Source organism: Nicotiana tabacum, chromosome 24 (genome assembly GCF_000715075.1).
Source record: "Nicotiana tabacum cultivar K326 chromosome 24, ASM71507v2, whole genome shotgun sequence".
NCBI lineage: Eukaryota > Viridiplantae > Streptophyta > Magnoliopsida > Solanales > Solanaceae > Nicotiana > Nicotiana tabacum.
Genome location: NC_134103.1, coordinates 95,170,970 through 95,231,917, shown reverse-complemented (window position 1 = coordinate 95,231,917; position 60,948 = coordinate 95,170,970). Strand labels below are relative to the sequence as shown.

Here is a 60,948-nt window from a genome sequence, read left to right as displayed (position 1 = left end):
TTGACTACCATCGTGGTGTACTCAGCCCTTAGGGGCCTCTCTTCAGGGTCTCATTTTCTTTGTGTTTCAGGATGAGGTGTCATACGTGGCATGCGGTCAGGCTAGGATGACTCTCTTTTCAAGGTATTATGAAGCACCACTTTTATCTCTGGTAGCTATCATGTTCTTTGTTATTTTATTTTGTTGAAATTACTCTAACCGCTGGTTCTATTCTTGGTATAGATGCTCCATAGATAGTTGTGAAAGGTTATAATAATGGAGTTATACACGACATACATGAAAGTATATTTATTTTACTTAGTCTCATTGTTATTATCATGAAATACGTCATGTGTACTTTTGAATTGGAAAATATTTTATCATTTAAATTGAAAATGTATATGATTTTCAAGAAGCTTTCGCAGTTAAATTGGTTTTCATGCATATGATTTGAGAGCATCACATGGTTTGGTTCTCTCGGGTAGGGTAGTGTGCCGGGAGCCGGTCACGTAGTTTTGGGTCGTGACACATGCGATCAATGTTAGGCAAAGGAAAAGAGTCCTTAGGGCATGCCTTGTTCAAGTCTTTGTAGTCTACACACATCCTTAATTTATTTCCTTTTTTAGGTACTACCACTACGTTGCTAACCAATCCGGGTACTTAACTTCCCGAATGGAACCTATTTTAAGGAGTTTGGATACCTCGTCTTTGATAAATGCATGCTTGACTTCGGACTGAGGCCTCATCTTCTGTTTAACCGGGTGAAACTTTGGATGCAAGCTTATATTGTGGGTAGTTATTTCCAGCGGGATCCCTGTCATGTCAAGATGGGACCAAGCGAAACAATCTATGTTAGCTATAAGAAATTCATTGAGCTTTTTCCTGAGCCTGGTAGTAAGCCCCATGCCTAGGTATACCTTCCGATTGGACAGGTGCTCGATTAATCTGACTTGCTCCAGCTCCTTGACCGTTGACTTGGTGGCATCAGAATCGTCAGGGGATATGGAAGATCTAGGGACTCCGTAATCGTCATCCTTTCTTGTCAACTTCTTTGATGGATCGATCGGGGATGGTGTCGGTGATTGCTATTTGGTTCCTTCCTTGGTAACCAAACTCAGGTTCTTTGATGTCGAGAGTGCGGATATCAAGACCACCTCATCGACCGCGAACATTTTTTTTACGGCCGGTTGCTCCCCGTAAACTATTTTGATTCCTCCCGATGTGGGGAATTTCAAAGCCCGATGTAGCGTCGAGAGTATTGCCCTCATGTTGCGAATCCATGGCCTCCCGAATAGAGAATTATATCTCATATCTCCTTCGATCACGTAGAACTTCATTTCCTAAACGGTTCCGACGGTGTTTACCGGCAGGGTTATCTCCCCTTTAATGATCTCGCATACCATGTTAAATCTGTTTAAAACTCGGTCTGCAGGCACTATTTGATTTTGCAGACCCAACTGTTCCACGACCCTTGATCTGATGATATTGGCCGAGCTACCTGGATCAATTAACACACGCTTAAATCAAAATTTATTTAAGAGTTCATATATTACCAATGAATCATTGTATGTATGCACGATGCCTTCACCGTCCTCGTCGTTGAAAGATACGGTCCCCTCTGGTACATAATCTCGAGTCCGTTTTTTCCTTGTAATGGACACTTTAGTGAGCTTTAACATCGGCCATTGGGGGACACCAACTCCACTAATGATCATGTTAATGATGTGCTGGGGTTCCTCTTGCTCGATCTGCTTGTTGGAGTCCCTATTCCCGAAGTGATTTTTGGTTCAATCACTCAGAAACTCTCAGAGGTGTCCGTTATTGAATAACCGGGCTACTTCTTCTCTCAGTTGTCGGCAGTCTTCGATTTTGTGGCCGTGAGTGCCATGATAGTTACACATTAGGTTGGGTCCCTTTGGGAAGGATCATATTGCAATGGTCGATGCCACTTAGTATCTTTGATTCATCCGATGGATGATACGATGTCGGCAACATCGATATTGAAGTTGTACTCTAATAAACTTGGTGCTTCCTTAGACCCGTTGGGTCTGTCAAAACCGTTTTTGCTCATAAGTCCCCGGTTATTATGACCTCGATCGCTCCTTCTTTCACTCCTTGCAGGGTTGCGTCCGAACCCATTACTCCTTCGATCTCCATTGTATGGTTGATACTGATCTCTGTTCGATCTTGGTTCATGATCAACGACTCTTTTGGATCTATCACTAGTCTTGACGGGATAAATGGATCCAGAAGGGGCCCCGAGCTGATCGTCTTCGACCCTGATTTTTGATTGGTATATGTTATGGACGTCAGCCTAAGTTACCGCAGGGTATTCTATCAAATTTTGCTTCAACTACTGCGAAGCCAATGAGCTTTGGGGGTTGAGTCCTTGGGTGAATGCTGAACGGCCCAATCGTCTGCGGCCGGGGGCAGATCCATCCATTCCATTTGAAACCTCGACACGAATTCCCCGATCATCTCGCTATTCCTTTGCCTCACCTTCAAAGGGTCTAGCTCCCTAGTCTCGACCTTGATGGCCCCAGCGTGCACTTTTACAAAGGTGTCTGCAAGCATAGCAAACGAGTCAGTAGAATTAGGGGGTAAGTTATGATACCATATCATAGCTCCTTTTGACAAGGTCTCTCTGAACTTTTTCAGCAAAACGGATTCGATTTCATCATCTTCCAAGTCGTTTCCCTTGATGGCGCACGTATAGGAGGTCACATATTCATTTGGATCAGTCGTTCCGTTATACTTCGGAATTTCTGGCATACGAAACTTTTTCGAGATTGGCTTTGGAGCTGCGCTCGGAGGGAAAGGCTTTTGGATAAACTTCTTGGAATCCAGGCCTTTCAGTATCAGTGGTTCTCCTGGGATTTGATCGACCCAGGAGTTATAGGTCTCCACTTTTTTGTCGTTGGCTTCGATTTTCTTTTCTCCCGATTCCACCCGTTTTGTCAGTTACTCGAGCATCTTTATTATCTCGGGGTTGGTCCCGAGTTCAGCTTCACTCGGCCTTTCTGTGAGTGGTTCATTTATGCGAATGTTTTCCCGGGACGGTTCGGGCTCAACTCTGCTGGGGGCGTGGATCTAGTTCTGCAACTGGGCTATCGCTGCCTGTTGAGCCTGTAATATTTCGAAGATCACCCGCAAGTTGATCCCATCGCCTTCGCCTTCGTGTGTACTCTGGGCTATCGATCGTGCTCCCCCGCGAATGTTATTTTCGAGGTCAGTTGGCAAGTTTGTTTCGATAGCCACATGTGAGTTAGCATTGATCGGCTCTGCGGCTGGAACTCTGTTAGGGTCAACAGGGGGCACCTCATTGCTGGGCACCATATTGTTGTTCTCGCCATGGTGGCCGGATTCAACATCAATGTTCAAATGGCCAGATTGGAAATTTGACATTTTTAATTTGACCTGAAATTAGGAGCTCAAAGAACTAGTATAAAATAAAGTATGTTATGGACATTTGTATCAAACTGCCACTATTATCCTTAGTCCCCACGGTGGGCGCCAAATTGTTTACCCTAAAAAGTGGATAACAGTTAAATTTGTAGGTGATTTTAAGGATACGCGGATTGATTCAATACAAATGATGAATCGCGTTAGGTTAAACAGATAAAGGACGTAATAAATTGTCAAACCAATTAAGAGGAGTGATCCCGGACTTCGTAACAGCTTAATGAAATGCCTTCCTTCGATCCCGGGCTCACATTATTGATGAATTGATGAACAAAAATAAGAACTTTGAATAATAGAGAAAATAAGAGTATATTGTCTTGATATGCGTGTTACAATGATGCCTAATGAATAGTTAAACTCCCATTTATATAATAGGGGAGTTTTATCCTAAGTACAATTTCAAAAGAGGTAAAAATCTTCTATTTTACTAATCATGGATTTTCTGCCGATACGTGCCGAGATTCACGCCGTAACATCCGGCTGGACACGGATATCACGACCCTTTGTTTATCGTGCTCGATTATCTGGTAATGCTCTCCGAAGTTTTGGGGTTCGAATCGGACCTAAGGGACGTGGCCCCGATTCTTCCTAGGGCAGGTGTTTTGCCCGGACCCCGACTCGAGGGGCTCCTTGCCCCGATTTCGGATCCTTACAGTTATATTTCTGCTCCACACACACACACACACACACACACACACACACACACACACACACACACACACACACACACACACACACACACACACACACACACACATATATATATATATATATATATATATATATATATATATATATATATATATATATATATATATATAATGGTTGGTTGATATTTATTCATTTAATTAAATTAGAAAATATGTATTTTTCTTTAACAACTCAAACATTTACATAAGATGATCATGTATGCACTTCACATAATATCAAAGTATACAAAGGTCCCGGTTCGAGTCTCATAATTCACTCATTATCAAAAAGAAATTTCACATGCTTGGCCAATAATTTTTACATTAACAACATAATTTAACATGTTATAGAAGATTACTTTTTAAATAATCTGATTATGTATATACTTTATATATCATCCGATAACATATTTTCTCTGAATAGTTTAAGCTTTTAAATATACGTCGCGTCAACATTCAACAGTTGTTACACTTGATTTTATAATGGTAACATACCCAACAAGAAACAGATCTAAGTCTAATTGCAGTTGAAGATAATGCACTTATTATATATTTGGTAGTACATCATTTCTAATCACTTGTTCACATGGCGACAGACCTTTCTTATCTCCCCTTTATCACCACTAATTGGACTATTTTCCGACAAGATAATCAGAGCTTTAGCAAACTGACTTTGAAAATATCCATTATCGTTAGCAAATTTCTCCACAAAAGGATATGTAGTTGGATCAGAAACCAACTGTTGATCCACAATTAACAGCCCTTTATTGCTCAAAATGTTCTTGTAGTACACATTGTCCAACACCATTGGAGTTACACGGTCGTTTCTGGCGTACTCTACGGCCTCTGGGTCAGGATTCGGTGTCGGACATCGACCTTTAAGGTACTTAGCATAGTCAGGGTCAAGGGTAGGATCAACTGTTGGATAAAGTCTGTGTACTAGGTTTACACAGTGAACTCGTCCTACTGTGTGTGCCCCTATTTACATCCATAACAAAATAAACAATAAATTCCATCCGCTATTTGTATAAAAATCCCAAAAAAATGTGGTTTTGAGATTTTCGAATTGATTTTAGATATAGTCATAAATTAAGAATCTCATTGAGCAAAGTTATAAACTAACTTTGTTAACAAAGAAATACATCATGATCAACTATATTAGTACTATGTTTGTTTCACATAAACTGAACATTGTTAGAAATTTAGAAACGTGGTTGAAAATTATGATAAAACAAGAAATATCCTAAGCAATAAAGATCTTTCAATTGATACTGGCACTAGTTGGACCGACTCAGGGGCGGAAGGAGAGTATAAGTTACGGGTTCGGACCCTAACTAGTAGCTTGTGCTTAGATCCTTTATTTGTATTAGAAAATTCATTAAATATGTGTAAGTATTTAATTGTGAACCCAATAAATATAACGAGTTATGATTCGGCAACAAGTTTAGAATCCATAAATTTTAAATTCTGGCTCCGACTCCCCGAGAAAATAAATACTACAGTACTAAATTTTTAGTTGGATGAGCATATGTGAAATCAGTGGGAACTTTTTGAGAAAAGTCTAATTTATGGGGAATAGTTTACCAAGTAGAGCAACTGTTCCTTCAGTGTCAACACCAACAGACTGGAAACGAGAAAGAACAAACGACATGGAATCATTGTGGTTAGGAATGAAATTCTCAACTTCTGTTAAGTAACTGTCTTTGCTATCCCTTCTGCCAGTTTTCATTTCAATATGTGGCCCTCCTAACTGTGTCAAGTAAACAGAGTCAGTTTTATAAGAAAAAAATAATGAAATTGAGCCAGAGGTTAATTAAAGATATTAACGTACCATGACAACACCATCTCTAGCAGAAAGAACAACAATATCAGCACAAGAAACTGTGTTTGGACATTCATTCTCAAGAGCCTCTTTAATTGTCTCTATATACTTAAAATTTCTCATCCCAAAATTCCTCTGTGATGTCTTCTCTGATTTCTGTCCCTTTGTTGTGTCCAATAGTATCGATGCATCGCATGACTGCCAAAAAAAAATTCTTTTATATACAGGTTCAACTGTACATATTATTTTTAAGTGTATATTTTGAATTCGCCTTTGGATAGTATATTAACTGGCATATTTTAGCTCAAGAATCTCATTAATTAATCTTTTTTTCAGTGGATGGGTATATGTATTTACCTTAACCATGCAATCATGGAAGAGATTTCTGATCCAAGAAACTGCAGTATTTCCATGCTTGTGGTACAACTTGATGACTTGTTCTTTGACGATTTCTTCAGCTCTTGGGCAACTCTCTGAGTAGTAATTTAACTGGAGATCACTTTTTGCTGTGGCCATTAAAATCAGCACTTAGTACGTTTAAATATAATGATAATATAGAGGTATATATTCTGCTGGTGAAAAGAAAAATAAAAAAAAATAGAGGTATTCTTCTTTATCACTAGAAAAAGGAAAAGAGATACTTTTTTGTGTACACAAAAAGGTCCTTTTAGTTCTAACAAAAATATTGAAGTTGATAAATGAAAATGAAGCTTTAGAAAATTCTCATATTCTTTTAGCTAGGTACATCAAAAAGAATTTAAAATCTTTAACTTTACTCACACTCAACTGTGGAGATATTCAAAATAAATGTTGAACTCCCCAATATATAGAGAATCATATTTAAGACCTCGAGCCACTGACTCAGCTACAACAAATGATAAATAACTTGTTATAACAAATCATATGACACTGATGTTGTAAAATATATTATTACGTTGTCAGTGCATATAGCTATTTTAAGTTGTCATTGATATAAGGGAGAAGTACCATAATGAATGTGGAGGAGTAACGCTAATATTAGAATGATGAATCTTGAGGAGGGGGAGAAATGTTGATTATTGGAGGCCATATCTTAGGTATATTGAGGTATTGGTTTCCTGTTAATGTCAATTCCCAGAAAACCAAAAATCCCTTATATAGTAAAGTTTCTATAACTGTATTGGAAGTGGAAGAAGGATCAAAATGCAAGGGTAGTTCCACTATGCCACTATATTTGACCTTTTGGCTACATATATTCACCCACGCGTGGAGTACTCCCACCGAAAGCAACTGTTTCTCGGCAGTCTTTATACTAATTTAAGTTATATACGTTTTCATACTATTCATGCATTATATGATTATAGCAAGTTATTTAGTGAAGGCTCAGAAAGTTTCAGCATGTTGAAACTTCTTGAGCGGGTTTAGCCGTGAATGAAAGAGTCCGACATTCGTTTCTTCATGAATATTCCTAGCTGAGTCTACTACTAAAAGAGGGACTAGCATCGTCGTGGTAGGGCCACAGAGTCGACAGAAGACGCTCTCTAAAGAGAGCTTTCGACTTTTCTTCCTTCCTTTGGAAATAGGAAAGTTAGAACTTAGAAGGGGTATCTTGGAAGGGACAAAGAAAACTCGACTTGAACAGTGCATTCCCGAAAAAACTTTTTTTTTTTAGGATCCGACAACTTACGCATGAAAGTACCTATTGTTGTATGTCATGTTAACTTGATTATGAAACAAAATTGTACACAACTATCAACGTACAGGAGTTACACTACTCCTATGTTTTTTTAACCAAATTAACAAGTAGCAGAAAAAAGATTAGACTATCGCAGTATGATTATGCAACGAATTTTTTGAACTTACCGGCGATTTCCATTACAGTTGGAATGAATTTGATGTACTACATATTGTTGATCACTACTTTATAAAATAATATGTCTAGTAATGTTGTTGGCTTGTGACGCTTGTCCTTGGTGTGACAACGTACACTACTAGAAATTTAGTAAAAACCGACCAACGTTGGTCGGTAATGACCAAAAACCGACCAAAATGCGACCATTTATGTGTGGACGGTATTTTTGTGGTCGGAAAGGAATACCGACCAAAGTTGGTCGGAAATTACCGACCAACTTTGGTCGGTCAATTAAATTCAAAAAAAAATATTGCAAAAAAAACCGACCAAAGTTGGTCGGTATTTTAATTATGTAAAAAATAGATTCACCATCTGGGAATCGAACCGGGGTCTGTACTGTGGCAGGATACTATTCTACCACTAGATCATTGGTACATTTTGTTTTAAGACTGTCTTTTATTTGATTTATACTCTTTAATTGTATTTTCGTACGAAAATAACCGACCAAAGTTGGTCGGTTTTATTAAAAAGTAAAATTACCGACCAAAGTTGGTCGGTTTTTTTAAATGACCCGCCGAATTAACCGACCAATTTTGGTCGGTTTTTTTAATATTAATTTTTATTTATATTAATTGAAAAACCGACCAAAGTTGGTCGGTTTCTTGAAACATAAAATTCGCAGGACTCAAAAATAGTTTCCCGCATTTTTGCGCCAAAGAAAACCGACCAAAGTTGGTCGGTTTCGTAAAAAAAAAAATTAAAAAAAAATATTTTGAAAAACAGACCAACTTTGGTCGGTTTTTTGGTCGGTTTTTTTACCGACCAAAGTTGGTCGGTCGACCTTGGTCGGTTTTTGCCGAATTTCTAGTAGTGGTATTAGAGAATATTTGGATCTCCATGTCTGCTTAACTTCGTTTCTATATCTGGAAATCAATAAAAATGTTTTTTTTTTCTTTTCTTAAGAAAGTATATATATCAAACTTGCATGTATTAGCTTGAAAAGAAAGGAAATTTGAAATCAGAAGATAATATTAATTGGCTGCATGGTTTCGACTTAATTTTCTTGAAAAAGATCTTGCTATTGTTAGTAAGACTAAATTTGGGGTAATGTTTTTCCTTTGGAAGATTTTAACTACTTATTCGACAACTTTTCTACTTACCAAATAACAGAAGTTAAGAGAACAAGTGACACATTGCTTATTAGCCTAGTTCATAGCCAGTTTTCACCTACCTGACATTTCTTTTTTCCCCACTGTTACCTGTCTAATTAATGTAGAAATACACGAGCAGTTTGTGTGTTTTTATTTGTATCTTGAGCTCATTTTGATTTAGTACTTCTATTATAAGTTAATTACACGATTCAACCGTATACTCTCCAATTGGCTACTTATATATCCAGTTGCGAACCATCATTTTCATGAGGAGATTTAAAATATAATTTAAAATTAAATAAATGGAAAAAGAAGCCAAAGAGATTCAATATTAATTTGGCTATGAACTCAGATCATTGTAGTATTAACTTGAGATTTCTAAATTCTGAATCCGCTTCCGCGTGCCCAGGGCCGATTTATAGCCTAAATTATGGGGCATGTGAACCCATGGTCCCTTCGTCAAACTATGTATTTTCAAGAATTTGGTTTAATATCACGTACTGGCACTCATGATCCATGAAGGATGAATAATACACTTGGTTCAATACTTTTTTACTTACCCAAAGAATTAAAGATCAATTCTCACTTAATACTTTTTTCTCTTCCTTTCTTTAGTGGTGCACCCAGGATCTAGAAATTCTAGATCCGCCTCTGCGTGTGCCACCCTCAACCATCTAATTTAAGTAATCTCAACCCATTGATTTTAAATCCGCTATATGTTTATTTCGAAATCATGGCAACACAAGAACTTTTGGAGCTACCCCTAGTTCTAGAATGAGGAGATTTTTCCCTTTTTCTCCTGAAAACCTTCACTTGTTTCTTTTTCAATTATATAATTCGGAGTTGGGTGGGGAATCTGAGAAGCCATGTGTAGGAGAAAAAGGGGATATAGTGTAGGAGAAGAACATTGATTAGGGACTAATGGGTTTGACTTTGTCAAACCTTTGTTGATTAAACCAATACTAGTACGAAAAGCATTAGTTCTCGTCCACTGCTTTTGTGTTTGATCCACAGAGATTAGTGGAAACTTCATATATAGTGGGAGTGCAACTAACAACAAATTTGTGAAGTATAAATCATGTTTGTTGACTTATAACACGCACTTACCGCACGAGTAATATTTTCAAGTTAATTAGCAACATTAATTATGGCGACTAATGGAGCAAATCAACTAAACCATCGACTAAGCATGTGGTGTGGTACTAAAAAGCTTTTTCTATAACACTTAGTTTTAGATAACGCGCTGATTTCAAGATGAGTGTAGGTGTGTCCACTTGTTTTCCTATTCATAAGGGTTCTTACATCTTAATTTAGGTATTTGGAAGTTGTTGGTATATGGGCCTGCAGTAACTGTCTAACTGGGAATATACCAATTAAGAGAAGACACGAAACTGAGCACTAAACTAAGCTGAAAGCACAGTATAGCATAACTTGCAAGAACTTTCAGAATTAGATCCATCTATTTTGTAGTAATAATGACTTAATAGGTTCAGTACCATCCTTAGCTCAGGTGGTGTTAATTTGTTCACTTCTTCACCAACTCAACACATTTAGATCCGATCATCTATTATATTACTAGTGACTTCTTAGGTCCAAATCAAGCCTAGCTCGCTTGTCCTTTCATTTCTCTTGCAAACTATTGACCTTTTAGTCTTTAGAACACAATCTAAAGATTTTTTTTGAGCAAAAAAAAATATTTTGAGAAAACGTAAGACCGTGATCTAAAACATTATAAGTTATTGCAAACGCTAAACCACAATCAAATTTTTTCCATATAAGATTGAACAATATATGAGCAAACACTAGACCCAGAGTCTAGCGTTGACCGGAAGACTAATTTTCCAAAGGCTATATTTCCACAACTTAAAAAATACGGACAAAATCTAAATGGTGCTAAAAAGTGACATTTGCCTAAATCACCCTATATTCTTCAATATATAGGCCCAAGTCAACACACGGACGACAAAAAAATCAGGTTAGCTATCCAATATAAAAAAATCACTAGCTTGAAGAATGCGTATTTACAAAGCTTGAACGGAGATTCTAATTAAGAATGAAATGATGTGATACTCTTTTGCTTTGGTTGATCTAGTGCGACATTCCTAACCGAAAAAATTAAATCAGCCAGTTCGAACAATGAAAAGGTAAGCGTTAAAACCAGCACCAAGTGCAGAATAACAGAAATTACATGGAATATTGTTTATTTTCCCTAGGACCAGACCAACTCAGATTTATAGAGTTACAAGTTGTCGGCAGAATCTATACTACAAAACAAGGGGTTCCCCTTTCCAATTTGCAACAAACAATGTAATTAATAAATTAAATTTGCTAACACTATTATATATGTGATGCACAATGCTACGTATTATATTTAGCTAAATTGACTACATCATAATTAAACATTGTGCCTGTCCTGGAACTTCTGTACACAAAATCAAGACTCTTGCAAAACTACAGTGGCAACAGTTTTAGCCCAACATCTTAGATGTTTCTTCATATCAGCAGCTGCAGAAATTCTTGGTACCCTCAGATTTAACAATGGTGAATCAGGTTTTTTGATAAGCCATGCCTCAGATAAATATGGCCTTACAATCTCCCTTTTATCTTCTTCTTCTTCTTCCTCTTCTGTTGCGTAAGGCTGCGCACAATAGATCCTTGTAGTCCGGCCATTTCCCGGACCCCACGCATAGCGGGAGCTTGGTGTACCGGGCTGCCCTTCTTCTTCTTCTGAATCTTCATTGTTGGTTTCTTCGTCTTCGGACACCACTACTTCAAGTCTTTGTAAACCAGGAATTACACTTATCATTCTCTTGCTAATATGTTCTTTCCGGAATATGAAGCCTAAATCCACGAAACCTTTTACTTCTTCAAGCTCAAGTTCCCCTAAGCTCTTGCAACTCATATGTTTTTCTAGTACTCTCCTTTCTGAACAGAGATTTCTTGAATGTTTTTTATAAGGTGAGGTTGAATGTGACCTGTTTCTTGTAGATGTAGTATTAAGTCTTGTTGGTCTTTCCTTTGGTTGAGTACTTTCCTTCTCATTGGCTTCTTCTTTTTCACAAACATCCTTGAATGACATACAGACAACTTTAAATCATCAAGAATTTAAGATAGTATATAAATTTTTTCCCATCATCTCGTAAAATTGAGATAAAAAAATAGATAACGCTTCATATCTAGCCTAATATTATAATCTTGAAAATAGAGTGAGAACTAAGTGCAGTGAAGGGGGTTCAACAGAACCCCTTCGTGGAAAAATTACAGTGTGCAAGTAAGGTAAAAATGCACGTTTTAGTACGTGAGCTTTGAATCCCCTTGATAAGGAAAAAAAAAGTGTAATGGCTAAGGGGTTCAAAAGTTGTCTTTGGTCATAGATTCAAAGCCAACTATGATATCCTAACATTTTTTTTAATTCCCTTGTGTAAATTTCTGCTTCCTCCACTGGCTATAACCAACTAAATTACAGTGATCGTGTACATATTATTTACACTGGCGGTGTATATCTTATAAAATCCACTCAACAAAGTATAGTAGAAAAACTTATGTACATCTTCTTTCTCAAATGTCTAAAATCCCTTTTTTCTCCTTTTTTTTGGGGGGGTGGGGGGAGGGGGGTAGGGGCTAGGGCATATAGAGAATAGTAGCCTAACTAGGAGACAAGTTGTTACCTGTAGAAGAGTGCTTTCTGATTCAACTGATGAGAATTCTTTCTGTGGAACTAAAGTTGATTGACATTGGTTTTCAGGAAATGAAACTGATGAGGGTTCTGAAAAGAGAATAATTTGGTGAAACCAGAGACGATCCATGACACCTAATAAGCCTATACTATATTTTTCTGCCATTGTTACGGAATGAAATGAAGGAATTAATGCATAAGAGTGAAGGGGGGCATAGGGTATCTTTTATATGTTGGAATAAAAGATTTATTATACAAATGGAACATGATATGGTTGTGGTATTGAAAGAAAGACAAATTATGTGGGGTTTATTTTGACAGTGCCAGATGTGGCCATGAGTAATGGAGATACTTTTTCCACATCTTTTCACAATGCTAAAATGAAAAATGATAAGTTTCTCCAAACTAGAGCATACAGATGACCTTATTCTGTTCGGTTTCAGTTTTTGTTTCTATCCTATTCTGGATTAGCACGAGATGTCAAAAACACCTGCTGATGTATGCAGCTAATCACGTCAAAGGACGGAGCAACCTAATCCAAATGCAATTCAATCGGATTCGTCGAAAAATTATACCGTAGAACAACAATAATAACAATAAATTTAATATAGTCCCACGAGTAGGGTTTGGGGAGGATAGTGAATCCGTAATTTTACTTATCTTGTGTAGGTAGAACGGTTGTTTCCGATAGACCCTCGGCTCAAAACAAGCATACAAACAGTACAGAGAAGAAATCTAGTAATATAAAAGTAAAACAATAACAACATCAACATAGTAAAAACTTGTGGTCTTATAATCATAACATTTGTGTGGCCACAAAATCTTCTCATTAAGAAAATATTGGAATATTTCAATCTTCTTAAAAAACGAATTAATAAGAAAATAGTACCAATCATTTTGACACAGAGCGCGTATTAGATTTTGCTTTAAAAATAGAACTGACCACAAAAAGTATCTAGTGAAAGAGAGTAAGATCAATCTTGGCCATACAAACCAAAAGAGACTGTCTTGGGGTAGCACCAAAGGCATTCTTAGGATTACAGCCTGGAAAAAAAACTACTCAAATTCGATGTTTAGGTCAAACCACTTTAATTACCATGGTTAATAATACTAAATTGCGATGAAAATGTGTATTAATTGACTATGGTAGAAAAATAACAGTCCATGCAAAGATACATGCATGATGCATGCCATATATTTATTGGACAAATAAACATAGTGTGATGTGTTTGGTCCTAAAAATGAAGAATCAGTATTCTTGTTAACAGTAACTTGGAATTTTGTTGACAAGAACTACATTAAATTTAGATTAGAGAAAGTCAGCAGTTTTGTTAGTTCATCAACATTTATTAAATGCAACAAAGTTAAATGAAGGAACAAACTTGCCTAGAAAGAAGCACAAAATACCAAAGGTAAGAATGCCACCCACGTTCAAATGGTCCCTCCTAAAAAAAAACATGCAGATGACCATAGAATAAAAGCAGAAAAAACAAATTTAGAGCAAATACACACAACTGGAAAAAGAAATTACCATAAAAAGCCACAACCGAGAGATTTAATTATAAACCATACAAGAGACTGCATCCTCACAACCTCTTGCAGAAATGCAGGGTAAGACTGCATACAATAGACCCTTATGATCCGGCCCTTCCCCGGACCCCATGCATAGCGGGAGAGCTTATTGCACCGGACTGTCCTTTTTTACAAGAGACTGCATCCTAACAGGGAAATGATAAAATAGAAGGAAAAAAGAAAAAGAAATTAAAAGGCAAGATCTTGGCAGTTAAACAAATTGCAGAGGATACATTAGATTGGAGCTTATCACTGGAATTAACTCATGATAATCATTCATTGATTACCGAGTAAAAATGATGATTAGCTTGCTATATCATGTTAAAATATAGCGATAATGTAAAAGAACTTGTACACTATTTGCATATATTATTTAAAAACAATAATACATCCTTGGAATGCCCCTTTCTCGCTTCCCTCCCCCCCCCCCCCCCAACCCTCCCCCCCCCAATTTCTCTTCCAACTTTTTGCAAACGCAGAGTTAATCCTTTGTTTGAAAACTAATTAAATGAAACGGAAGGAAAGGAGATGAAAACATAGAAGCTGAAGGAAGGGTTAAAATCAAAATACTTTCTTTGTTTCGTATGATTTCTACAGTAAAACGAATAACAAAATTGAAAACTTCAAAATAGAGAGCTTATAACAACAACAACCCAGTGAGTTCCCACAAGTGGGATCTGGGGAGGATAAAATGTACGCAGACCTTACCCCTACCCCAGAGGGTAGAGAAGCTATTTCCGAAAGATCCTCAGCTCAAGAAAACGAAGAGAGACAGAATGTTAGTACCATCAACAAAACCATATGAGCAATAACAACAGCATAAGAACCAGAAAATAGATGAAAAATAATAACAAAATCCAGTGAATAAAGCTCGATACTATCAAAAACGAAAGAATAGTGTGGACACAACAATAATCGGTAGCAGCCTAGGACCCAACCTTATCAGACCAACCTCCCCACGGATGAACCTTATCAGCTACCTCCTATCCTATCACCCTAATGCTCGACCTCCACACCTTCCTATCAAAGGCCATGTTCTCGAAAATCTGAAGTCACGCCATGTCCCGCCTGATCACTTTCTGATAAAATAAAAATAAAAATAAAAAGAATTGAAACTTCAGGACTTCTTCCTTTCACTGGTTTCCAACTATAGTTTCCTAGCAATAGCGGCTGAATTACAAGCCATATTTGCCACAATTTTTACTTGCAATAGGCTTTTAAATTACCTGACAATATAAATATTATGCATATCGTCAATGCATAAAATTTAATACTCTTATTGATGCTATGTGGTTATTTAAGGTACCGCGAAGGTATCAAGCAAATATACAGAGGTCGAATCGCACCCAAAAAGAAACAAATTGTGGCAATCCTCTCACTGCAATTTCACTATAGCAAGTGCGAACACATGGCATCCAAATAACAAAGAATAAAAAAGAAATAGGAAGAATGTTCCTTTAGACATTGGAAAGAATCATTGATGAAACAAAGCATTTACTATACAAATTTCTGAAGAAAGTGCGTATCTCATTTGAGAAATGTTCTAAATACACACGAAATATAAGCTATGTTGTCATCCAAAGTAGTCCGGCAAATTGGATTCTTTATAGATAGTCATCCTTTTTTGCAGCCTACATGTGAAGATCATGGGCCATGGCTGCAAGACTTCAAAGTTCCTAGATTGTCCATATTCACATATTCTTCCTGTCAGACCAAAAGGGCAGCCCGGTGCACTAAGTTCCCGCTATGCGCGGGGTCCGGGGAAGGGCCGGATCACAAGGGTCTATTGAACGCAGTCTTACCCTACATTTCTGCAAGAGGCTGTTTCCACAGCTTGAACCCGTGACACTTCGATTAAGGTAGTCAATTGACCACCCTTTGTCGGGAAGTTTTTTACTTCTTTCAGGTTCGAACACCCTTGAGGAAATTTTTTGCTTCGCCACTGGGTCACATGGCAGCAACTTTACCAGTTACGCCAAGGCTCCCTTGCTTCCCGTCAAAAACAATAACACATATAAGAAGGAAAACGTTGGCTGTTCATTAGAATATTATGTTACTCTTCTTGCTGCACTGGAAAAGTTAAATCTTCTCCGGTTCCTAATTTTCAATCAAATAAGCTCTTGGAATTTCTCCCACAAACAGTTTATATGTCTCCAAAAATCACATCCATGTGCTGCACTTAATATTTAGTTGTGTCCCCATAATTCTGAAACCCATATTTTAACTTGATTACAGCTTTCCACTGCTCCCTTTTACTGTCATTCCACCTCAACAACCATTTGAATTATAGGCTCTTATTATGGAGCCCTCAATTTCTCACACCTAATCCTCCATCTTCCTTGCATAGCTTCACCTTTTCCCGACTGTCGGTAGAAAAAATCCGTTTGCGCCAATATAATAAATTCTGAATCTCACAAATGTGATGACCTCCATCTTATCTCCAAAGCATCTTCTACTTCATTCCAGCCAAATAGTCCATGCTACACATAAAGGAACTAACCCTCAAGATCCGCTTAAATCTCTTATCTATGCTCTGTGAATGCTAAATAGTAAGTAATTCTCTGAAGCTCTGAGGCATTACCTAATTAATACTAAATACATTCAGAAATAGAGGCCAAACCTGGCATAAAAAGTTGAAATGCAGCAGTATGTGGCTCCCTGTTTCAACTGAAATTTCACTCAAATTGTCGTCTCTTTTGTATCATGCCATGTGTTAAACAGGCCCCAGGAGCAGCAAGCCACCAAAAACAGGCAGCTTTCAGTGGAGCAATAGTCTTCCAAACTGATTTCCATAGCCGCAGCTGTTCATACTCGTAACTCTGTTGTTGCAGCCAGTCGTAGCAACAGCTTTACAGTGAATACTCCTTTGCTGCCTTTGCTAACCACCACTGGATATCTTCCTTGCTTGCATCCAAGCCAACAATCTGCATTTTCTGCGCACACACACACAGAGACCAAAAAAAACAAAAAAACAAAAAAAGAGGCACCTTAAACTATTCCCAATCATTAAGTCTTTTTCTAAAGTGGAAGTTTGACCTTGTGTCAGAGATGCAATCTGCCAACAAACATCCCTTATTCCTGACCAACCAGAATTCCAAAAAAAAATAAAAAATCATTCACCATCTTTCAGTCCACACACTAATTTTTTTCATATTTTCCACGTTTAGGAGTGTAACATTCTTAAATTCTCCCCGCAAAGTTTCACTTCGGTCAGTACAAATATTTAGCTCTTAGTAGAACAAGGCACCAGTAAACTGTTCTATTGTTTGGAGATTATGCACATCGTGACCAAAGCAGCATTTCTAGAAATAGAAAATGTGCTATAGACAAAATTGGGATCAATAACATTCACAAATACATACTCAGCATCCTATTAACAGTCTAATCGGAGAGCAAGGCCTGAATTGAAAAGGTGATGCTATACAAAATTAGCACATAATACAAAATGAAATAAATGGCTCAATATTAAGATGCTGCTTTGAGTAGAACAAGGCACTGGTCAAATGTTCTTTTATTTAGAGGTTATGCACATATGTAACCAACCAAAGCAGCACTTCTGGAAAGAGAAAAATGAGCTCTGAACAAAATTTGGATAAAAGACATTCATGAATGCACACTCAGCAATCAGCATCATATTCACAGTCTAATCTGCAGAGAGCAAGGACTTAAACATAAAGAGAGCTCCTTCCCCAGCAATGATGCTAATGGTTAAGAAACAGTTAGGTGGATATCATTCAAGCCCTCTTAACAATCTCACTAGACACTTTTTGCTAAGCTCGAACCAATTACCAGACTTGTGAACTTAGGTTGAAATCAAACACCAAATAGTGCAGGACAGCCTACATGTAAAAAAAACTTAACGATTTGAAGATAGCTAAGAATTAGATCTTAATGTAAATCAACACTATCAGATAAATAATGTCCAATGTGTCCCTTGTGAAAAAGAAACACCATTTGAGTGACCTCAGTGTCAAGAAAGTACTCTAGCTTACTTCCTTGGTTCGAAAATGACTGACCAGATGATTCTTCAATTGGGTGATTTTCTCATAGTGATTACATGCGACTAAGTTATCAAATATATGCCCATGAGCTATGACAATAGAAAACTGTGTGGTCGCTTCATCATTTTTATGCCAATCAGAATCTGATCCTGACGTGTTTAATAATTAATATCAAGATGCAGTTGCTCGAAGGACAGTACCACAATTTTCCAGTTTTTCTTTTTTTATCAAGAGAATAAATTTCATTCATTCAGCATCCAGAAGATGCAAAAAGATAACAAAAAAGACAGCTTCTGTACAATGTCAGATGACTCCTAGGAAAAACTTAAGGAGCTTACAAAATCCAAAAGAGTGTCAATACTATTTACAATACATAGTCTGCTCCAAGCAAAAAGATTCATCAAAATTCTAGCCTTGAAAATGAATCGGAGTTGAAATTCCATGAGAACAGCATTGAGATCTTTCTTTCCAAATGAACCATATGACCACTGGAGGAACCATTTTCCACAGGCCGATGATGAATTTTCCAACTTTCCATTTTCCCCAAGCTTCAAAAGCTTCTTTCAGTACCACAATTGTCCAGTTTTACTAAGAAACTGGAGAGTATCATTTTGTAGGAACATCTTTAATTCACAGTTGCAGTTAGTGGTTGAGAAAGAAAATTAGACATATGATGATTTGTTTGCTTGAGGAAGGCTTACTTTTCGGTGGCACCAACAATGTTTGAATTATCATTGGCAACTCTGGTCTAATCCAAAATACACAACACGTCTTGAAAGCTCTGGAATTTACCAAAATTGTTGGTACAACAGACTGCGACAAGATTGCACAGAGTTGATCATCAAAAATTTGACATTGGCTTCAATGTTCTGCAAGACTATCCCTTTTCAAGATGACCAAGAGTCTCTGACCTAGGAATCAAGTTCAACAGAAGCTGGCGACTATTAGAAATGATCAGACCCAAATAGTGGGCAAGCAGCCCACAGACCCATGAGAAAGAGTTATCTGAGTTCAGTCTTAAAGAGACCTCCCAATGCACCAATTCTTAGAAGTGATACTATGATGATTGAACATGTTAAAAAGGGACGAGGTTGACTTAAATAACATGGAGAGTCTTGGAATCCATGTGGACAGAGCAAGAATAGAAAACAATGGAAGTAAAAAAAAATCCATATAAATGATACCAAATTGATTAAGGCTTAGTTTTTTTATTAAGGCTTAGTTGTTGTTTTGTCATTTGTGACATTTATTTTAGGTCTTGTGTCAGGGAGAAATTTTAGTTTGGTTAAAGAATTGTATATCAATATCGAAAAAAGTATCAATATTAGAGAACCTCTATTTTTAGAAAATGCTTATTGATTATTGAAACGAAACGGGCCCAAATGCCACATGTCTTCGTTTCATTCGTCACTTTGCCACATCATCCGTGTATGAATGAAATGCATTTTATTTTCTTGATTGGTTGTCATTGGAAGGTTTAATAGGGGTGTTCAATAGGAAACAACCTCGGTTGAGGTGTCTAAGTGAAAAGTTGTGGCAACTTTAAGGGGCCGTCTATCTATTATTTGGGCAGTTGAACCTATCCAAAAAAAAAAAAAAAAAAAAAAGGGCAGTTGAATAAATCAAACAGAAAAAACATAGTTATTTGATATATTTGATACACTTAGTAGAAAAACATGTACATCAACAACTTCTGCACATGCATTATTTGAGAAACTATCACATAATATTGAGCGCTAACTCGTACTCAGAAATGAATCATATCAAAAAAATAACTGCAGATCACAACGCAACATAATATGATTATTGATCAAGCGCGGGAAAATTTCGCCTGGGAATAAAATGGTATCTGTGCTTATGAACGGCTGATTCAGATGAATAAGAAATCACAATGCAATATGATACTTAAATAATTCTGCGTGGAGAAGGCAAGAGAAATATATAAGCGGTTCTTTTGTGTGGAAAAAATGCAAAATTAGCACATGCAGTACAAATTATGAAAGTCATCACTGGAGATTCAGATCAACTCATAGTGATGAAACAAAAGGCAGAAGAGGAGGAAAATACCTCTGATCTATGTTTGTTATACCACGTACTTCCCTAGTTTTGCCAACAAAGATTTCTTCTACCCTCCTGCATGATCTCAAACGCAAGTTTGTATCTTTCTAAAGATGCTGTTACTGCCTCAATGTAGTTCTTTGCTTCTTCTCTTAAGCTCCACAACATCAATGCCTTATGATCTTTAGAAGCACCCCCTGAATCAACATCCCGCAGTATACCATATTTTGCATCCTTTGTCCACCGATGTAGGATATAGCGAGACGGAAGCTCTCTTATGTTCATAATCTGAAAAACTTTCAAGGCATGTCTACACAGCACACCTTCAAACTCAAACATTTTACAACTGCAGCTGACATTAAGACTTGAGGCATTAAAGGCAACTGTGTTCCTCTCATCTCCACTCCCACTCTTCTGCACCAGATACCTACTAATGGCACCTTCAACATTTATCTTAATTCCAACAAAGCTATAGCACTCCAAAAGCTCTTTCTGAAACACTTGGAACATAGTAATAGTGTAAAACCTTCTACACTGGTCTTCTATAGGGTCCTTCGTGTGCAGAACTGCTTGTAAATTGAACGAGTTAAAATCCTCTTTCCTTTCCTCTTCGCGGCGTTGCTCAAGGGCTTTTTCGTACCGTATAAGAAATTCACTGAGTGGTGTTTGAGATGTCAATATGGTGCCAAAATATGATTTCAAGCTTCCGTCCATTGGAATGCCAGCAAAGAATGTGCCCCTAATGTGTAATGGCACCCAACTCTTGCGCATCCTATACATCTCCATTAACCATGTGTTTTTTCTTAAATTATATTTGTTAACTAGCACATTCCATGCTGCTTCAAACTCATTCGCAGTCTGGCTCTGGAAAATGCAAGTTTCATATTCATACTTAAATTCAGGATTCATAGAGAGCAATGCACCAATATTTTCCTGCTCTGTAGCCTTAATTTGCCATGCTGAAAAACGATGATGTATTCCCGGAAAAACTTGAGCAATTGAATGTTGAATGGATCTGTCCTGATCAGCGACTATAGAGACAGGATGGCGCCCTGACATTGCACGAAGCCATGCTTGAAACACCCAAGTAAATGACTCTTCAGACTCTTCCGCAATTAAGGCACAGCCAAGAAGCACCGGCTGCCTGTGGTGATTAATCCCAATGAATGAAGCAAGTGGCACTGAGTAACTACCCCCCTTTCTATATGTTGTGTCAAAAACAACTGCATCACCAAATTGAGTGCAAGAAAATCTAGACCGGGCATCAGCCCAGAATACACTCAAAGCTCTACCATTATGCATTTCCACTGCATAAAAAAATCCCATATCGTCTGCTTGCCTAGCCTGGAAATACTCAAAAAGCTCATTATACCAATCACTGCCAATTCTACTCTCCCGGCCTCGTGTAACAAGGCTAAGGCCACCATTTAATTCAACTAAATCCATATTCTCCAACACACTGCTCGCTTCTTCTTTAAATCCTTTTACTCTCCCACTAGCATCAACGGGCAGGCCAAGTTCATGATTATGCTCATTTTGAAAACGATCAACCAACCATCGTCCTGTTTCTTGTCTCTGTATCCTCATGAACGCGCCACACCCAACTCTTGACGGGTGCTGATGCCCTTCCTTAGAGCAAACAAATCTTCGCGAGGTAATCGACCCATCATTTTTTGAACGAAACAGCTGGCCAATCCGGACTTTAAAGCCCAAATTAGCAGCATATGCATTATAAAATTCATATGCTTCACCAGCAGAAGTAAATTCAAGTCCCTTATATGGTTCACTACCTCTAGGCTGTAATTCTACATCAATTCTTTCCCTTTTAAAACGCTTAAGATCAATTATACCAGATGGGCCTGGACCATCCTCATCAATTGATCTAAGTCCAGTCCTAGTCGACACAACAACAACAACAGGAGATTTAAGATTTGGAATATTTTTTCTTTGTACACGGGAAGGACAAATCTCACCTGAGGTTTCGAGTTCATGATTATGTTCCTTTTTAACATTAGCTAAAACCCATTTTCCAGAATCGGCTTTTTGCACTCTTATAAAAGCTGGGCAACCCGTTCTGGAAGTAGTTTGAAACCCTTCCTTTGAACACACGAATCTTCTAGAAATAACTGACCCATCAACACGTGACCGATAAAGCTGACCGATTCTAATTCTGAATCCGAGTTTTGTTGCGTAGAGATTGTAAAATTCCTGTGCTTCCTCAGCTGAATCGAACTCTAACCCGACATTTGGTTCGAGCTTTGACTCTCCTTCTTCTTCATTATTTCGGTGGTAACAGTTATTGTTATTTACAATAGCTAGTGCTGCTGGTTTTGCTCTTAGTATCATGGGATTGTCTAGCTCTTCTCTGCTCATATCAACTATCTTTGCATTATCGTCTATCGATTCGACGGCAGAAGGATTTGCAGAAGAGGAAGGGGGTTTTGTCCTATGTGCGGTGTCGCAATCGGTTCACTTGTTCTATAAGCAGTTTTTTAATGTTTTGCTATTTATCTACTTTTGAGAATACTACATTATAACCCATGAATTCGGACAATTTTGCAATTTTACGTTGTACTTTTTTTTGGTTTTATGTGTGGTGAAATAGATACTTATATTAAAGTTAAAATGGCTTCATGGCCACTTAAACTTACGCTCAATTACCAACCTGGTACACAAACTTATACATTTCTCATTTGCACACTTCAACTTGACAGGATGAGTACTAAAAAATACATCCAACAATACGTGTATATCAATTGCGGTGACATGTCAACACATCATATGCTAGACTATTTATTACTTGCCATGTATTATTTGTGAGTCCCATTTTTAAAATTAATATATTAAATTTGATGTCATCTTCATCACTGAACTCCCCCCCCCCCCCCTCAATCAGTAAAAGCTATTGTCGGCAAAGCCTCCGACCAAACCCCAAATCCAAGAAACTGATAGACCACCGGAAAACTCGAGTTGGCCGGAGAAGTCACTGCTAAATATCTCTAAATTTTCAGCCACCATTTTCGCCCAAAAATCCTAATTACCATCTCCGTTATCTCTCCTTCACACCAAGCCCAGACTAAACAAATCAAAAATAACCAATTCAATATCCCCTGCCACAAAAATTTAAAGAAAGAAAAAGAAAGGAGCAATGACCAGCACCATTATCGAAGATTTTCTTTTGCCGACATCGAGTTGTGTGGATAACCTTTTCTATCTTTCTTCTTCTGCATTCTTGTACTCAATAGAACAAGATTAATCCTTTTCAAGTAAAAATTAATAATGGAAAGGGGATGGACACGAGATGGAATTGGATCACTGGGGATGAGATATGAAACTAAAGAAATGGGGATGGGGAAGGAGGACGAAGTGGGCTGGGAGGAGCCGAGGAACCTTTAGTTTTTTTTTTCTTTTGTTATCTTTTTATTATTTATATATTTTTTAATACTTTTTCCATCAAAGTATTAAATTCACGCGCTTTTTCAGTGCGGTGTGCACACAATTTGGTCATGTCAGCTATGTTGCCTCCACATAGGCATGGTCAACGCTTAAAGTGGTTTATTAGTTAACAAATATCAAAGTTAGAATGTTCAAATGGGAAATGTATAAGTTTGTGTACCGGGTTGACAATTGGGCGCAAGTTTAAGTGGCCACGAGGCCATTTTGCCTATATTAAAACTAGTATCTTGTAACGAACCGACTGGTCGTTTTGAGTATTATAACTTTATTCACCCATTTATTGCTCAATTTATGCTTTATATTTATTTTATGACTTACCGGATTAGTTGGTTCGGGTCCGGAAGGAATTCAGAGTGAAATGAGAAACTTAGCCTCATAATTGAAAATTTAAGTTAGAAAAGTTAACCGGATATGGACCTATGTGTAAACGACCTCGGATTTGAATTTTGATGATTCCAATAGCTCTATATGGTAACTTTGGACTTAGGAGCGTATCCGAAAAATTATTTGGAGGTTCGTGGTGGAATTATACTTGAAATGCCGAAAACTAAAATTTTGGAAAGTTTGACTGGGGGGGGGGTTGAATTTTTGATATCGGGGTTGGAATCTGATTCTGAAAATTGAAATACCTCTGTTATGTCATTTATGACTTGTGTGCAAAATTTGAGGTCAATCGAACGTGATTTGATAGGTTCCGGAGTCATTTGTAGGAACTTAAAATTTTAAAGTTCATTAGGCTTGAATTGGGGTGTAATTCATGGTTTTAGCATTGTTTGAGGTGATTTGAGGGTTCGACTAAGTTTGTCTGATATTTTAGGACTTGTTGGTATATTTGATTGAGGTCCCGAGGGGCTCGGGTGAGTTTCGGATGGTTAACGGATCAAAAAGTGGACAAAAATAGCTGTTGCACTTTCCTTTTGGTGCAAATTCCATCTCCCAGAATCGAGCCCAGAATCTCCCAGCATCGAGCCCTGAATCGTGCCCAGAATAGGGCCATGATTGAAGCCAGGATCGAAGGCCAGGGTCGAGAGCCATGATCGAGGGCCCAGGATCGAAGCCACGATTGAAGGCGAGATCGAAGGCCAGGGTCGAGGGCCATGATCGAGGGAAAGGGTCGAGGGGCCAGGATCGAAGCCACAATTGAAGGCAAGATCGAAGGCTAGGGTCGAGCAGGGCCAGGATCGAGGGTCAGAATCGAGGCCCAAGATCGAGGCACACGATCGAAGGCCCATGATCGGGGGCTGTCTGGGCAGAATTATAAAGCAGGGACTTCGTCCCATTCGCTATTTTTGACAAATTAGAGCTTGAGGAGGGGTGATTTTTGATAGATTTTCAAGAAAAACTTGAGGTAAGTCCCTTGTGATCATTTTTACTCCATAATATTGAATTATCATCGAATAATCCGACTAGATTACATGATTTTGAGGTGTAAATCGAAGATTTGAACTTATTATCTGAGTTAGCTCGTCACGCAGTCTGATTGGTTCCTACTAATAGGGAGAGGATTAGGAGGTTCATTGATGGCCTCACATATCAGCTGCGGTTACTTATTACTAGCGAGAGGGTATCTAGTGCTACTTTTGATGAGGTAGTGGACATTGCTCGGTAGATAGAGATGTTTTGCAACCAGGAACGTGGAGAGAGAGAGAGAGAGAGAGAGGCTAAGAGGCCTTGTGGTCCACGTGATTACAGCGGTGTTCCTTCAGGGGGTCAGATTTACCGCGGTAGGGGTCATTCTTACAGACATGCTCAGACGGGTCGTCCAGCTCATCGTGGTGCATCAGCTAGCCACGGTTCTTATAGTGCTCACTCATGCCAGTCTTCATTCAGTGCACTACCAGCGCATAGTTCTCATCATGCCTTGTCCACTCAGGCTTCTGCAGGTAATTCCTCGGGTTATCAGGAGCAGCAGTTCCATCAGATAAGGGGTTGTTTCAAGTGCGGAGAATTTGGTCATTTCAAGAGAGAGTGTCCTAGGTTGTTGACTGGGGCTCCACATTAGAGTCCTCGACTAACGACACCAGCACCAGCAGTTCCACCACCCGCCCAACCAACTCAGGGTGGGGGTCAGGAAGCTAGGGGTCTCCCAAGAGGGGGAGGCCGATCAGGTGGCGGGCAGGCTCGATTCTATGCTTTTCCTGCCAGGCCAGATGTTGTTGCCTTAGATGTAGTGATCACAGGTATTGTTTCAGTGTGCCACAAGGAGGCTTCTATATTATTTGACCCTGGTTCCACTTATTCATATGTATCATCGTATTTTTCCCATTATCTGGATATGCCCTGTGAGTCCTTAGTTTCACTTGTTTGTGTATCTATATCGGTGGGCGATATTATTACTATGGATCATGTGTATCGGTCGTGTGTGGTAACTATTGGGGAACTGGAGACTAGAGTTGATCTCTTATTACTCGGAATGGTCTCCATGTCATGCTATTCTGGACTGTCACGCAAAAATCGTGACGTTGACGATGCGAGGGTTGCCAAAGGTTGAATAGAGGGTTCTCTAGATCTTGTTCCTAGCAGGGTAATTTCTTATTTGAAGGCCCAACGTATGGTTGGAGAGGGATGTTTGTCATATTTGGCATTTATGAGAGATGTTGATGCAGATACTCCTATTATTGATTCAGTACCAGTTGTGCGAAACTTTCCGGATGTATTTCCTGCAGACCTATCGGGTATGCCGCCCGACAGGGATATTGATTTCGGTATTGACTTAGTGCAGGGCACTCAACCCATTTCTATTCCTCCTTATCATATGACACTAGCTGAGTTAAAAGAATTGAAAGAGAAACTTCAGGAACTCCTTGAAAAGGGGTTTATTAGGCCTAGTGTGTCACTTTGGGGTGCACCGATTCTGTCTGTGAAAAAGAAAGATGGTACTATGCGGATGTGTATTGATTATAGGCAGTTGAACAAAGTTAAAATCAAGAATAAATATCCATTGCCGCGTATTGATGACTTATTTGACCAGCTTCAGGGAGCGAGAGTGTTCTCCAAAATTGATTTGAGGTCTGGGTATCACCAGTTGAAAATTTGGGATTCCGAAATTTTAAAGACGACATTCAGGACTCGTTATGGCCACTATGAATTTCTTGTGATGTCTTTTGGGCTAACCAATGCCCCAACAATATTTATGCATTTGATGAATAGTGTATTCCAGCCATATCTTGATTTATTTGTGTAGTATTTATTGATGATATTCTAGTGTACTCACGTAGCTAGGAGGAGCATGCACAATACTTGGGTATTGTATTACAAAGATTGAGAGAGGAGAAACTGTATGCCAAATTCTCTAATTATGAATTCTGGCTTAATTCGTGGCATTCTTGGGACATATAGTGTCCAGTGAAGGAATTAAGGTGGATCCGACAAAAATAGAGGCAGTTCAGAGTTGGCCCAGACCATCTTCAGTCACTGAGATTCGGAGTTTTCTCGGTTTGGCCGGTTATTATCGTCGTTTCATGAAAGGATTCTCGTCTATTGCATCGCTTATGACTAAATTGACCTAGAAAGGTGCTCCGTTCAGGTGGACTGATGAGTGTGAAGAGAGCTTTCAGAAGCTCAAAATAGCTTTGACTAGGGCTCCAGTATTGGTGTTGCCTACTGGTTCAGTTTCTTATAGTGTGTATTGTGACGCATCGTGTATTGGTCTTGGCGCAGTGCTTATGCAAGACGGTAAGGTGATTGCCTATGCGTCCAGACAGTTAAAGGTACATAAGAAGAATTATCCAGTCTACGATCTTGAGTTAGCAGCTATTGTTCATGCCTTGAAAATTTGGCGGCATTACTTGTACGGTGTCCAGTGTGAGGTATATACCGACTATCGGAGTCTACAATATTTGTTTAAATAGATTGATCTTAATTTACGGCAGCGAAGGTGGTGGGAGTTGCTTAAGGATTATGATATCACCATTCTCTATCATCCCGGAAAGGCCAATGTGGTGGCCGATGCCTTGAGTCGTAAGGTGGAGAGTTTGGGCAGCTTATCATACTTACCGGTAGCAGAGAGGTCTTTAGCCTTAGATGTTCAGGCCTTGGCTAATCAGTTTGTTAGATTGGATGTTTCCGAGCCGAATCGAGTTTTGGCCTGTGTGGTTTCTCGGTCTTCTTTATATGATCGCATCAGAGAGCGCCAATATGATGATCCACATCTGCTTGTCCTTAAGGACACGGTTTAGCACGGTGATTCCAAGGAAGTCACTATTGGAGGTGACAGTGTATTACGAATGCAGGGCAGACTATATGTGCCTAATGTAGATGGTTTGCGTGAGCTGATTCTCCATGAAGCTCACAGTTCACGGTAATCTATTCTTCCAGGTGCCGCGAAGATGTATCAGGATTTGAGGCAGCACTATTGGTGGAGGCGGATGAAGAAAGATATAGTTGGGTTTGTAGCTCGATGTCTAAATTGTCAACAGGTAAAGTATGAACATCAGAGGCCAGGAGGATTGTTTCAGAGACTTGAAATTCCGGAGTGGAAATGAAAGCGTATTACCATGGATTTCGTAGTTGGGCTTCCACAGACTTTGAGAAAGTTTGATGTTGTTTGGGTGATAGTAGATCGGTTGACCAAATATGCGCATTTTATTCCAGTTGGTACTAATTATTCTTCGGAATGGTAGGCTGGGATTTATATTCGCGAGATTGTTTGCCTACACGGTGTGCCAGTATCCATCATTTCAGATCGGGGCACGCAGTTTACATCATAGGTTTGGAGAGCAGTACAACGAGAATTGGGCACACAAGTTCAGTTGAGTACAACATTTCACCCTCAGACGGACGGACAGTCCGAGCGCACTATTTAGATATTGGAGGTTATGCTACGTGCTTGTGTCATTAATTTTGGGGGTTATTGGGATCAATTTCTGCCACTCGCGGAGTTTGCTTACAATAATAGCTACCGGTCAAGCATTCATATGGCTCTGTATGAAGCTTTATATGGGAGACGGTGTTGGTCTCCGGTAGGTTGGTTTGAGCCGGGTGAGGTTAGAATATTGGGTACTGACTTGGTTCAGGGTGCTTTAGAGAAGGTCAAAGTAATTCAGGAACGGCTTCGCACGACACAGTATAGACAGAAGAGTTATGCCGACATGAAGGTTCGTGATATTGTTCACATGGTTGGGAGAAGGTTCTGCTCAAGATTTCACCCATGAAGGGTGTGTCAAGGTTCGGGAAGAAAGGCAAGTTGAGCCCTCAGTATATTGGGCCTTTTGAGATACTTAAGAAAATTGGAGAGGTGGCTTATGAACTTGCCTTGCCACCTAGTATATCAAGTGTTCATCCAGTATTCCATGTATCCATGTTCCGAAAGTATGTCGGGGATCCGTCTCATATTCTGGATTTCAATACAGTACAACTGGATGGTAATTTGACTTATGATGTGGAGCCGGTGGCTATTTTAGATCGGTAGGTTGTCACGGCCCAAAATTCCACCACAGGCGTCGTGATGGCACCTAGTCTCTAAGACTAGGTAAGCCGATTTAGATTACCTTTTGAAGCCATTTTTTTTAAACTAACAGCGAAAATAATTACAATACACAACCTCCCAAGACTGGTAGTACTGAGTCACGAACTCTAACTGAATACATGGAATGATCACGAGAACCGAATATACAATACTGTTTGATTACAAATTAACAGTACAATGAAATGAAAAGACTCCAAGGGACTGCGACGGCCAAGCAGCTCTACCTTGAATCCTTACGATCGCGCTTTAACTTTGCTCAAGTCCGATATCTCCAATACCTGGCTCTGCACAAAAATGTGCAGAAGTGTAGTATGAGTACACCACGGTCGGTACCCAGTAAGTATCAAGACTAACCTCAATGGAGTAGAGACGAGGTACAGTCAAGACACTCACTAGTCTAATAACCTGTGCAATATAATATACAAAATAATAGAAAATAAATAATAATAATAATAATAGGATAAAACAACCAGTGATATGCACAACAGACAACAAGAATACCATTAATATCACTCAACAATTAATAAACACAATTACACCCAATTAATTCAAGCCCTTCAAATAAATGTCTTTCACATATAATTCTTCCAGATAACTCTCTTTCAAATATAATTTTCTCAAATAATTTTTTTTTCAAATATAATTCTTTCAATAAATCTTTTCAAATATAATTTCCTCAAATAAATATCTTTCAAATACAATTCTTTCATATAATATTTTCTAAGTAAAAATTCTTCCAAATAAATATTTTGAATATAATTCTTTCGATTAAAAAGTCACCATGTGACACCTCATTTCATAATCATAAAAATACGAGTCTCAGTCCATTTTCATATTTTTCGTAAACACGGGTCTCAACCCATTTTCATATTTCCACGGCACCTTGTGCCCATAATTAAATCATCATATTTTTCCGGCACCTCGTGCCCTCATTTTATATCACAACTGCACGGACAATTCACCTGCCAAATATCATTATCATTTTATCACAGCACCTCGTGCCCACATTTCATATCACAACTGCACGGATAATTCACATGCCAAATATCCTCATTATTTACTCACGGCACCTCGTGCCCACATTTCATTTTGTAATACGCATGGCAATAGCCACAGGCTCTCAAATTCAACGTAAATCATATTATTATCAATTTATCAACAACAAGACAAATTACACAAGGTATAAAAATAAACACAAGAAAATCACAACATCACATGAAAATTATCAACACCACAACCCCACATCATCACATATTGTCCCTGATAATAGCCACCCTTATCGCTCCTATTGCCACCCTTATCACTCCTACCGAGGAGCGTGACTGGCGCTCAACCGAGTGGACCCGACTGAGCAAGCCTGTTAGATTTCATTCTACCTAAATTCATTCGTGAATAAAGAGGAGATGTACTCCGTTAATCAAATACTGAAGAGATTTCATTAACCGCTTCCATTTCATTCCCATTAACAACATCATTCAATATTTCCAAAATAGTACGAGTTTATAGATTTAATGAAAAACATGTTGCCAAATACCAACAGTTCTAATCCAATTCCCAATATCAAATACCACCCACAACCTGTCTACGGAGCCTCTAAGTACAACTGAAGAGTAATATGGAAATACCGGCAATAAGGCCCCGGTTATACCTCAACCACAAAGTACATAAGAAATAAAAGATACATGACCCTGAAATGAAGTAGGGCTCACCAAATCGGCTGAAAGGAGTGTACTGCTATCACTGATCAATGCCACCTACTGTAGAACCACCTGCATCCATTAAAGATGCAGTGCCCCCGGCAAAAGGGACGTTAGTACTGTCGAATAGCACTAGTATGTATAGCTAGAAATCCTCTTTCAAAATAGAATGCCCATATGATCTATACGTGGAACCCATAATATAATGTAATTGAAACAACCTGTACAAACAAGGACAGCCAAAGGGGGCACCTATTGTTTGTATTAATAATGTGTCTCATTATACTGTCCTTAGTGTTCACATATCATATTATACACTTCTGCATTTCATAGACCGTCCATAGTGTTTATTCATACCGTACATCTATACCTCTTATACACAATGCACCTATGCGTTTCATAGACCGTCCACAGGATTTCATATCACAATAGATTTCATAACACAATGTATATATGCATTCATAGACCGTCCACAAGATTTCATATCACAATGTACCTATGCGTTCATAGACCGTCCACAGGATTTCATAACACAATGTACATATGCGTTCATAGACCGTCCACAGGATTTCATAACACAATGTACCTATGCGTTCATAGACCGTCCACAGGATTTCATAACACAATATACCTATGCGTTTCATAGACCGTCCATAGGGTTTCTGTCACGACCCGAAATTTCCCACCGACGGGACCGTGATGGCGCCTAACATTTCACTTGCCAGGCAAGCCAACGTTAGAGAATCATTAAACTAATTCCTTATTTCCATTCAGTAAATAACAATAATTAACTAAAATAAAATATAATAAGTGCGGGATATCATAAAACTGTATTAATTACTACCACTCGGATCTGGAGCCACAATTCACGAGTATTCTAGAATTTACTACAAGTAATAGTCTGAAAGAAATACAACTGTCCGAATGAAAGAAAACAGTAGGACATAAAAAGATAGACGGGGACTTCAAGGTCTGTGAACGCCGACAGATCTACCTTGAGTCTCCGGACAGCGGACCAATAGCAAATCTCGATCAACCTGAGCCGGTATCAAAATCTGCACAGAAAGTGCAGAGTGCAGCATCAGTACAACCGACCCCATGTACTGGTAAGTGTCGAGCCTAACCTCGACGAAGTAGTGACGAGGCTAAGGCAAGGCACCTACAATCAACCTGTACAATTTAACAGTGTATACGCAAATAACAGGAATGAAGAACTAAACAGGAAATGTCGGGAGGGGAGACATACTGAGGGGAATACAAGATAAAGAACTACAACAGAATGATCACCGGAGCAGTCAATATACCATGAATCAACAGGAATAACGAATACAGTAAAGAAAAATGCACGGCATCACCCTTCGTGCATTAACACTCATAATATGGAACGACATCACCCTTCGTGCATTAACACTCACAATATGGCACGGCATCACCCTTCGTGCATTAACACTCACAATATGGCACGGCATCACCCTTCGTGCATTAACACTCTCCCTTACCATAATGCAATACATGAATAACAACAGGGAGATAGAATAACAAGTACAAACCTTACTTCAACATTTGGTTCCATAATATCAATCTCAACTTTGAAATAAAAACTCAATTATCACCAGAAAATTCCGTAAACATGATAAGAACGATAATTTAAAAAGCACCAGCATAACACGTAGCAATTTGGCATAGGAATAAGACAATATAAGAAAAACAGAGAAATATGGAAAACAAGTAAATTGGCAGCGCATAAGTACTCGTCACCTCACATATACGCCGCTCACATGAATTTCACTTAGAAAATAATTTAAGGTTCCTAATTCCCTCAAGTCAGGGTTAAACACAATACTTACCTTGCTCCGAATGCCACTTAATTATCAATCACAACTTTTCCTTTGGAATTCACCTCTAAACCACTCGTATCTATTCAAAAATGACTCAATAATATCAAATATTGCTAAAGGAATCAATTATATTTCATAAATTAAATTTTCCAATTTTTCCTCCAAAAAGTAAAAAAATAGACCTCGGGCCTGCTTGGTCAAAACCCAAGGTTCGGATCAAAATCTTTTTACCCATTCACCCCGGAGCCCGAATATGTAATTAGTTTTGGAATCTGACCTCAAATTGAGGTCTAAATTCCCAAATTCCCGAAATTCCTATTTTCTACCTTAACCCCTAATTCTACCATGAAAACTCTAGATTTTAGGTTGAAAATTCAAGAAATGTAATGGGTAACTGAAAGAAAATGGTTTAGAATCACTTACCAATAATTTGGGGAAGGAATGACTCTTGAAAAATCGCCCCTCACCGTTTGGTTTTTGAGAAAAATGAGTTTTTTGGCAAAAATCCCGTTTTGGATTCTGTTAAGTGCTGGACGACAGTGTTCATCGCGTTCGCGAAGTGTATGGCCTGCCAAGCCTTTGCGTTCGCAAGGCAGTGCTCGCGTTCGCGTTCGCGTAGGCTACCCTTCCCTGGTCGTCGCGTTCGCGAGACATTGCTCGCGTTCGCGATGAAGAAAAGGCTGACTCCCCCTCCCCAGTGCCTAAAGCTACGCGTTCGCGATGGGCTTGTGGTGTTCGCGAAGGGTAACTCCCCCATCGCTTCGCGTTCGCGACCAAGCCTTCGCGTTCGCGAAGAAGAAATCCTCAGCTGCCCTGTTTACTCTTCGCGTTCGCGAGTGTACCTTCGCGAACACGAAGAAGGACATGCCAGAACACAGATTCTGCAGAAAAACCAGATTTCCAAAGTCCAAAACATCCCATGGCCTATCCGAAACTCACCCGAGCTCTCGGGGCTCCAAACCAAACATGCACACAAGTCTAAAAATATCATACGGACCTGCTCGCACGATCAAATCGCCAAAATAACACCTAGAACTCTAAATTTAGCACTAATTCAAATGAAATTATCAAGAACACTTTAAAATTTCTATTTTTTCAACTGGACGTCCGAATCACGTCAAATCAACTCCGTTCTCACCAAATTTCACATACATGTCTTAAATATCATAATGAACTTGTACCGGGCTCCGGAACCAAAATACGGATCCGATACTATCAATGCCAAATATCAATCAATTCTTAACGTCAAATAATTTCCAAACTTTTAATTTTCATCAAAAATTCATAACTCAAGCTAGGGACCTCCAAATTCTATTTCGGGCATACGCCCAGGTCCCATAATTTGATACGGACCTACCGGAATCGTCAAAGCATGGATCCGGGACCGTTTACCAAAAATGTTGACCGAAATCAACTAAAATTAACTTTTAAGGTAAAAATTATTATTTTTATTAGTTTTCAACATAAAAGCTTTCCGGAAACCTGCCCGGATTGTGCACGCAAATTGAGGAGGGTAAAAATGAGATTTTTAAGGCTTAAGAGCGCAGATTCGAGTTCTAAAATATAAGATGACCTTTTGGTCATCCCATTCTCCACCTCTAAAACAATCGTTCGTCCTCGAACGGACATAGAAAAATACCTGGGCTTGTGAAAAGGTGGGATATCTACTCCGCATATTGGACTCGGATTCCCAAGTAGCTACCTCAATAGGCTGAACTCTCCACTACACTCGAACTGATGGGTAACTCTGTGACCTCAACTGACGAACCTGTCGGTCTAGAATGGCCATCGGCTCCTCCTCGTAATTCAAATCCTTGTCTAACTGGACAGAGCTGAAATCTAACACGTGGGATGGGTCACCATGATGTTTTCGGAGCATAGAAACATGGAATACCGGATGAAATGAGGATAACCCTGGAGGCAACGCAAGTCTATAAGCTACCTCCCCCACTCTCTCGAGGATCTCAAATGTCCCGATATACCTAGGGCTCAACTTGCCCTTCTTCCCAAATCTCATAACACCCTTCATGGGCGATACCCGAAGCAATATTCTTTCTCCAACCATGAATGCAATATCACAAACTTTACGGTCAGCATAACCCTTTTGCCTGGACTGAGCTGTACGAAGTCGATCCTGTATAATCTTGACCTTGTCCAAGGCCTCCTGAACTAAATCTGTACCCAATAACCGAGCCTCCTCCGGCTCAAACCACCCAACTGGCGACCTACACCGTCTACCATATAATGCCTCATAGGGAGCCATCTAAATGCTCGACTGGTAGCTGTTATTGTAGGCAAACTCCGCTAACGGCAAAAACTGATCCCAAGAACCTCCAAAATCACTAACAAAGGCGCGGAGCATATCCTCCAAGATTTGAATAGTATGCTCGGACTGCCCGTCCGTCTGAGGATGAAATGCTGTGCTCAACTCAACCCGCGTACCCAACTCACGCTAAACTACCCTCCAAAAGTGCGAGGTAAACTGCGTACCTCGATCAGAAATGATAGACACGGGCACACCATGAAGACGGACGATCTCACAAATATAAATCTCTGCCAACCGCTCCGAGGAATAGGTAACTGCCACAGGAATAAAATGCGCTGACTTAGTCAGCCTGTCCACAATGATCCAAACTGCATCGAACTTCCTCTGAGTCCGTGGGAGTCCAACAACAAAGTCCATAGTGATACGCTCCCACTTCCACTCAGGAATATCTAACCTCTGAAGTAAACCACCAGGTCTCTGATGCTCACACTTTACCTGCTGGAAATTTAGGCACCGAGCTATATAGGCAAACTATGTCTTTCTTCATTCGCCTCCACCAATAATGCTGCCTCAAGTCCTGATACATCTTGGCGGTGCCCGGATGAATAGAATACCGAGAACTGTGGGACTCCTCAAGGATCAACTCACGAAGTCCATCCACATTAGGCACATAAATACGACCCTGCATCCTCAAAACTCCGTCATCTCCAACAGTAACCTGCTTGGCACCACCATGCCGCACTGTGTCTCTAAGGACAAGTAAATGCGGATCGTCATCCTGCCGATCTCTGATGCGCTCAAACAAGGAAGACCGAGCGATTGTACAAGCTAGAACACGGCTGGGCTCAGAAACATCTAACTTCACGAACTGGTTGGCCAGGCCTGAACATCCAATGCAAGCGGTCTCTCACCAACTAGAATATATGCAAGGCTACCCATACTGACTGACTTTCTACTCAAAGCATCGGCCACCACATTGGCCTTCCCGGGATGATACAATATGGTGATATCATAGTCTTTCAATAGCTCCAGCCACCTCCTCTGCCTCAAATTGAGTTCCTTCTTCTTGAACAAATACTACAAGCTCCGATGATCAGTGAATACCTCACATGGCACGCCGTAAAGATAGTGCCTCCAAATCTTCAGCGCTTGAACAATGGCTGCCAGCTCTAGATCATGAACATGGTAATTCTTCTCGTGAACCTTCAGCTGCCGTGAAGCATATGCAATAACTTTATCACCCTGCATCAATACCGCACCCAGACCAATACGAGATGCGTCACAATATACTGTATAAGATCCTGAACCTGTGGGTAACACCAATACCAGTGCCTTAGTCAAAGCTGTCTTGAGCTTCTGAAAGCTCGCTTCACACTCGTCTGACCACCTGAACGGGGCACCCTTCTGGGTCAATATGGTCAATGGGTCTGCTATGGATGAAAACCACTCCACAAATCGACGGTAATAGCCCGCCAAACCTAGGAAACTATGGATCTCTGTAGCTGATATGGGTCTAGGCCAATCCTGGACTGCCTCAATCTTCTTAGGATCCACCTGAATACCCTCTGCTGATACAACGTGACCCAAGAAAGCAACTGAACTCAACCAAAACTCGCATTTTGAGAACTTAGCATATAACTGGCTGTCTTTAAGAGTCTGAAGAACGATCCGAAGATGCTGCTCATGCTCCTCTCGACTGTGGGAGTATATCAAGATATCATCAATAAATACAACCATAAAGGAATCCAAGTAGAGTTTGAACACCCAATTCATCAAATCCATGAATGCTGCTGGGGCATTTGTCAGCCCAAATGACATCACTAGAAATTTATAATGCCCATACCTAGTCCGAAAAGCTGTCTTAGGAACATCGGATGCCCTAATCCTCAACTGATGATAGCCAGATCTCAAATTAATCTTTGAAAACACCTTGGCACCCTGAAGCTGATCAAATAAATCATCAATCCTCGGCAATGGATACTTGTTCTTGACGGTGACTTTGTTCAACTGCCGATAGTCTATACACATCCTCATCGATCCATCTTTCTTCTTCACAAACAACACAGGTGAACCCCAGGGTGAGACACTAGGTCTAATGAAGCCCTTATCAAGCAAATCTTGCAACTGCTTCTTCAATTCTTTCAACTCTGGCGAGGCCATGCGGTATTGCGGAATGAAATGGGCTGAGTGCCCGGAGCCAAATCAATGCCGAAATCAATATCCCTGTCGGGTGGCATCCCCGGCAGGTCTGCAAGAAACACCTCTGGAAAATCACAAACAACCGGTACCGAATCTATGATAGGAACCTCCGCACTAGAATCGCGGACATAAGCCAAATAAGCTAGACACCCCTTCTCGACCATATGCCGAGCCTTCAGATAAGAGATAACCCTGCTGGTAGAATGGCCAAGATTCCCTCTCCACTCTAATCGAGGCAACCCCTGCAAGGCTAAGGTCACCGTCTTGGCGTGACAATCTAATATAGCATGATAAGGTGATAACCAATCCATACCAGTATGACATCAAAATCAACCATGTCGAGAAGTAGAAGATCTACACGAGTCTCAAGACTCCCAATGGTGACCACACACGAATGATAAACATGATCTACAACAATAGCATCTCCCACTGGTGTGGACACATACATAGGAGCACTCAAAGAATCACGGGGCGTAACCAAATAGGAAGCAAAATAGGAAGACACCTAGGAGTAAGTAGATCCCGGATCAAATAGAACTGAAGCATCTCTACTGCAAACTAAAACAGTACCTGTGATAACAACGTCAGATGACTCAGCCTCAGGCCTGGCTAGGAAAGCATAACACCGGGGCTGGGCCCCACCACCCTAAACTACGTCCCTGGGACGGCCTCTAGCTGGCTGGTCTCCACCTCTAACGGCCTGACCTCCACCTCTAACTGTCTGGCCCCTACCTCTGGCTGCCTGATCCCTGCCTCTAGCTGGCTGGGTAGGTGGTGCAGCAACTGGTGCCAGAACCATGGCACGAGAACTCTGATGCTATGAGCTGCCCGTTGCCCGAGGGCAAAATCTAGCAATGTGCCTCGAATCACCATAAGTATAATATAACCTCGGCTGTTGTAACTGCTGACCTTGAAACTGACCCTGTCGACCTGAATAACCACCCTAATAACTCTGGAGTGGAGGTGCACTAATAGGAGCTGGTGGTGCACTGTAGGCTAGCTGGTCGAAATAATGCATCTGAGGGCCACGACCACCTGAGGCACCGTGGGATGCCTGGAGCGCTAAATGAAACGGCCTGGGAGGATGGCCTCTACCAAAAGTACTCCTGCCTCTAGATGAGGCACCACTGAACTCACCAGAATGGCGAGGTCTCTTGTCAGACCCCTGACCTCCCTGAGTAAGAACCATTTCGACTCGTCTGGCGACATTAGCAGCCGCCTGAAAAGAAATCTCACTCCCAGTCTCCTTAGCCATCTGCAATCTGATAGGCTGAGAAAGTTCATCAATAAACCTCCTTACCCTCTCTCTCTCGGTGGGAAGCAAAAGAATAGCATGACGGGCCAAATCCACAAAACGGGTCTCATACTGAGTAACCGTCATACTGCCCTGCTGGAGACGCTCAAACTGACAGCGACGCTCCTCTCTCAATGTGATAGACAGAAACTTCTCTATGAAGAGCTGAGAGAACTGGTCACAAGTAAGAGCAGGCGACCCAGCTGGTCTGGTCAACAAGTAATCTCTCCATCATTTCTTGGCGGAACCAGTCATCTGAAATGCAGCAAAATCGACCCCATTGGTCTCCACTATACCCATGTTCCGTAGAACCTCGTGACAGCTGTCAAGATACTCCTGGGGAACCTCTGAAGGGGCACCAGTGAAGTGAACAAGAAAGAGATTGGTAAACTTGTCCAATCTCCATAAAGCCTCAGAAGACATAGCTGGCCCATCTCCGACCTGTGCTGCAATAACCGGCTGAACTAATCCGATTGGCTGAGCTGCTAGAGCCTGATACTGGGGAGCTATCTGATCCGGAGTGGGAGTGGTAGGAGTCTAGGTTCCTCCTCCAGCCTGAGAGACTGCTGGTGCCATGGGAAATGTGCCAGTCTGGGCCACACTCTCCATAAGGAGCACCAAACGGACCAAAGCGTCCTGAAGTACTGGGGTAGCAATGAACCCCTCCGAAACCTGAGCTGGTCCGACAGGAACAGTCTGGGATGGAACCTACTCGTCAATCTCTATCTGAGGCTCCACTGCTGGGGCTGCTGCTCGGGCCCTAGGCCGAGCCCTGCCCCTGGCTTGGCCTCTGGCATGACCTCGGCCTTGACCTCTACCCCGCGTATGAGCTATCACTGGAGGCTCTAGCTGTTGCTTAGTTGAGGAAGCGGTACGTGTTCTCGCCATCTGCGAGAGAATAAGAGTAGAAGAGTTCAATCAGTGTTGAGAAAGGAAAATCGCATGACAAAGAAGAATAGAAGTGAAACTTGTTCCTAAACATCATAGCCTCTATAAGATAAGCACAAACATCTCCATACCGATCCTCCAGACTCTACTAAGCTTGCTCGTGAATCGCGAGACCTATGTAACCTGGTGCTTTGATACCAACTGTCACGACCCGAAATTTCCCACCGACAGGACCGTGATGGCGCCTAACATTTCACTTGCTAGGCAAGCCAACATTAGAGAATCATTAAACCAATTCCTTATTTCCATTCAGTAAATAACAATAATTACCTAAAATAAAATATAATAAGTGCGGAATATCATAAAACTGTATTAATTACTACCACCCGGATCTGGAGTCACAATTCACGAGCATTATAGAATTTACTACAAGTAATAGTCGGAAATAAATACAACTGTCTGAATAAAAGAAAATAGTAGGACATAAAAAGATAGATGGGGACTTCAAGGTCTGTGAACGCCGACAGTTCTACCTTGAGTCTCCGGACAGCGGACCAATAGCAAATCTCGATCAACCTGAGCCAGTATCAAAATTTGCACAAAAAGTGCAGAGTGCAACATCACTATAACCGACCCCATGTACTGGTAAGTGTTGAGCCTAACTTCGACGAAGTAGTGACGAGGCTAAGGCAAGGCACCAACAATCAACCTGTACAATTTAACAGTGTATACGCAAATAACAGGAATAAAGAACTAAACAGGAAATGTCGGGAATAGAGACATACTGAGGGGAATACAGATAAAGAACTATAACAGAATGATCACCAGAGCAGTCAATATACCATGAATCAACAGGAATAACGAATACAGTAAAGAAAAATGCACGGCATCACCCTTCGTGCTTTTACTCTCAATCTCACCATAAAATTAATAGAAATGACACGGCATCACCCTTCGTGCTTTTACTCTCATATCATGACACGACACCACCCTTCGTACATTAACAGTCACAATATGGTACGGCATCACCCTTCGTGCATTAACACTCACAATATGGTACGGCATCACCCTTCGTGCATTAACACTCCCCCTTACCATAATGCAATGCATGAATAACAACATGGAGATAGAATAACAAGTACAAACCTTACTTCAACATTTGGTTCCATAATATCAATCTCAACTTTGAAATAAAAACTCAATTATTACCAGAAAATTCCATAAACATGATAAGAACGACAATTTGAACAGTACCAGTATAACACGTAGCAATTTGGCATATGAATAAGACAACATAAGAAAAATAGAGAAACATGGAAAATAAGTAAATTGGCGGCGCATAAGTACTCGTCACCTCAAATATACGCCGCTCACATGAATTTCACTTAGCAAATAATCTAAGGTTCCTAATTCCCTCAAGTCAGGGTTAGACACAACACTTACCTCGCTCCGAATACTACTTAATTCTCAATCACAGCTTTTTCTTTGGAATTCACCTCCAAACCACTCGTATCTATTAAAAAATGACTCAATAATATCAAATATTGCTAAAGGAATCAATTATATTTCATAAATTAAATTTTCTAAACTTTCCTCTAAAAAGGCGAAAAATCTACCCCGGGCTGGCTTGGTCAAAACCCGAGGTTCAGACCAAATCTTTTTACCCATTCACCCCGAGCCCGAATATGTAATTAGTTTTGGAATCCGACCTCAAATTGAGGTCTAAATCCCCAAATTCCCGAAATCCCTATTTTCTACCCTAACCCCTAATTCTACCATGAAAACTCTAGATTTTAGGTTGAAAATTCAAGAAATGTAATGGGTAACTGAAAGAAAATGGTTTAGAATCACTTACCAACAATTTGGGGAAGGAATGACTCTTGAAAAATCGCCCCTCACCGTTTGGTTTTTGAGAAAAATGAGTTTTTTGGCAAAAATCCCATTTTGGATTCTGTTAAGTGCTGGGCGACAGTTCTCATCGCGTTCGTGAGAGCACTGTCGCGTTCGCGAAGTGTATGGCATGCCAAGACTTCGTGTTCGCGAGGCAGTTCTCGCGTTCGGGTAGGCTACCATTCCCTGGTCTTCGCGTTAGCGAGACATTGCTCGCGTTCGCGATGAAGAAAAGGCTAACTCCCCCTCCCCAGTGCCTAATGCTATGCGTTCGCGATGGGCTTATCGCGTTCGAGAAGGGTAATGCCCCCATCGCTTCGCGTTCGCGACCAAGCCTTCGCGTTCGTGAAGAAGAAATCCTCAGCTGCCCAGTTTACCCTTCACGTTCGCGAGAGTACCTTCGCGAACGCGAAGAAGGACATGCCAGAATACAGATTCTGCAGAAAAACCAGATTTCCAAAGTCCAAAATATCCCGTGGCCTATCCGAAACTCACCCGAGCCCTCGGGGCTCCAAACCAAACATGCACACAAGTCTAAAAACATCATACGGACCTGCTCGCGAGATTAAATCGCCAAAATAACACCTAGAACTCTAAATTTAGCACCAATTCAAATGAAATTCTCAAGAACACTTTAAAAATTTATTTTCTCAACTGGACGTCCGAATCACGTCAAATCAACTTCGTTTTTCACCAAATTTCACAGACATGTCTTAAATATCATAATGAACCTGTACCGGGCTCCGAAACCAAAATACAGACCCGATAATAACAATGGCAAATATCAATCAATTCTTAAAACAAATAATTTTCAAACTCTTAATTTTTATCAAAAATTCATAACTCAAGCTAGGGACCTCCAAATTCGATTTCGGGCATATGCCTAGGTCCCATAATTCGATACGGACCTACCGGTACCGTCAAAGCACGAATCCGGGCCCATTTACCAAAAATGTTGTCCGAAGTCAACTAAAATCAACTTTTAAGGTAAAAATTCTTATTTTCATTAGTTTTCAACATAAAAGTTTTTCGGAAACCTGCCCGGACTGCGCACACAAATCGAGGAGGGTAAAATGAGATTTTAAGGCTTAAGCGTGCAGATTCGAGTTTTAAAATATAAGATGACCTTTTGGGTCATCACAGTTTCATAACACAATGTACATATGCGTTTAATAGACCGTCCATAGGGTTTCATTACACAATGTACCTCTGCGTTTCATAGACCGTCCATAGGGTTTCATAACACAATGTACCTATGCGTTTCATAGACCGTCCATAGGATTTCATAACACAATATACCTATGCGTTCATAGACCGTCCATAGGGTTTCATAATACATTGGAAACAAAAGTACAAATACGTACATCTCATAACCTTTCACACCACATATCACCTAATCCATACTTTCAACCACTTACAACATTATTATTTCATTGGCTCTCTTGGCCATACATATGATTCTTTATTCATGGCACAATGGCCGTATTTCATATTCCATACTTTCATTTCTTCCCTTTCATAGATCATCATCATAATTATCAACAAGTAGAATATTCCGGAAATCACAACTTTAAATTCATTAGTAATGAAGGCTTTTAAACACAATCGATACCTTTCCAATAATTGGAGTAAAATGATTGGCAATCGAAGTACAAGTTAAAATCATACACAATTTCCACTCACGAATATGTAAGAACGCAAAACACATTGAAAATTACTTACAAAGCATATCATTAGCTAAAACAACCACATATGGGCATCACTTGAGTTCATAAACTTTTAGCCGATTATATTGTCGAAGTCAATTTTGGAATAGTTGAGTCAAAGCTCATTTCATAATCTTTCTCACATTATTTCATTTCATTGGCACCATTGGTCACAAGTATAACTTTCACTATTGGCACGTTGGCCACACTTTATATTTCCTGATTTTACTTCCAAACATCTTTATAGGTTATCAACAATAAGACATTCCCAATCAAGACTTTAGGTACACATATGAGCAATTAAGAGTCTTAAGAATATTGAGATTTTCTCACACAATTTGGCATACTAGCTTTCATTTGAAATACGATTCAAGCCACCCCATTTTAATACACAACCCATACTTTGAAACTCACAGAAACATTATGGAATTCAATTCCAAGAGAGAAAGTTTAGCCAACATACCTCAATTGAGCTTTCCTTAAATTGCTACAACGTTCCAGAAATTCTAGCAATCCCAATCTATTTGAGACATAACAAAATTGAACCATAATTAGGAAGATATTCATGGTCTCAGATCATTTGAGCAATTTATCAAACACTAAGTGTGGATTAAGGTTCAAGGTCCTTTTATAGAGGATTCCATCATCCCACAACCCAATCTTTACCATTTTTAGCTCAACAATCTTTCTACACCGTTTGATAACACATGCATGTAAAATAAATAACCCTCTTGCCCATAAATTATCTTGCTTATTACCCATTTCTAGACAAAATTCGAAATTAAGGGTTAGAGTGTAGAATCTTACCTCTAGGATGAAGACCCAGTGAGTTTCCCTCCTTAATCTTCCAAAACTTGAGTAAGAATTGAAGAATCAATTATAGAGGAACACCTTCTCACTCTAGGGCACTCTCTCTCACTCTAAAATATCAGATTATACCTCAAAAATGACCCAAAGAGTGTATTTAACGAAATAGGGTCGGGTTTTAAAAATCCAAAAATGAAGCTCCAGAACAAGTTCTGCAATCACATATGCGACCGCATAATGGTTATGCGGACCGCATATCGGTCACATAATTGGTGTCCAAAATGACCAGAAATCTGCCTGAGTCTACGGTCACTATGCGGTCTGCATAACTGTTCAGCGGTCGCATAGTACACCACATAACAGTTATGCGGTCGCATAATTGCTTCCAACTGACCCAATTAATTGCCTCACTCTACGGCCATTATGCGGTCCGCAGAGTGATTCTGCGATCGCATAATGGACCGCAGAAATGCACTTTTCCGTCAAAAATTTTCCTTTACTTTCCCGTGCATTGTTCAACCCAAAAGGTCCGAGCCGCGGCAAGCAAGCTCGCCGCGAAGAATTTCTACAATCCTCAAACATGTAATCCTAGTCCGGCACCATGAAACATTATTTTCATTGCATATTTTACCGGTCTTTACACTTAAGTTCTTCAAAATTTTTCGGGGTGTTACATCCTCCCCCGTTTAGGATCATTCATCCTCGAATGAGGGTCAAAACCTGTTATTAACATCTTATGCAACTCAGTTTGTTTCATACCACATTCGAGCAGCCCCAAATTTGACTAACTCGCAAAAGTTCCAAAAATTTTGCCAGAGTTTCCCTTGTAACTAGGCCTATCCACCTGTCAGAGAGCCCCAGAAACACATCCTAACAACATATACGTAAGCCAATGACGTAATATAATACAAAACAACACCAATTGTGGCCTCACAAGCAATTATATTACCAGAATGGAACACCCTTAATATCAAATGTACAAATCATACATAATTCATAGAAAGCAACTCTTAGAATACTTTGTAAATACATAGATATTCAAACAAGTACATATACTTTTCTTTATTTCTTCCTTAGTGTCCCAAGTAGTATCTTCACCCTGTTGGTTTTGCAATAGCACTTGACGGAGGCAATCTTAAGTTCCGGACCTATCTAACAAGGATAGCAAATAGTCGCTCCTCATAATCCAATTATACATTAACTCCACCTTCTTACACATAGACACATGAAACACCGGGTAAACGGAGGTCAATAATAGGGAAAACATCATTCTCATAGTTTGGCCCATTTTCTTCAAGACTTCATAAGGCCTAGTATGACTACACATACTTTACCTTTATTAACAATTCACGTAGCATCCTCATGGAGAAAATATTGAGAATAACCCGTTCACTTTCTTCAACTCTAAATCTCTATGCCGAACACCCAAACTAAACCTTTGGCGACCTCCAACAATTAGTCTAAGATGTGCTAGCTTGAATATGACCATAAAATTTCCTATCCAATATATTTGATCACGGGATGACGCTTCTTCTTTGACATGTGACTTGTGGGAGGCATAATCGGAAGGATAAAGACATTAGCGTCAGTTATTCTTGGAAGACCATGAGTCATGAAAAAGACAACAACAATTATTTCATTCCATATGTGTCTTGTTCGGCAATAGTAAGCCTCAAAGAGAAATGGCCAAGTACATGACACCAGTCGTCTCCTGGAGTGTAGGGAAAATCAGTTCAACTCGAAATGAGAATATTTTGGCACCCCAAATGTGACATGGGTTTCAAAATGCATGAAATTGCATTACGGTCTTAACATTAACTAACACAAGGTTCCGGGGGCCTCGGGTGAATTTCGGAAGGTTAACGGAGCAATTCGGACTTGGAAGAAGCTGTTGGAATATGGCAGCAGTTGTTGGATTCACACCTACGGAATTTTGGGCGCAGAAGCGAGAAGAAGCTCGCAGAAGCAAAATTGGCTGGGCTGGACTGTGGCTGCAGGTGCGAAGAATTGCCCGCACCTGCGTGAGCGCAGAAGCGGAAGCTCTTCCGCAGGTGCGAGGGAAGCGTCAGTGGGCATCGCAGAAGCGAGAAATTTCTCGCAAAAGCAAGCTCGCAGGTGCGGAATCTGGGCAGAACATTTAGGACCAAAAATGGTTATTTCGCCATTTTTCGTTTTGCATTTTTGGATCTCGGATTTGGGCGATTTTGGAGGGATTTTTCACAAGCTTGGTTGGGGTAAGTATTCTATATCCTAAAGTATTTATATTTCACGAATCCATGATTATACTCATCATTTAATTCGGATTTAAATGGAAGAAATCAATCTAAAAAAGAAAATTTAAGATTTGGAGGTCGAGTTGTTATTGGAATTCGATAAAATTGGTATGGTTGAACTCGTATCGGAATGGGTGTTAGGATTTCATGAAAATTATGTTGGGTTCCGAGAGGCGGGTCCCGCGTTTACTTTTGTTGACTTTTTGGAATAAAATTTTAAGTCGACATAATATTATCCGGAATTGTTTCCGATGAAATTTAATGAAGTTATACAATTAATTTGGATAGATTTGAATGGCCCGGAGGTCAATTCAAGCACAAAGGCGATTTTGGAATATCGGCATAACTTCAACGAGGTAAGTGTCTTTCTTAACCTCGAGTGGGAGAATTACCCCATAGGCATTGAGTCTTATGTGCCATTTGTGAAATGTGAAAAGCCGTGTACGCGAGGTGACGAGTACGTACTCGGGCTTATACGTGCAAAAATTCATTGAATTAAAGTCTTAGGCATTATTGTGTAATAAATTGGAAAATTGTGAAAAATTATTAAATCATCTGTTTGCCATGCCTAAATCCTTATTGTTGAATTTGTTCTTATATGATAATTTGATGTGATTGTTACTTGAAATATTTATGAAATTTCGTGAATATTGTTGGTTTAATGTTTCTTGGAAATTAATTCCAATATGAATTTTCTTATGCAAATAATTAATTTTAGCGAGCTTAAGAATAAGTGTTAATATAATTATTTAAATTTGCATTAATGAAAGCTTTGCTTTATGCTGAGTAATTTTTATCTCTATTGATTGTTTTTGGGTATTATATATATTGTGTGGAGCCTTGGGCTATTTGTTGTGAAATTAATTGATTTTGTTATATCTTTGGAAGTTGGTTGTGGCCATTGGGCAAATTGTGATATGAATTGATTTTATTATGTTGCCGTGTTAATTTCCCGTATAAATTATTGTGTTGTGTGAGTTATTGTTTTGGAGAGATAAGGGTGACATTTCACCGTTGATATTATGTGGGTATAAGGGTGGCATTTCACTATTGTTGTGTTTGTTGGAATATGGTCTGGGCGGAGCGATAAGGGTGGCTATAGGAGCGATAAGGGTGGCTATTGATATTGTCTGGGCGGAGCGATAAGGGTGGCTATAGGAGTGATAAGGGTGGCAATAAGAGCGATAATGATGGCTATTGTCAGGGACGATATGTGATGATGTGGGGTTGTGGTGTTGATGATTTTTATGTGATGTTGTGATTTTTCTTGTGTTTATTTTTATGCCTTGTGCAATTGGTCTTGTTGATAGTAAATTGGTAACAATCTATTTTATGTTGAAATTGAGAACCTGTGGCTATTGCCAGGCAGATTATAAATTGAAATGTGGGCACGAGATGCCGTGAGTAAATAGTGATGATATTTGGCATGTGAATTGTCCGTGCAGTTGTGATATGAAATGTGGGCACGAGGTGCTGTGATAAAATGGTAATGATATTTGGCACGTGAATTGTCCGTGCAGTTGTGAGATGAAATGAGGGCACGAGGTGCCGAAAAAATATGATGATTTAATTATGGGCACAAGGTGCCGTGAAAATATGAAAATGGGCTGAGACCCGTGTTTACGAAAAATATGAAAATGGGCCGAGACCCGTACTTTTATGATTATGAAATGAGGTGTCACATAATGACTTTTTAATTGAATGAATTATATTCAAAATATTTATTTGGAAGGATTTTTACTTAGAAAGTATTACATGAAAGAATTGTATTTGAAAGATATTTATTCGTGGAAATTATATATGAAAAGATTTATTGAAAGAATTATATTTGAAAAATAATTATGTCAGAAAATTATATTTAAAAGAGAGTTATCTGGAAGAATTATATGTGAAAGACATTTATTTGAAAGACTTGATTTAATTGGGTGTAATTATATTTATTAATTGTTGAGTGATATTAATGGTATTCTTGTTATCTGTTGTGCATATAACTAGTTGCTTTATCCTGCCCTTATTATTATTTGTTTCCTATTATTTTGTAAATTATATCGCACAGATTATTAGACTAGTGAGTGTCTTGACTGTACCTCGTCTCTACTCCATTGAGGTTAGTCTTGATACTTACTGGGTATCGACCGTGGCGTACTCATACTATACTTCTGCACATTTTTGTGCAGAGCTAGGTATTGAAGATAAAGGACTTGAGCAGAGTTAAAGCAGGATCGTAAGGATTCAAGGTAGAGCTGCTTGGTCGTCGCAGTCCCTTGGAGTTTTTTTATTTCATTGTACTGTTAACTTGTAATCAAACAATATTGTATATTCGGTCCTCGTGATCATTCTATGTATTCAGTTAGAGTTCGTGACTCAGTACTACCAGCTTGGGAGGTTGTATATTCATATTTGTTCCACTGTCAGTTTTGATTATTTATTTGATTCTATTAAAAAAAAATGGCTTCAAAAGGTAATTGAAATCGGCTTACCTAGTCTTAGAGACTAGGTGCCATCACGACGCATGTGGTGGGATTTTGGGTCCGTTAATCAAATACTGAAGAGATTTCATTAACCGCTTCCATTTCATTCCCATTAACAACATCATTCAATATTGCCAAAATAGTACGAGTTTATAGATTTAATGAAAAACATGTTGCCAAATACCAACAGTTCTAATCCAATTCCCAACATCAAATACCACCCACAACCTGTCTACGGAGCCTCTAAGTACAACTGAAGAGTAATATGGAAATGCCGGCACAACCATATCAATTTTATCAAATTCCGATACCATTTCATCCCTCAAATCGTGATTTTTCATTTGGAAATTTTCTTCAAAAACCACCATTTTCCTCAACTCAAAATACAATTTAAATGATAAACATAAAGATAGAATCATGGAAATAAATAGATTCTAGGTGAAGAACATTTACCCAATCGATTTGCTTGAAAAACCCACAAGGAATCGCTCAAAACCGAGCTCTACAAGTCAAAATGTGATAAGAATGGCCTAACCCTTGATTTGGAAAACTTATAATCTACCCAGGTCTGAAAGCATCGCGAACGCGGAGAAAGGCTTGCGTTCACGAAGAAGGAAGGTAAGGCTGTCCAGAAAAACCCTTCGCGAACGCGAGAGAAGGAGTGCGAATGCGAAGAACAAGGGATGGAACCTACGCGAACGCGAGACATCGAACGCGAACGTGAAGAAGAAATATGAGGCTGCCATGAAGAGCTTCGCGAACGCGAGTGGCTAATCACGAACGCGATAGAGGAAAAGGCAAACCTTTGCGAACGCGAACGCGAAGAAGAAATATGGGGTGATCAGCAGTAACACTTCGGGAACGCGAGATACTCTTCACGTTCGCGAAGAAGAACACCAGAAGACAGAACAACAATTCAAAATAGGAGGGAAATGACCCGTAGCCCATCCAAAACTCACCCGAGGCCCCCAGGGCCACATCCAAACATACCAACAAGTTCCATAACCTAACACGGACTCGCTCGAGGTCTCAAATCACATCAAACAACGTCGAAACTATGAACCGCACCATGAATCGAACTCATGAACTTCCAAAACTTCCAACTTCAAAAACTTGTGCCGAAACCTATCAAACCAACCCGGAATGACATCAAATTTTACAGGCAAGTCCCAAATAACATAAAGAAGTTGTTCCAACTCTCGGAATCACATTTTGACCCTGATATCAAAAAGTTCACTTCTGGTCCAAAACTCCAAAACTCCGACTTTCTCCATGTCAAGCCTAAATCAGCTACAGACCTCAAATTCACAGTCCGGACATGCTCCTAAGCCCAAAATCACCCAACGGAGCTAACTGAACTGATGAAACTCCATTCCGGAGTCGTCTTCACATAATTCTGACTACGGTCAAAATCCTAAGACTTAAGCTTCCGTTTTAGGGACTAAGTGTCCCAAATCACTTCGAATCATCCGGTAACTGAATTCAACCACGTATGCAAGTCAATACACATAATAAGAAGCGCTCAAGGCCTTATGCTGCCAGACGGGGCTTAAATTCTTAAAACAACAAGTCAGGTCGTTACATAGGTTCGAAAGTTGAGGTCAAAGAGCATAGCATCAGTGAAGGTGCAGTGGAGAGGCCAGCCAGTCGGAGAAGCTACTTGGGAGATTGAGTAAGAGGGGGAGAATGTAATGACACAGCTGGTCATTTTGAGTATTATAACCCCATTCCCCCATTTAATGCTCAATTTATGCTTTATAGTTATTTTATGACTTACCGGGTTAGTTGGTTCGGGTCCGAAAGGAATTCGGAGTGAAATGAGAGACTTAGTCTCATAATTGAAAATTTAAGTTAGAAAAGTTGACCGGATATGGACCTATATGTAAACGACCTCGGATTTGAATTTTGATGATTCCAATAACTCCGTATGGTGATTTTGGACTTAGGAGCGTGTCCGGAATATCATTTGGAGGCCCGTGGTGGAATTAGACTTGAAATGCCGAAAGTTAAAATTTTGGAAAGTTTGACCGGGTGGTTGACTTTTTGAAATCGGGGTCGGAATCCGATTCTAAAAATTGGATTACCTCCATTATATCATTTATGACTTGTGTGCAAAATTTGAGACTAATCGTACGTGATTTGATAGGTTCCGGAGTCGTTAGTAGGAACTTGAAATTTCAAAGTTCATTAGGCTTGAATTGGGGTGTAATTCATGGTTTTAGCGTTGTTTGAGGTGATTTAAGGGTTCGACTAAGTCAGTATGATATTTTAGGACTTGTTGGTATATTTGGTTGAGGTCCCGAGAGGCTCGGGTGAATTTCGGATGGTTAACGGATCAAAAAGTAGACAAAAATAGCTGCTGCAATTTCCTTTTGGTGAAAATTCCTTCTCCCAGAATCGAGCCCAGAATCTCCCAGCATCGAGCCCCGAATCGTGCCCATAATAGGTCCATGATCGAAGCCATGATCAAAGCCAGGATTGAAGGCCAGGGTCGAGGGCCATGATCGAGGGAAAAGATCGAGGGCCCAGGATCTAAGCCACGATTGAAGGCGAGATCGAAGGGCAGGGTCGAGGGCCATGATCAAGGGAAAGGATCGAGGGCCCAGGATCGAAGCCACGATTGAAGGCGAGATCGAAGGGCAGGGTCGAGGGCCATGATCAAGGGAAAGGATCGAGGGCCCAGGATCGAAGCCACGATTGAAGGCGAGATCGAAGGCCAGAGTCGAGGGCCATGATCGAGGGAAAGGATCGAAGGTGTTACATCCCGTACCTTAGCATTAGGATGTGCCATAGTAAATCCACATGAGTTCGAAGGGATTATGTCTATTAGGAGGTTATAGAGGGTTTAAGACATTATTATTATTATGAGACCCTGTAAGTTTACAACCTTGATACCGTTAGATATTATGTTAGTGTGGTATTTTCTTTCAAGTGAAGTATTTTAGTAAAAGTTTTATAAGTATAATTTTGGATAGTTACCGTTATTATTGTTTTCGAATATGGTAAATTATACACATTATATAAGAAAGTTTATGAAAATTTCTTTATTGTAAAGATGGAAATTATTTTTTCACAAGAAAAGGAGGATATCTTTTTACCATTTTAAGAACTAAGCGTACGAGAATTATTTTTACTCTTTATACGAGAAAGTTTACTTGTCACTTTTCGCATATCGAGAGAAAAATAATTGATTTTTCCTACTCTGCCCTTAGCATTAATTACTTATTTCAAATCATTTTCTAAATTCATTAAGACTATACACCAATTAATATGGGTATCATGGTAAATTATGCACTTTATTTATTGTTTCTTAAGGGGTGTGCAAAGTCAATAGTGAACAAGTAAAAGTGAACGGATGGAGTAATTAATGAGAGAACTTTTATATATAATACTACAACAATTATCTAAATGCCGAAAAATATTGTTATATTAACATAATACATGAATTCGAATGAAAGGACATCATCAGAACTTACATAAAGGATCAATTTCAGTCATGTTAAGTAGATAATTATGTATTGTAGTTTAAAGGTATCTAATGTGATGGTATCTTAGGGAACACTTCTTTATAGACGGTATTTCTTTTGTATATGTGTAACGACCCGATCGGTCGTTTCGAGAGTTATAACCCCATTTTCCCCATTCCTACTTCTTTTTGTGTTATTCAGCTATATTATGTTATATCGGGTTAGTTGGTTCGAGTCCGGAAGGAACTCGGAGTGAAATGAGACACCTAGTCTCATAATTGAAAATTTTAAGTTAGAAAAGTGGACCGGATATGGACCTATGTGTAAGCGACCTCGGATTAGAATTTTGATAATTTCAATAGCTCTGTATGGTGATTTTCGACTTAGGAGCGTGTCCAGAATATTATTTAAAAGTCCGTAGAGGAATTAGGCTTGAAATGCCGAAAGTTTTATTTTTGAGAAGTTTGACCGGGGGTTGACTTTTTGAAATTGGGGTCGGAATCAGATTCTGAAAATTGGAATACCTCTGTTATGTCATTTAGGACTTGTGTGAAAAATTTTAGGTCAATCGGACGTGATTTGATAGGTTCCGGAGTTGTTTGTAGAAATTAGAAATTTAAAAGTTCATTAGGCTTGAATTGGGGCGTAATTCATGGTTTTAGCATTGTTTGAGGTGATTTGAAGATTCGAATAAGTTCGTATGGTGTTTTAGGACTTGTTGGTATATTTGGTTGAGGTCCCGAGGGTCTCGGGTGAGTTTCGGATGGTTAACGGATCAAAAATTGAACTACAACAGCTGCTGCAATTTCCTTATGTTGGAAATTTCTTCTGCCAGATTCGAGCCCAGAAATCTCTCAGACTCTAGCGCAGAAATCGAGCCTAGATGTGAGCCCAGATCGAGCCCAGGGTCGAGGGCCACGATCGAAGCCATGATCGAGCCCAGAGTCGAGGGCCACGATCGAAGCCATGATCTAGCCCAGAGTCGAGGGCCACGATCGAAGACATGATCGAGCCCAGGGTCGAAGGCCGGGTCAAAGACATGATCGAAGGCCTAGGATCGAGAACCAGGATCGAGGTCCAGGATCGAGGACCAGGATCGAGGACCTCGATCGAAGGCCAAGATCGAGGCAGAACCGAGGTTGTCTGGGCAGAATTATAAAAATAGGGACTTCGTCCCATTTGCTATTTTTGACAAATTGGAGCTTGAGGAGAGACGATTTTTGATATATTTTCAAGGAAAACTAGAGGTAAGTCCCTTGTGATTATTTCTACTCCATAATATTGAATTATCATCGAATAATCCGACTAGATTACATGATTTTGAGGTGTAAATCGGAGATTGGAACTTAGAAATTTGGAAATAAGATTTGTAGATTTGAGGGTCGAGTTGAGGTCGAATTTTGGTAAAATTGGTATGGGTAGACTCGTGGTTGAATGGGCTTTCGGATTTTGTAACTTTCATCGGGTTCCGAGATATGGGCCCCACAGGTGAATTTTGAGCTAAATTTCGGATTGTTAAGAAAAATTAGTATTTTCTTATGGAATTACTTCCAATAAATTTTATTAACTGAAACAAATTATTTGTGACTAGATTCGAGGCATTCGGAGGCCGATTTGCGAGGCAAAGGAATAGCAGAGTAAAACTTTTGCGTTTTGAGGTAAGTAACGATTGTAAATCTAGTACTGAGGGTATGAAACCACGGATTTCGTATGATTCTACTATTTTGAAGTGACGCACATGCTAGGTGATGGGCGTGTGGGCGTGCACTGTTGGGGTTTTGTGACTTGGTCCGCCCCATAGCAACTGTAAAGTTGCATACTTTGTTGAAACCATATGATACTTATATGTTTAAAAAGAATTTCTGTAAATTGGGCTGAATGCAATGTTTGGGCCTTGCGCCAAAGCTGTTTGGACCCTTAGGGGCAGTTTCTTACTATCCTCTCACTGTTTTTATTGAAAATCTATACTCAATCATGTTTATACTTGTTTACCGCATAACTCAGTTGTATGACTCTATTTTGATGCATATAAATGTTTTGGGCCGAATGCCCTATTTTACTGAAATGCCCGAGTGGCTTGAGATATTTATGACCGAGTGAGGCTGAGGGCCTGATTTGTGAGGATGAGTGTGGATCGGGGCTACCCGCCTGCAGCATACTTTATTATTTTGGCACGTGATTTGTCCATGCAGATTAGAGTGCTTGGGCTGAAGGAGCCCCACCGGAGTCTGTATACACCCCTAGTGAGCGCAGGTACCTACTGAGTGCGAGTGCCGAGTGCTGAGTGACTGGGAGGCGTGAGTGATTGTGAGGTATGCCCGAGTGGCAAGAGTGATTGTGAGGTATGCCCGAGTAGCAAGAGTGATTGTGAGGTATGCCCTAGTGGCACGAGTGACTGTGAGGTTTGCCTGGGGGGCTGTTTATGATTTCATCATTTTTGCTCACCTTTGCATTGAGCCTTTGTTTGAAAAACTGTTGGAAAAATGTCTTTAAATGATTTTTACTGGAACCAGGTTAAAACTAGATAATTTGATTCAAATCCTTATTTTTAAAAGCATGTGGTATTTTATTGAGATTTCCTGATATGAACGTTATATGCTTTATTGCTCGTCACTACTGCTCAGTCTTTATTTATTGTTGTTACTTACTGAGTTGGCGTACTCACGTTACTCCCTGCACCTTGTGTGCAGATTCAGGTGTAGCTGGACACGGTAGCAGTTATTGAGTGTTCTGGTTGCAGATTTTCTTGGAGATAGCAAGGTAGCTGTTTGGCGATCGTAACCCCTGCTCTTCTCCCTCTTATCTTCCTTTAGTTGTATTTAGCTATTTTCCGGGATGAGTTAGCCTTGATATTGTTAGACAGATTGTAGTGTATGTTCATGACTAGTGACACCCCGATGTCGGGCTTTTCTTTTCCGCACTTATGTTTTTCTTTAATTTGAACTCTTTAAATGGAGGTTTTATGTTAAATAACCTTGAAATTATCTTTGAAATGAAAATATCGGTTTGTTTTGGAAATGAGTCGGCTTGCCTAGCTCCACAATAGGCGCCATCACGACAGAGGTTAGTTTGGGTCGTGACAATATGTTTTCTTATAATTCTTTGGTTACTCTGCCATAACCAGAACTCTTGTTGTCGATATTGTTATCTCTCTTGAAAGTGCAACATATAATTATTCGTGTAAGAAAATATATTGTGGTAAATATAGTCCAATATTTAGGATGTTTGTCCTTGTGCTTTATTTATTATAACTACAAATCATAAACATACTGAAAATTATTTTCACACAATTTTAAAAGAATATTCTTTAGTTTCGGAAGACGAAAGTTGAATTCGGGGATAAACACATACTTAGAAGCACATTGACCAGTATCTTAAGTTCTGCATGTATGACGTTATTGTCAAAACTTCTATATACCATATGTGTACTATTACATAAGCTATTCAGCGGATCTAAGTTTTCAGTAGCATGACCGGGCATATTTTTCTTCAAAATCAACCTATATGCAATGAAAGATCAATTTTAACTTAGTCTATTATATATATAGTGACACTAAAATACGTAAGAAATAATGAACTTGAGGCTCCAGCCTCTCAATTCCTCTTCTCGAACGCGAGGCTCCACTCGCGAACGCGATGAAGGAAACCAGATGGTGCATCAGAAAAATTCCAGCAGAGTTCCAAGTCCAAAATCCAACCCGTTAACCATCCGAAACTCACCCGAGCCCCTCGGGACCTCAACCAAATATACCCACAAGACCTAAAACATCATACGAACTTAGTCGAACCCTCAAATCACCTAAAACAACGCTAAAACCATGAATTACACCCCAATTCAAGCCTAATGAACTTTGAAATTTCTAATTTCTACAAACGACTCTGGAACCTATCAAATCACGTCCAATTGACCTCAAATTTTGCACACAAGTCATAAATGACATAACAAAGCTATTCAAATTTCCAGAATCAGATTTCGAGCCCGATATCAAAAAGTCAACTCCCCGGTCAAACTTCACAAAATTAAATTTTCGTCATTTCAAGCTTAATTCTACTACGGACCTCCAAATAATTTTTCGGACATGCTCCTAAGTCCGAAATCACCATACAGAGCTATTGGAATTATCAAAATTAAATTCCGAGGTCGTTTACTCATAAGTCAATATCCGATCAACTATTTCAACTTAAACTTCCAACATGAAAATTCATCCTTCTAAGCTAACTCCGAAATACCTTAAAACCAAAACCGACAAATCACACAAGTCATAATACCTCGTAGGAAGTTATTCAAGACTTCAAATAGTTGAAAGGAGCGTAAATGCTCAAAACGACCGGTCGGGTCGTTACAATCTCCCCCACTTAAACATACGTTCGTCCTCGAACATGCCAAGAGTTGTTCTTAACCTTCAAATCTCTATTCCACCTTACCACGCACATACCCGGGGGTGATCTCACGTCACCCTATTCTTTATAGGCCTGACAACATAACAGAACTGAAAATCATTAATTTAACCTTAGCCCAAAAACTATGGAGCCAAATTTTTAACATCCAGAATTCTTTTCAATACCCGAATCTCACATCTACACACTGTATAAGTATGAACAAGCTGTATCCAACCATAACCATAGTCCCATATATAATCACTTTCTATGCCGACCTTCAATATTATCCTCCCAATATACTGGAATCCAACCTGATAGTATCCATTCTCGGTTCAATGACCTTATATTATTAAGCACAACTATCCTATTGACATGCCACACCAATACAACTCAATCCACAACTGCGCATCTTTGTACCCAAAAATGGAAAATGTCTCAAAGTAGAAAACAGTATTGTAAGTTCAACAAGCACCCCCACGACTGTAATGCTATAATCTCATTATATATTGTACAACCGATACACACAAGTTTAATAACAGTAACCAGCTCTTTTAGAGCTCACATTAACATAACTTGCACGGACAACTCATGTTCTATCGTATCAAAATCTGAACCCGCACAGACAACTCACATGCCAAAAACATCAGTATATGGATCCGCACGGAGAACTCACATGCCAATAACATAATCCGCCAGGCATGGTCATAGGCCTCCAGTCAAAGCATATCATAGAGGAGCAATCAAATAAGTACACATGTATGTGATAAATGAAATAAGATTCACATACTCCTGGACTGGTATAAATAACGTGCCATAGCGTAAGCATGTGCAAAGTCTGGTGTCACACTTCAAATTGGCAAGTTAACACAAAAATAGTAACTACCCTATTTATTCAGGGGAGTTAACCTCTTTGAAACCTCAAATTAGCCCAGATAGTTCTCAACAAAGGTACGGACACGAGAAACGTTATAACTTTACGCTTAACATTCAACTCTAGGCATATCATAGCCTAAGCATTCTTTCGAGTATGAGTACTTGCCCTGATGCCCGCACATTGGCTCAAACCTCACATATATGCACACTTATAGCGCGTAGCTATCACAAATAATTAACGCAACTAGTGCCTCCACTGAGTAAAAATAAAATACTTACCTCAAACAGGCCGCAACCTGAAATAATATACTTCTGAGAACTCCCAGTCTCCAAATTCATCAAACACATGAATCATCGTAACTGATCCCTACTCCAGCACTAGAATGACTAACACGTCCTCCTTTCACGATCTTCCCATGAGGAATACTTTCATAATTCTTTAGTGCCACATAGAAATAATTTGAATATTAGCAGTCTATAACCCAGGTGGGTACTGCAATATCGATGAACATCCGTAAGTCAAAACACAATGCGCCTTCTGAAATGCGCACCCTTCTCAGGGATCCTCGAGCAGTTATAATATTCCTTTAAATATCTGAAACTGACCATTCTGTCCAAAATTCGTGATCTTTCTTTCAAGAATAAACCTCCACCTTATGCGTGTGAATCTAAATTCGCCACAACACACCACATCTACCATGTGAATGGCCCAAGAATCTCATTATCAACTCTGAGTCACCGGCAAATTACATACCCGGTTAGTTAGAAACCTTTCTCTCGCTTCCTTCCAGGAGAAAATCACAATATACAACATGTTTCCCACACCAGTAGAAAATATCCACCATCAAGAACTCTTTGAAATCCATCTGCACATAAGCAGGCTATTAGAACTAAATTCCTCTAACTCGACCAAACAACGTAGGTCACCCAAACCCAAGATTATTGCCACCAAAACATCTATAGAGTCTCTCCACATCATAATTACCCTTATAAATACCACAACCGAAACACCCATTTTGAAAATACCTTATTTGAGTCGAAGGCCGTTTTGTTCACCTTCCTGATACCGAAATATAAAATCCCTAATGATATACAAAAATGGCACAAGTTTCGACACCATCCAACTTAAATCTCATATTTTAGCCATAAACAAATCCGCCAAAAATTTTCAATTGTTACATATTAATCTTGAATCCATTGGAACTTCCTTAGGAGTCATCCACTCTAATCAAATATTAATTGCACCACCCAAATGGGCCAAAAGACACATGCCCCATTAGCACAACAACACCCAAATAAGTACCCCAGCCTTAACACCACCAATCAAATTCATACTTCGTGTGCACTACATCCTTCACAAATAATAACTCACTCATTCAATGATTTTCATATATTCATAAGTGCAATATAACCCATATCTAGAAATTTCCTTACTCGACTCATTCTAGAACTCCACCTCTGCAAGTCATCACCGATTCCCAAGTATACTTCAGACCAAAACAAAAAATTTGACACATAACCGTGAATTGAATTGTCAATAGCAGGACCCCCCACTTGGCTCAAAGCCATAGATTAAAACACTTCATAACTCCCAATACCCATACTTTATTACTGCCATAATACTACAGTCAGTTCAACGAAAATTCTTCTCAAGATCAAGACACACCAACCATAATTACCTCAATCATCTGCTAAGTTCGCATTTATTCTCGTGATAGTCAAGTCAACTTTCTCAACCAGATTTAAATTCAAATCCCAATACATCTGCCCTACTGGTAGAAAAGAAGATTCTCCACACAACATTATAAAGATCACACCTCTGTAGTTTATTCCGCAGGTGATAACCCGCATGTTTAGCCTCAAACTGGCATCTTTCTTTACCCTTTTTTACTTCCACAACTCCTACGTAATCACTTAACCTTCATGAGTTTGAACTCATCAACAAGAAACAAAAATTCAATTTGTTCCACAATTACACCACGTAAAAGATTCTTCAATACATTCATAACTCGAGACTCTGTGTCAAATCGAGACAGAAATCAAATACCCAATAGTCCCTTTTTACATCCCTTAACCATCTGAATACATCCCGCAGTTACAATAAAATCATCATATGGTCATCCAGCCATTCATCGAGCTACAAATTCCACTTATAGGGACACTCCCACTGGACATATGAGTCAAATTGTACAAGTTTATACAACTGAAACAACCGTGCCTAAGCTACAGTCTAATCCTGGCCTCAAGTCCTCCAGACTGGCCCATCACCGAAACACAGAATACATATTTCGAACCTCATTCATGAAATAACAAGCCATGATGCACAACTGATACCGAGCGCTCATGTGCACATACAAATGCGTGGAAGGAATTCAAAGAGTTATGTTTCAAGCTGAATCAATTCCGCACGATAGAATATAAGAAAGTGAAATTATTCCTAAGGGTTTGGCAGCCTCTCGAAGATAAGTACAGACATCTCCGTACCGATCCGCAAGACTCTACTAAACCTGCTCACGACTCGTGAGACCTTTGTCACCTAAAGCTCTGATACCAACTTGTCACGACCCAAAATCTCAATTGTCGTTATGGCGCCTATCTCAATACTAGGCAAGCCAAAAATCCTAATAAACCACCATTTCTTTTAAATTTGAAAATGAAATAATTAATTCAGCGGAAGAAATCTTAAATTTCAAATATATCACTACCAAAACCCGGTGTCACTAAGTACATGAGCATCTAATATGAATACAATGTCTGACTGAAAAAAAGTTACTCTCTGAAAGCATAGAACAGTACAATAACTGAAGGAAAGAGAGACAAGGTCAGCGGACGCCAAACAGCTACCTTGATAGTCTCCAACTGATAGTACTCTGAAAGCTAACAATCTCCATGTCCGAAAGCACCTGGATCTGCACACGAGGTGCAGAGTGTAGTATGAGTACAACGAACTCAATAAGTAACAAGACTAACCTCTCGGTTGAAAGAAATGATGAGCTCCGCAGGTACAGTCCAGTAAAAACAATGGTATAGAAATATAGGCATGCTTTCAAGTTCAACAGTAAACTCAGTACAAGTGAAATAGATCAATACTGCATGATATGAGGCATATGACATCTCAGTAGAAAGACCTTAAGTAAATACTGGTCACAAATTATCCGGGCACTTGGTACTATTTATGGACGATCCAGCCCAGGGGTGTTCCAACCCGTATATATATGCACATCGACTGACAATCAGTCACCCAGTACCGTATAAGGCCAATCCAGCCCTGGGATAATTTATCCCTAAATATAAATGATACTGACAAGATCCATGTCCACATAACTCATTACAATACAAATAAGTAAGGCAAGTCCATGCCCTGGGAAAATCCATCCCATATATATATATATATATATATATATATATATATATATATATATATATATATATATATATATATATATATATATATAAGTAAGGCAAGTCCATGCCCTGGGAAGTCCATCCCGAATATTGATGATCATCTACGCTCACTGGGGGTGTGTACAGACTCAGGAGGGGCACCTTCAGCCCAAGCGTAATACAAAGCCAATATGGCCTATTGCAGGCGGGCAGTCCCGATCCGTATAATAACAAAGCCTTTAAGGCCTACTGCAGGCGGGCAGCCCCGATCCATAAAATAGTAAAGCCAATAAGGCCTGCTGCAGGCGGGCAGCCCCGATCCATAAAATAGTAAAGCCAATAAGGCCTGCT

General features: G+C 39.6%; 3 protein-coding genes across 4 annotated transcripts; all 3 read right to left on the bottom strand.

The window, feature by feature from the left end:
* Positions 1-4,579: 4,579 nt before the first annotated feature.
* On the bottom strand, positions 4,580-7,094 carry LOC107767292 (peroxidase 21-like). The gene is made up of 5 exons (XM_016586279.2): positions 6,940-7,094; positions 6,310-6,458; positions 5,962-6,150; positions 5,715-5,880; positions 4,580-5,108 (listed from the first exon to the last, which is right to left on the bottom strand). The coding sequence occupies exons 1-5, from the start codon at positions 7,019-7,021 to the stop codon at positions 4,705-4,707; spliced, it is 990 nt and encodes a 329-aa protein (XP_016441765.2). The 5' UTR covers positions 7,022-7,094; the 3' UTR covers positions 4,580-4,704.
* A 3,967-nt stretch (positions 7,095-11,061) lies between these two features.
* LOC107767223 (uncharacterized) lies at positions 11,062-12,899 on the bottom strand. Its single transcript, XM_016586173.2, has 2 exons — positions 12,603-12,899; positions 11,062-12,001 (listed from the first exon to the last, which is right to left on the bottom strand). Exons 1-2 carry the CDS (start codon positions 12,774-12,776, stop codon positions 11,369-11,371), a joined length of 807 nt encoding a protein of 268 aa, XP_016441659.2. The 5' UTR covers positions 12,777-12,899; the 3' UTR covers positions 11,062-11,368.
* A 5,497-nt stretch (positions 12,900-18,396) lies between these two features.
* LOC107767048 (protein FAR1-RELATED SEQUENCE 7-like) lies at positions 18,397-22,735 on the bottom strand. 2 transcript variants are annotated; one of them, XM_016585993.2, is made up of 2 exons: positions 20,251-22,735; positions 18,397-19,094 (listed from the first exon to the last, which is right to left on the bottom strand). In XM_016585993.2, the coding sequence occupies exon 1, from the start codon at positions 22,612-22,614 to the stop codon at positions 20,284-20,286; it is 2,331 nt and encodes a 776-aa protein (XP_016441479.2). In that variant the 5' UTR covers positions 22,615-22,735; the 3' UTR covers positions 18,397-19,094; positions 20,251-20,283. The 2 variants fall into 2 exon arrangements, with proteins under 2 accessions (XP_016441479.2, XP_075103320.1); XM_075247219.1 differs by having other exon boundaries at positions 18,397-19,089.
* Positions 22,736-60,948: the final 38,213 nt, after the last annotated feature.

Coding starts and splice junctions, on each gene's coding strand:
- LOC107767223 (XM_016586173.2), bottom strand. CDS start 12,776: ATGGCAGAAAAATATAGTATAGGCTTATTAGGTGTCATGGATCGTCTC. Junction 12,002..12,602: donor CAGAAAGCACTCTTCTACAG/GTAACAACTTGT, acceptor ATGTCATTCAAG/GATGTTTGTGAAAAAGAAGA.
- LOC107767048 (XM_016585993.2), bottom strand. CDS start 22,614: ATGAGCAGAGAAGAGCTAGACAATCCCATGATACTAAGAGCAAAACCA.
- LOC107767292 (XM_016586279.2), bottom strand. CDS start 7,021: ATGGCCTCCAATAATCAACATTTCTCCCCCTCCTCAAGATTCATCATT. Junction 5,881..5,961: donor CTAGAGATGGTGTTGTCATG/GTACGTTAATAT, acceptor TACTTGACACAG/TTAGGAGGGCCACATATTGA. Junction 5,109..5,714: donor AGGAACAGTTGCTCTACTTG/GTAAACTATTCC, acceptor GGATGTAAATAG/GGGCACACACAGTAGGACGA.